This window comes from Meleagris gallopavo, chromosome 1, assembly GCF_905368555.1.
Source record: "Meleagris gallopavo chromosome 1, MGAL_WU_HG_1.1, whole genome shotgun sequence".
Classification (NCBI taxonomy): Eukaryota; Metazoa; Chordata; class Aves; order Galliformes; family Phasianidae; genus Meleagris; species Meleagris gallopavo.
The window spans coordinates 62,541,531-62,613,619 of NC_139404.1; the positions used below are offsets into that span (position 1 = coordinate 62,541,531).

At 37.4% G+C, this 72,089-nt stretch overlaps 1 protein-coding gene across 1 annotated transcript; it reads right to left on the reverse strand.

Annotated features, from left to right (window-relative positions):
* Positions 1–24,000: 24,000 nt before the first annotated feature.
* SLC15A5 (solute carrier family 15 member 5) lies at positions 24,001–53,837 on the reverse strand. Its single transcript, XM_085216821.1, has 9 exons — positions 53,471–53,837; positions 51,813–52,038; positions 47,960–48,129; positions 44,586–44,806; positions 42,089–42,275; positions 38,199–38,387; positions 34,033–34,164; positions 27,721–27,829; positions 24,001–25,331 (listed from the first exon to the last, which is right to left on the reverse strand). Exons 1-9 carry the CDS (start codon positions 53,835–53,837, stop codon positions 25,181–25,183), a joined length of 1,752 nt encoding a protein of 583 aa, XP_085072947.1. The 3' UTR covers positions 24,001–25,180.
* Between the last annotated feature and the right edge of the window lie 18,252 nt (positions 53,838–72,089).

The window sequence follows — 72,089 nt, forward strand, 5'->3', positions numbered from 1 at the left end:
TGGGTGGAAGAGCACAGTGGGTTGCAAATGATTACTTGTCAATAATACATCTGCTCTAGAGCAGCTAATCCATTACTATCTATGTTAGGCTAACTCACATGGTTGGAGACCTTTAGCTGGCAGAATGGATATCTAAGGCTTTGTTTCCCCAGCCTGGCTCTGAGACTCATCTGGAGTGTGTCCCCTCACTTCCTAGGTGGAGCATACTGCAAGTAAAGAAGAGTTTCTGTGAGAGGTGCGTGGAACCTACAGGTGATACTCAGCTTACTTGTACACAAGGCTTGTTCCTAGGCATAAAATATTCATCACAATAAACAACACAAGGCTTCACCCCGCCCTCCTCACCCTCCCTCCCCCCTTTTTTTTTTAATTGATGAAGCACCACTTCGTGGCAACAGGAAAGCTTTGTGCAAGAATGTCCCAGCTGCAATACCCGTGTCTTCATCAGTCAAATCATCTTGCATGGGTAGACAAGCTTGTAGTGTAGCCAGGTATAAATATCCTATCAAATAGTTTTACAAAGTCATTAATTACTAAAGCTCAGAACAAAATTATCTAAATATATTATATAAATCTTAAGGTGCTCTTAAATGAAATAACCCCTGTTTTGGCTGTAACAGACACAGGCAGTGAGTAGCTCTTCATGGATGGCATGCATTTCCCTACTCCACTCTTGCTATGTATGCAGGGAACTTTTGAGGCAATAGTTCATGCACATTCAAAAAGCGTTTTTAAAAAGCAACAATAACTCGTTGGCTATTTGCTATCTAAATGAGTAGTCTCAGATGACCATCTTGTTAATGCACACTATAAAATATACTGTCCCTGTTCACTGGATGTAAAACAAACGCAGAGATTTGTGGGTTCTGGCAGTTGCTGCTTGCTCAGTAATGCTCATTTGTCTTGTCACAAATATAAAATGTAGATTTTTTTGTATATAAATATTTCTAGCTTGGCAAAGTGATTAAAGACAGAGGATATCCATCTTAAAATATCTAAAGGTATAAAAATGAAAAAGTGAAAATAATAGCAATATTTCACAAGGGGATAGGTCAGAAGACCCAGATATTATTATGTTTTTCAGCCTTTGAAAAAAAATGTGGCTAGCCTGACAAGAACCCATCCATCCTTGGAGAGCCACCCCTGACTTCAGTAACACATACCAATGACCCCATCCCCTTCCAGCAGTGACCTCCTCCTGCTCTAAGTGCAGCCTCATCTGAAGGACCTGGAGATGACTGTGACCCACAGAGCAAACCAGTACTTGGGATATTGCTACTTACTGTGCAGATATTTACATTCAGAAGGCTAAGATGCTTGGAGTGCAGCAGAATTGGTAGCATCCAGACAGAGGGGAAGTGAGCAACTCCCAAGTGTGCTTGCAGAAAACAAGGCACATATACCCAGGAGCCAGCTGCTGCCTAAGGCTGAGCGAAAGTGCTGCTTTAAATCTCTGCATACTTCTTTCAGTTACTGCTAGAGAGAGAACAAAACTAGTTACATGAAGCATTAATAAGGTCTGAAGTCCTTTTGGTAATAACCAGAGAAATCAATGGAAGCACAGGTGGCAGGAGCGCCAAGTGTGCAGAGCTGCTGAACAAAACTTCATGGCATGAGATGTGGATCCTCAGCTGCAAGAAGGGGCACTAAAACCTGCCTGTCTGACCAGCTGTGTGTGCTCACTGCAAAAACCATGCTTGCAGACATGGACTCTGGTACTGCTGAGAGAGAAAACAGCACCCAAGAGCAGCTCCTTTTACAGTTGCTGAGATGCCTGCAGTCTATGTTCTGTTGTTTCCTTCTCAGTGACTGCATGCAACTGCATTGTCACTTCGGGGTTCCAGGGATAGTTATTAGGCAATGGGCAGCAAATTATCTTCATTAGAGTGACAAAATGCAATGCTTGAAGCAACGCAAAAATCTTTGCACACTGTTATCCCTCATCATCCAAGGGCTTTTAGCTTGCTGCAGCCAGACTGTTGAGGACCCCCATGTATTAACGCGCAGGCAGAAGACAGGAGATGGTAAGAGATGATCAGACGGCAATCATGGAAACAGATACTTAAAAGATCTTTTCATTTCACCAGGTGATGGACCTGATATGCTAATTGAAACAACATCTGTGTCTGCTCATGCGATTTCAAACCATGAAAGCTTTGTTTTGACACTGGTGCGATGGAAAAAAGGTCCTCTTCAAAAGAGTAGTAGTGACCTCATTCAGACACGCTCGCTTTCATGAAAGGTAAAGATGGCAGGCAAAGCAGTGATGCCAGCAGTTTGTTCCTGAGCAGAACAGGGAGGGGGAGGGCAGGGGGGGGATCATCACATAGTTTGTCTTTCCAGCAGGCTGATTTCCTTTAGCAGCCTGAATAAGCAATTGGCTAGTAGCCAGCTGCGGCGGATTTGTCCCGTGTTTGCAAGATCAGTCAGTGAGCAAAGCTGTTTTCAGTTAATAAATATTTGATTTACAAGGTACAGCGAGTAATAAAAAGGGAAGAGAGTTTAGCTGCTGGGAGATTTGTTTAGCACTTTAGTGGGGATAACTAACAACCAGCATTGGTTGTTTTTCCTCCTTCGCATGGCCAGTGGGCAACCAACTTGATCAGTCTTGCTGCATTACAGCTTGTAGTGAGCAGAACTAACACACTGAGCCAAATAGAAGTGGACTGGGATGTATACTGTGCCTTGACAGAAACACAGCTGAAGGGAACATTCGTAGATTCCCCTTTCTTCTTCTCTGCAAGTAACCTGTGATAAATATTGCATTTCTCAGTATCATTGGGAAAAATCAAAACTGTTTGATCCTTTCCATATGATATAGATAGATAGATATGAGAGGGGGAAGGACATAACGTAGCAGGTACAGAACAGCCAGCAGCATTTTATCAAAGGAGAAAAGACCCCAGAAGACACTAATCAGCTGACTACAGAATCCCAGGTATTTTGGATGGAACTGGAAAACAAAGTGGGACTTCCCCCCCACACCAGAAAAAAAAAAATAAAAAAACGTTTAAAAACAAACAAACAAACAAACAAACAAACAAACAAACAGAAAAAAAAAAACAGAATCAAAACCAGCTACAAAAGGTTGCATTTTTTAAAAATTTTTAAGTTTTAATTTCCTCCTACAGCACTGAGCCTCCAGGTGGGGATGTGGCCATGCAGGCAAGGCAGGAACAGGGCATCCATCGGGAGGCTGGCAGTGCTTCCTTGTGTGGTGCCAAGAGCAGTCTGCTTGCTGAAGGAACCAGTGCTCCTGTGCTTGGTCTCTGGTGCACGGCAGGCCTTCCGTGTGTCTCTGAGAACATCTCGTAGTCCTTCAGATCTCTGTTTCCCCCACTTGTGGAAAGGCAGACTAACCTCCCCACTTCTCAGGCGCAGCTGGTTGTTTCCTTCAGTCTCCATACTGGAGTTCTGTGTTGGGAAGCAGGCACTAAGAAGTGCAGAACACTACTGTTAGTGTTGTGGTAGTTCATTGCAGATCAAAGCCTCCTTCAAAAAGGTAGAAAAGAGTAAAAGCTTCTTTCTAGAGGCTCAGAAGGGCAGCATGGCACCAGAAGTACCGTGCATAGACAGTTATTGTTTTCTAGGGCTCTGCCAGAAGCTTCTTCCCAGCAGCTACTGATAGGACAGAACAAAGTGTTTTCTCTGTCAAGTACAAATTAATTATTCTGAGTTCTAGCTCTTCAGCCCACTCTATTTTACATTGTTAAACTGTTTTGCATTCGTCCCCAGCGTGATTCCAAGTACACGCCTGGTGTGAAGAAAGCCCCACACAGCCTCACAGGAAAGGACAGACTGCAGGCCTTTCTTGCAAAGCAGTCTGAAAACGTGGCTCACTCTTCACTCCTAGCTACACAGAGTGTACAGAAGCACTGGACCTGGGCAGGACAACAAAAGGCAGCCCTGAGCAGCACTATGCCTTCAGTTAACCCCTCAACACCTGGTGGAACTGTGACGTGGGCTGCCCCACGGCTCTGCTCTGAAGAACCAGCTGCTGGCTGGTCTAAGAGCAACAGTGCTGAAGGGACCAGAAAAGGAGAGTTATGAGGAGTGTCAGAGGAAATTGGAGCTGTTTAATCTGGAGAAGAGGAGGCTGAAGGGAGTCTTCATTGCTGTCTATAACTACTTGAAAGGAAGTTGTAGCAGGGTGGGTGTTGGTCTCTTTCCTCTGTTGACAAGTGATAGCATGCAACAAAATAGTCTCAAGTAGCACCATGGAAGGCTTAGACTGAATATCAGGAAGAATTTCTTCACAAGGAGGTGGACAGGCATTGGAATGGGCTGCCTGGGGAAGTGGTGGAGTCCTTATTCCTGGAGGTATGTAGGATATGTGGATGTGACAGTAAGGGAGATGGATTAGTGATGGGACTAAGTAGGTCAGGTTGCTGGCTGGATATGATAATCTTGTAGGTCTCTTCCAGACTAGATGATTCAGTTGATTCTGTGGTTTCCCTACTGGACAAGCAGCAGGCACAACCTTCTCCAGTAGCCAAGTGTATTGGAAAGGCTTTCTCTTTTCATCTCTGCTAATGTTGTACCAAGGCCTTAAGAGAAATAAACTATCTGGTGTGTGTGCTGGGAGGTTGGAAGCTGTAGGTTCTTTGCAAGAACATTATTTTAAAAATTTGTGAGGAAAAAGGTGTGCAACACATCAGAGGCTAAGAGCTTAGGATGTTCTCAAGGGTAACAGGAGGTCCCAATTCATGTCCCAGTGATGCCTGAACTGAAGAGGTGAGCTCATAGCTGTGCTACACAGGCTGTGCGTGCAATAGGTGCTCTATTTTGCAGCCTGACATCCTCTAGATGAGTGGCCCTGTGCAGTGATAGAAGAAGGCCCATATTTTCTTCTCAACTAGCACAGTTGTTCTCACTTTAAATTCTGTACCAGACACAGGAAAAACTTTGTGCCAGTAGTTTCATCAAAGCATATGCTTCTGCAAAAGAGCTTTAATGAATAAATGTTTACTGATTTTTTTTTTTTTTTTGCCAGAAATCCTGTCCAGCTCCACCATTCAATTATCTCTAAAGATTGCTGTCTGCCATCTGGAAAACAAGGATAAGAATTTTACCTGCCTTTTATGAAGCACATTAGGGTTTAGTGGGTGAACAACTCACAAAAAAAAAAGTGTAACTAAAAGTTAGATCTGGCAGCTGCCACACTAATACTCGACAGTAATCTAACTAGGCCATGCAAAATTTTGACATGAGCAGACCTGTGTTAAATTCTTTTAAAGTATCCATTCATTTGTATGGAACTGGAGTCCAATGGTGATGTCAAGTGTTTTGGGAAAAGGAGGGTGTATTTCTTTCATACATGCTTTACCTTCTTATAGCTATTGGGCTGTTTGTTCATAGATAAATGCAATGGTTTGGGATGGAAAGGACCTTAGAGATCATCTAGTTCCAACTACCCTGCCAAAGGCAGGGACACTTTATGCTAGGCTGGGCTGCCTATGACCCATGCACCCTGACCTTAAACATTAACAGGAATGGGGCATCCACAGCTTCTCTGGACAGCCTGTGCCAATGCCTCAATCCCCCTATAGGAAAGAATTTCTTCCAAATCTTCCAGAGCTGTTCTTGCCTATCCCCACATCATCACCCTAACTGGCTCAGGCAGCTATAGACAATGTCTCGGTCTTACTTCAGAGCTCAGGGCAGAGCCTGTAGTTGCTGCTATTAAGCCAAACTGTAATAGTTGGACCACGAACATTTATTGCAACAACAGCAACATTACAAAACTGATCATCCCCATCCACTCAGAAATAGGCTGCATCTCTGTTTGTTTTCTGTTGAGGAGGGAAGTGTCCCCAAGGGTCTCCCTTTGGGAACCCCTGTCTTGGCATGAAATGAGTATTGCAATTTATGTAGACGCTGCCAGCTTCTCTCCTTTCTCAGACATAAAATGGTTTTATCTAGTCAGGTAATGTCACAATAAAGTAGTACAGTAGAAATTTCATCACTGAATGGTCTAAAAGAGATAGATCACCCAATCTATATTTTCAAAGGTTTTTCAAGCAGTGTGCTGTGCTCGAATGGCATCAAGCAATATAATGAGAGAAAAAAAGAATGGAGGCTACACCACAGATTTTAAGCAAAATATTTTCCTGAGGGATTGATAATGACATTAACAAAGTTGGGTAAACAAGGAGCAGACAATGCAATGCAGTCAAATTTAGTGAATGCATTATACTGTCTTTTTGGTGAGCTTTTTCAAAACAGCTTGATGTATCCTCTGTTTAACCAGGCGGGAGCTGAGAGGAGGGGACAGGCTCTGACAGAGCTGACAACCCCCTGCTAGCTGTGTTCAAGACGATGCTCACACCTCTGCTTCACATCTGCACGCCTGCTACATCTCCCCTGCCTGTTGGGTTAGACTGGGGCTGAGCCCCACTGTCTTCACACATGAATAGGTGGGGATTGTCAGGGGCTAGTTTTTAAAGAAAGGGTAAAGAGCAGTGAACTGAATGCAGTGAATTGAAGGCATTTGCAACACTATTTTTTCCTGCTACATATTTCAATGTCTTGCTCTAATCACATCTGTCCCTTACAAGAGACTGGCTTTGGGTACAAGCTCTGCCCAGGTACAGCAGAGCAAGCAGCAGTCCCACATCACTGCTTACCAACAGGGTGAACACAAGTGAGAGCTGGGTTTCCTCTATACCCTTCACATTTCTGTTCTCATTTGAAAGAAAAAACAGTATACGTATGTGCTAGGAAATGTCCCAGGATTTTTTTCTTTTTAGGTCAGGCTGAGAGAGCTGGGGCTGTTCAGCCTGGAAAAGAGAAGGAAATGGGGAGACGCGAGAGCAGCCTTTCCTTATCTAAAGGGGACAAAAAGAGGGGAGATTTACATTGGATAAAAGGAAGAAGTTTTTCACAATAAAGGTAGTTATAAACCAGAGGCACTGGTTGCCCAGAGAGGTGGTGGATGCCCCATCCCTGGAGACACCCATGGTCAGGCTGGATGGGGCTCTGAGCAACCTGATCTACCTGTGGGTGTCCCTGTTTATTCCAGGGCAGCTGGACTGGATGGCTTTTAATGGTCCCTTCCAACTCAAATGATTCTAGGGTTCTATCAAAATAGGAGGATTTGGGAGGATGTTTTAATTTTCTAACTCAGAACAATCAGTGGCGTCATGGACCACTTGCATCTGCGTTGACACACCTCTTTCCTGCTGTGTTACTAAATGCAGGACCACTGTGTCACTATGATATTTTCTTGTTTTTAAATACCTGAACACAAAGTCGCAAAAAACAACCAACAACCATTTATTCAGGAAAATGAACACCAAATCCTATGCAGTTAATTTGTGCCACTTCTGCTCTGTCAAGGAGGGATCAATTAGCATCTCAGAAAAAAAGTTTGTTCAAAAAAAAAAAAAAAAACCACCAGGCTTTTCTTGCAGTTCTTATTAGTAGCTCTGTACCACACTGTCACTGCCAAAGAAGGACGAGAACACAGGAATTGGTGATGGGATTTAGTCAACTAAGAGAAAAAGGTGTGTCACCACCTGCAGAGATTTTTTTACTTACTTTCAAAAGAGTGAGTGTTTACAAGCTCACTTCCCACAAAAGTAAAAGCAGATCTAAACCAAACCTATGTAAGTCACTACTGTCTCAACTGATTTAGGCAGCTGTTGTTGCTGATGGTATCTTTGCTTCTCGACATTCATGAATAAATTCCTTCATCTTAAACCTTACAAACATACAAGATCATGAAAGAACCCACATGACTCCTTTTATATTTAGGAGATTGAATAAAATATTTATGTCCCTCTGTGTCCCAAATATCAATTACTTCCTTCACCAAAAAAGTACATTTGCAGTGGGATTAAAAATTTACCCTACTACAAAACAATATACATTTAACTCATACATTTCCAGCTGTCTTTTTCAGACATACACTGTATTCATTCACCTCCATCCCTTTTGAACCATGCATACCATCAACACCTCCTCTCAAATTTGACAAGTAAGTCAAAAATACAAGTATTGTCAGACAACACATCTGCATGATCTCATGACAGCTACAAGCACATGCAGCATTTACCACTGGGAGAAGTCAGCATTTACTAACGTGTGTCAGACAGCAGCCTGATTTTCCTAGATTATGAGATTCCTAAATCAGGTTGGCCTCAAAATTAATTTTTTAAATATGGGATATATGATGAATTTTAAATTTTACTTAGAAATAAGTAACAGCTTTCAAATGCATACTGGAATGTGTTTTCTGAAATAGTCTTTCAATAGCATAACCATGAAAATCAGAGCCATTAAAAATTTCATGATAGATTGCCTATTAAAACAGAACAACAACAACAAAAAAAATAAAAGCAGTCCCTCAAAACAGAAAATCCAACTGGGAGATCAATGCTCAAAGCAGAAAAGCCAACACAAATGTGGTTTTGTTTTTTGTTTTATTTTCAAAAGCCCAAACCTCTACATCATTCTCAGTAGTTCTTTATTCTTAGAAAATCTCCCGAATCTCTCTAAAAATTAACTCTGGTGGTGTGTTTTGACCACAGGAGCTGAGAAAGAAGTGAAAATGATATGTAAATTATGGGGTGAAATGCTGGTTGTGAATGTCAGGTCCATAACAGAATACTTCAGGTAACCAAAATTCTCCTCTGAGGGAGTAGTCAGGAGCTGGAACAGGCTACCCAAGGAGGTTCTGAAGTCATCATCCCTGGAAGTTCAAGAAACATTTATATGTTGTACCGAGGGACACAATTAGTGGGAAATATTGGTGATAGGTTTACAGTTGGAATGGATGATCTTAGAGGTCTTTTGTAACTTTGGTGATTCTATAATTTAAAATAAAATAGCTATGATACAATAAGTTGCCAATTGGTTCCAATTAAATTGGCATAAGGTTTTTCTTAGCTACTTAATGATATTACTACGCTAAAGAATTGCCTTCAGGAAAGCATTTCTTCTATTGCTTCTGTTTCTTAGAAAGCAAGTGGTCCACTCTGTAGTTTGTGACTCAATGGGAGCGTGTCCTGGATGAGTGTTTAACCCTCTATACAGTAAATGAAGTATACTTTGCATCTCAAATCTTGTTAGGTAGTTGTTTTATTTACTATGGAGCTGTATTAAATCACTGTTTTCATAGAAAAAACCTCTAAGATCATCCAATCCAACTATTCATCTACCTCCAATATTACTCCTAAACCAATGTCAATAAGTACTACATCTACTCTTTCCTTAAACATCTCCAGCGACAGTGACCCCACCACCTCCCTTGGCAGTCTGTTCCAATACCTCACCCCTCTTTCTGAGAAGAATTTTTTTTTAATATCCAATCTGAACTTCCCCTAGCAAAATTTGAGGCCATTCCCTCTTGTAACCATCACTTTTACCTGGGAGAAGAGTTTAATCCCATCTCACTGCTGCCCTCAGATTTAATTTTTGCAAACAGTAAGAGCTCACATCCACTGAGTAGAAAGCACATGGTTCTCATGCAGAAGGGATTGGAAAGAAAGAGAGGAAAGGAAGAAATGTACTTCTGAAAACAGAAATCCCGTGAATCTTTCCCCTCCATTTCTCTAACTGTGCATATCAACGATTTGTATCTTCTCAGTTGTAGATCTGAAGTGGCCTGTTTTTAAAATGAGAAGGGAATTGCCTGACCTGATGTTGACTCCATGCTACAATGGAGAAAATATGCTTGAAAAGTTACGTGGATCAGGAACATCTATACAGTACCATGACTGTATAGATATTTGAGCTAGTACTGAAACTACGCAGAAGTAAAAGTCCTCAAGTCCCCATGCAAGGTTGATCACATGTCTCTTGTATTTGCCTTTGGGAGACCTCAGGATTGTTTCCCTGTTTCTGCATTCCTACAGCCTCTGCTAACATAGAAAGACTTCCCATCTGGATGGTTCTTCTGACAAGCAATAACAACATATGACTCAGTGATTTCCAGCAGGAGTCCAGAAGAATGCACAGTGGAAAAATTCATCTTTGAATTCATAATTTTTGAACTTATTTTCATTCTCATTCTATGAAAAATTCATTTGTGCTATTAAAAACCGTGGTGGCGGAAACCCAAAAATCCAAGCCAAATTCATAATCGAAGGCAATTAAGTTGATTGCTTCATGATAAATACCACATCTTTTCTTAATGGGGATACTGCTCTTGAGTAAGCAAACTGTTTCTCTGTTCATTAATTTAAAAGAATGCATCTCTCTCAAAAGTTCAATGGAAAGCATACATTTATTACTGAGTTCTTGAAAATCTCAACCATTTAAATAGCTTATATACTAATAACAGGAGCAGAAAAAGCAACCTGATTCTTCTTATGCAAAAATGTTGATCTTCATTGTCTCCTAAGGATACAAAATCTACCTCTACAATTCCTGGCCTCTATTTTTTGTTTTCTATTCATTTCTAAGAATGAACACATTCCTTGGGAGTCTGAAGTTTGATTTAACAACTGAATGTGAGAATCACTGTGAAAGAGTGTTAAGTGACAAAGTTTGTTTCTCAAGTAGGACAAGCAAAAATATGCTACAGAAGCTGACTGATTTATTCCCCTGTTCCAGACCATTTGAGCTATATAGGTTAAGACTGATCCTTTATTCTTAAAAATAGGCAAAAATAAAATAACCCAGTCCAGAATTCATTTTAACATTCATATGGAACATAGATAAAAAATTTTAGTGCTCAACAAAATTGAAAAAAGTGAAAAAAAAAAACGAAACTAAAAAAAAAAATGAGAAAAATAAATGATAGAGATCAGCTTTGTAAGTAAAGTCAGGAAAGACTTGGGCTACAATTATAATTTGCAGACTAAGAGTATTTCTGCAGCAGTGAAATAATTAATGACAAAATGCCATTCCTTCTTATAATATAATCAACAAAATCAAAATGTAGTTCTTAGCTTATGCATAAACCGTATGCATTAAAGAGATAATGTAAGAAAAGTGAAAAAAAAATAACTATTAGAATTGAAATACAAACCCTATATGGGAACTTCAGGACTCCAAGGTTGAAAAAATCATGTCGGTCACACCATACTCATGCAAATTATACTAGGCACATCTCAGACCCTCTCTGAAGACTTTTTAAATCAGGAAAAAGGAAGCCAGGAATTAAAGCCCAAACAGGAGTCCATTGAAGTCATGATTCTCATAATCTTGAAGTAACTGATAGTAACAACTGAGATGAAACTCGAAGTACTTGATAAAATATTGTCAAAAGAAATTAAGTGAATAAAAATTTGAATTGCTTGAAGTAAGTGGTATTTCTCTCTTATTTCCCAGTGTTTCTTTCTTTATTGTTTCAAAATGCAACAACAAATTACTGGAGGTTAACAAAACTCCATCTGTTGTATTTGAATAACACGCAGAAGTGAACTCTGAATGTAATCAGAATCTTTGGACATGTAAGGAAATTAACGACACTGCAAAAATAAGAAAAAAAAAATAGATTTTCTCAGAAAGCTGCTCTTCCTTTCAATTCTGCCCAGGCTGAAGATAATATAGATGTAAAAAAAAAAAAGAATTTTATATGTGTGCGTGTGTGTGTGTGCGCGCGCACGTGTGTATATAATGGCAAAATCCATTTTTTCATCCTTTGTAGTGCCAGGAGGCAGAAGCAGCTCTTCAAACCATCTTCAGAAAGAGACTAAATATGATGTGTTTTGGAAGTCCATTCTGTTGCATATTTATGGTTATGTGGAAAGTAACGAACAGCGCTAACTGTAGTAGTCACTAATTGAAAAGCTATAATGTGCAGAAATATTGGAAGATTAGGCATATCAGAATACTGGGAACATACGTACTCCAGTTCTGGGGACCAAAGTCAATGTAGTATGATATGATCATTTTACACGCCAAGCACTATCAAGATGTTCTGCAAGAAAAGCTGGCATATAGTTTGTTAATAGGCACTGGATGCTCAGGGTGATATTTCAGCCAAACTTGATTTTCCCTCATGGCTCATGTTGGTCACATCTCCTAAAACATCCAAATTGGCATTTTAAATGGAAGGTACCACCATAATTGTAGAAGTGAGCCAAGACCTGTCCATCTCTTGCATAATCAACTGACCAGGGGGCATCTGAGGAAGATCAGCACCTTCAGCAGTTCAGCATGCAACACTCTTTGAGATCATCCATTCAAGAGATGTGCACTGGCTGTATTTATCATAACCAACTACCATCCCCTGCATGCTGCAGCTCCTTTACAAGTTTCTGTTTGAGCACGTACAAGGATAAACTCTCTGTGAATCCCTTAAAGATATGTACTCTGCAGGATAATAATAATAATAATATTAATAATAAGTATTTAATGTGGCTTCCTGATATGACTCAGCAGTCAAATATTTATTTTCATTCAGAGATATTTAGCATTACAATTCAAATAGATGGTGCAGGTGCCATTAGCTATTTATGAGGGAAAGATTCTCAATTAAGTATTCTTGATTTGTTAACAATTCAAGTTACAATGGAGCTTTTATTTCCTTTTAATTGTAAGCAAACAGTATTATTAGTTCTCAAGGCAGACAAAACAGCAGTATTATCACTATTCATTTAGCATTTTTACTAAAAAGCACTATAAAAAAGAGAAAGTAACAACCCCCCCCACCTCAGTCTCTTCCTCCACCCCTCAAGATATCCTTTCTAATCCTATAAAAGCATCTGTCTTTGATTTCAAGTGGAGTACCTGCTGTGCAGGATGCAATGCCAATCCAATTTGTGCGCAACAAAACCAAATGGGTTGAAATGAACTCTGCATTTTAAAGATGTTTTTGTTTAATCATTACCGTCACTTCTCTTTAATGAATGCATTAATCAAGCAAAACTTCAAGCAAAAACGGAAAGGCTCATCTCAAGAAATGAAAAAACAAACAAAAAAACCTTCCTATCTTCACAATATCCGCTACTGTCAAACGCTGTTACACTTTCCTTTGGCAGAACTTCAAATGCATATTACTGTAGGTTGTTTGGAGATGTTAAGTATAAGCAGCAGCTCCCTCCAGAAAGAAGCAGAGGAGGAAACAGGTGAGCTGCCTCACGGAACTGAGCTCTGCTTCTCAGCTGATGGATGACCGGCTACCCAGGATGTATAGCCCTGACACTTCCTGACTACCCCTCCACATGTCCTAGAATGCCTTTTTTTTTTTTTTTTTTTTTAATAGAGAAGAATGGTCAAATATACTACTGACAGTGATGTGTAAAAAAAACACATACACAAGATTTATTCTGTCCTCAGAAATACATTTGTTACGAAGTTTGGTATCAGTAAGAATGTTCAGTGTTGAGCAGATGTCCATCAGACAATATAAGGTACAGAGTTGCCATGAAAAGAGCCTCGTCTTTAGGAATTGGGGTAGGTATGAACATACATTTTACATATATAAATTCACATACGCCCGTAATTTGCCACATGATGTCTGTTCCAAGTTTTGAAGGTTAATTTTCCTGGGAGAATATGGGCAAAGAAGAACACAAAATGAGAGAGCAACACAGGTTTTCCAGTCTGGCATTCCCGCCGCCTCCATTAGCCAGGTAGGAGTAAGGGTTTATGAAATTTGACCATCATGATACACTGGCAGAAGCCAACTGTCATTTCATGAATAAAGGAGACGTAACTTAATGAAACATGCTCGGCTGTCAGATGCATTTATATAAATGCTTTTTTCCTTATAAGGATTTTCCTAATTTAAATTGTCATAATCTTTTGTCATTGTAATATTTTAAATCCATTGCACTTCTCTTGCTTAATTTGAGCATTATATTTTTGCAAACGTTTAAGGAATTTGTACTGGTCACTGCACTTAGGTACTGCATGCAAATCTGGGGAAAAGAGCTGTTGAAAGCTGTACCCAAGCTGTAGCATTCCTTCACAAGGGTTTATTACAGAGCCAGATCCTTTCCTGGAGGAATTATCCAATAGCACTCTATTAAAGGACCATAAAAATTTTAAAGACATTTTATGATTAGGCCGATGACCTCTACAAGAATTTCTCCCAAAGCTTCCATAAATTTTATCTCAATGTGGAAACAAAAAACTGCACAGGAGCAATCAGATTTAATTTAAATTAATTTGTAGTTTGGCAACAACAAAAACCCAGTGTTTCTAGAATCAGGTGAACTAAGAGGATTATTATAATATTACATAAAATAATCTTTCTTTTATCCTAACAATAATAACAAAAAAGAAATGAAATTAGATTTCCATATGCTCTCTTTATTCCTGGAGGGTTCATATTCTTTTTTTCACATATCTGAACTAAACTAGAGAGCATCAAAGTTGGCTACACTGATGCACAGCAGATAGACATTTTGCTGTTCCGATGCTAACTAGAAGATTAGGAGCTCCCGAAATGGCACCAGCTAAGTGACTGAATTTGATCACCAGCACATTCAGAAAAGGGAGCGAGACAGCTCCTCTCAGACTCATTACAGACTCCAGGATGAACCAAGGTACACATGAATTTTGTATGAGATAAATTGAAAAAGTTGTATAAAAAGTTCAAGTTGTGATTATTTCTCATTGAAACTTTTTTTTTGAAGAGTGTCTATCCACCTAACAGAAAACATATTTACTTCTTATTCCAATGTTGTGCATTCAGAATAATAGCCAATATTTCCCGTGTTATTTCTCCCAAATTTTTCATTTGAAATGCAATTGAAAGATACCCACATTTTCTTCTGAGAAAGACCCAATTTCCTGATTTCAGTTGCTGATAGGTATGAAACAACATCACATGGGGGGGGGGGAAAGGAAAAGACAAGAGAGAAAGAAGTCATCCCAACCTTCTGTCAGGCACTTTACAGCATAATGAGCTATGATGAAAAACAAGTCAAACGCTGAAAAAAAACAAGAAAGCTTGGAAATCTGATCTTGCTGACAGGATCTGGAGTAATTAATTTTAACCCATGTGACCACTGGATGTCCTCACTGTTCCTTGAATGCAGCGCAGACATCATCTAGCTGGCAGATAGAAAAAGCAGCAGATTTGACAAAGAGCAGAGTGAGTGCAAGGACACAGCCAGTGATGATTCCCACAGTAGCCAAATCTCTAGTGCACACAGACGCAAACACGCACACCTGCATGTACAGAAGCAAACTAGAGAGCAGGGGAGCAGCAGCCCACAGGCACTGACAGAGAAATACTCTTTGAATACAGTTTCCACCAAATTCACTTGGCGTCTGCTGCACGCTTAATAATGCATCACGGAGCGAGGCTGGGTGACAGATTTGGGAGGGAGCCAGAAAGCAGAAGTGCTTCTCTTGAGGTGTGCAGGAATACTGGATTGGAGCTTGGTGTGCAGTGCGGCAAATGGAAAAGACCCCAGTGCCATAACAGGTGAGAGTACAGGTGAGAAGGAACAGGGATGTCGGCACAGACCGCTGAACAGCTGCCAGTCAAAAGCATCCAAAGGAGCCAGAGTAACAAGAGAACACCTACAATGCCATGGGGTGCTCTCCAAATCAAAGGTTTGAGGGCACTGGTGGATGAAAACTGGACAAAGCAAGGGAAAGGAAAACAAAAAATCCACCAGGAAGCCTGCTTCTACATGTCCTATTTTGAGGTCAGGTTGCATGAGAGGTTTGAGTTCACATAAAGGTGTAACAAGCTGAGGTGTTAGCATCAACTCATACTTATTTACTGTGCCATGGGACTGATGGTCAGTTCCAATTCTGCCATCAAAAGAAAAAAAAAAAAAAAGAAAGTAAAAATTGTCTTGCTTATTTCTATGTCAAAAAGGAATGAGATCATGCCATTTTTCCATGGAAGGAATTTCCTATCAGTAGTTTGGAATCAAATTACAAATCACCTATGTCTCTTTTGTGCAGACCTCGAAAGCTCTATTTTTTTTGCAGCAAGAGACTGTGAAAAAGAACCCCCCCCCCCAAATACCCCAGGTCCTTCCTCTATTCCCACATCCTTCCATTAGTTGATGTTAGGCACTGAGCTAAAAAGCTGTGGGAAGGCAGCAATTACTCATACAAAACAATATTTGAGGAGTGAAAGTAAAACAGTTTGTGCATTCCCTCTTCTTCTCTGTGATTCCTACTGCTTCTAGAAGTCTGAGCAGCGATGAGGTTTGGCCACAGCTGACTTCAAGGGAAAGAAAAAAAAAAAAGTATAGAAACCACAAGAGCACAGGTAGCTAGCAGAGAGATACTGAGAACAAATCTGAACAGCGAACAGCACATTGCACTGGAACACAATCAATTTGAAAATTATATAAGATACAATTATCGGTATAATGTTTAGCTATATAAACAGTAGGACGACCAGAAACACAGAACTTGGGGTAATTCCTTCAGCCTGAATGCTGGGCAGGGCACAAGCAGGCCATCATGTTCTCCCCTGTGCATCCCCCTCACAGCCTGCTATAAGGATCATGGGGCTGACATAGCACCGCTATTCTTTTGTTCGCATTTCAGACATTCGCAAACTGAACCGCACTGAAAAGGCAAGGGGTTTTTTTAGGGAAGATGCCCTGGGGGAGGGAAATGCATGAATATATTTGAATAATAAATTAATTTGAGAATTTCATGGTTTGCAATTAAATTAATTAGGTACTCTGAATTACTGTCCAGTGACTCTTCAAGCTTGTTCTACTTGGTTTGAAGTGATGTAAATACATAACTATGCCAGATAAGCCTTAGACAGCTTTTGTTTTCTCCCCTGGATTTCTTCTGTACTATCAGATCAGCAATTGACCATAATGCATGTACTTTGTATGAAGAATGAAATGGCTCAAGTGACTTCTTGAGATTCAACAATCACAGAACAATAATAATAAAAAAAATGATACCTGTTAGTCTGACTTCTTGTAGTCAATACTCTCTTCTGAAGCATGTTGTCTGACAGAGAGAATTCATTGTGTATGTTTCAGCATTCCAAAAATATGAGTTACTATCATGACTCTTCATCCAAAGATCTGAGATTGCTTAAAAATGTCAGAGATGCTTTATGACAGCTGCTCGAATTCTGAGCGGTTTCTTTATAGCTTTTGGCTCTAAAGGTGCATAAGTAACACATCTAATCCCAAGACCTGATTACTTTCCCAGTTTTAAAATGGAGACTGCGCATTCTCATTTTCAGGCTGTCTGCTGGAAAGGCAACTTTCCGGCACCTCATCTGCTCTCAAGGAGTGACATTGCCACTTCAAGCCAAGCTGAAGTCAAGTAAGAGTGCTCTGCACTTTCCAGTGCTCAACTTTTTGCATCTTAATCAGGTGCTACAATTAGATAATAACCAAAATTAAGGGAAACAAAAGTTTAGGAAAAAAACTCAGAAACATTTTGAGTCCGCCAAGTCACTTCGGGGCCCCAAATTTCAAGATCCTGTCAACTCTCTCTTACCTACAGTACAGAGAAGGAAGAGTTTGGCCATTAGTTTTATGGCTATGCCTTATGGCTAAAGCAGATTCTTCTGAACACATGTGATTCCTCCAATTTTAGAATGACCATGGTTTGAGAATCGTCAGGTCCACCTCGGGATAATTTGTATGAAATCTTTATCCATTAGGGATACAAATGAGCTCAGAGAAATTATAATTAGGGAAACAAAGATAAAGCAAAAGCCAAGCCACTACTAGGTTTCTTCCCAGTATGTCTATAGAGAAAGTTTTGCCCATGCAAGTTGGAAGATGACTGAATGCAGTAGTATTAAGAGGTATCCTCAGGCTTAAAAAAAGTCCTAGAACAAATTCCTTACACTTTTCTTCTGATGCATTTTTTTCTTACCTTTTACTAACTTAGCAGGATGAGTTTGGCCCAGAGTTGCTGCAACAAGCTCTGATTAAAGCAGTTTTAGCTACTCTTACTTACATGATAGAAACCATGAGCTTAAAATCACCATGCAGTCCAGACTGAACCAGTCATAATGCCTGGACAGAGACCCATAAGTGGGATAAACCAGAACAGGACTATGCGGCAAAACCCATCTTGCAGTAGAGTCTCACAAATTCAGTTTTAATTTTTGTAAACAGATTGCTTCTTGGGTTGTTATTATTAGTGTGAGCTGGACAGCTTGAATTGGAGAATAATTTATTCCCTGTGCATTTCTAATTACAGAAAAGAGGTTCACTCACTGACACACTTGTCCGTCTTGTTCTTTCCTGTCTTTCAGGCATGGCTGGTTGCAGTTAAATAGACAGACCAGCGCAAACTGCATAAGAAACACAACTCTGTCAAAAAAGGACTGAAGTGTTACCATTAATTATTCTGGACCATGTGCTCATTTACAACAGATCTAACATGAGAAATATTCTCAGAGGTGTCAAACAGCCTCAGTTTCATAGGTGCATGGGGGTAGCACTGACTAAATATTTGAGTGACTGGTAGGATGTGACCTGCCAGAGACCCCTGAAGCTTGGGGATTTCATGTGCAATTTGTGTTTCAGCATTCAATAGATAATTTAAATTGGGCCACTCTCTCTGAGCATTTCTGAAGGATCTACATGCCTGAGCCCGCCTTGGAACTGTATGAGAATCTCAAAAAAAAAAAAATTTATGAGCATCTGTGCAAGTGATTATTTGGAACTCACTGCATCTTAAAAGACTTGAAGAAAGAAAGTGAGAATGTAGTTTTCTAAAGAATGTCGAAAGCTAGGTGTAACAGCCATCAGCTGCATAGGAAGATAGCTTGAAAATGCAAACTGTGGGAAAGAACTAAAACAGAATCGCGATGATTTAGTTAACTATCTTGGAAATAGGAGCTGATATTACATAAACCTGAGGAGAAAACAGTTCACCCAAGCCGTTAACCAGGTGAACTAACTTTGCAAAAGCAATAACCGATCAACTGATAATTCACTTTGGAACTGGGAAAAAGAAAATAACACAAAAGACTGGGTTTAACTATGCTATACCTTACAACCATTTCAACCAGTGCTATAGGAGTATCCTTCTTATGTGCAATTTTTGAACTGGAAGCAATGCATGAGATAAGTGTTCCCTCTATGCCAGTGTATTTACTTTTATTTTATTCTATTTTATTTTAAAGCCTCTGTATGTTGTAACAGAGAAGACCTCCATCCACTCTCACACACTCTGATAAACTAGAATCTCCTATTCCAACTAACAACAGAAAGCTTTCCCACAACACAATAACATTATTTTCAAATCAGTAATAATCACCTTGTCTCCCTGGTATGCTTTGCTGCTCCGTTATTGAAGCTTTTTACTTATTTTTGCAAAATCTGTATAATTTATATATTTGGATCTCTGTGATGAAGTGTTCGCCTTAAAGTGGTGAACATTCCCTTGCTCTTTTTCATAGAAAATATATGCATAACTTTTGGTGTTTAAAGTTTTATACAGCATTCCCAACATTAAAGTTTATTTTACAAAGAGTTTAAGCTTTAAAAGCATTTCCATTAAGTGACAACTCTTTATAAGCAGTGACAAACCTTGTTGAAGAGGTTATCATCTGTCAGCAAGTTATTAAATTATCTCAGGTTTCTATATTTTTCACCTAATATACTGAACATTTTAAAACTAACAGTTTCAAGACAAGAGAATTCTGAGACAATGTAAAGAAATGCAGAGTTGCGCACAGTGCTGGATTAGCTTTCAAGCAACACCTTCTGGTAACCTTTGGTTACTACTTAAAATTGCTTTTGAATTTGAGATTTTTTGTTTGTTTGTTTGTTTCAAAGGTATCCTCTTTCTTCCAGCTAACCAAGTAGACAGCATTTACATACTGCATTCATCGACCATCCCTAAGCAAAGCTGAGAAAACTTGCCATGCTCTTTTAAAGCACTCCTGTAACTACCATCCCCAACCTGAGATCTTCTGAAGTTCGCAAGACAGGACAAGGAAAACATTCCGGATCTGTTTTCAAAAGATGCTTTTTCACAGCCTGCAGTGCAGGGAGGACAAATGTTGACTGCTAAGGGCTTTTGTTCCTTTGTTTGTTTTCTGACAGATTTTTTTTAATTTTTTTTTAGGCTGTTTGTTGTTGGTTTGTGGTGGTTTTTTTTTTTTTTTTAGATTTCAAAGCATTTCTTTTTCTGAGCTGAAAATTAAAAAAAATATTTTGTATTATTTTTCATTAAATAAAAATAATGTGTCAAAAAACCCAACACACCTTCATTCATCCTCCATACCAGAGATGCTCCGCTGGGTATAGAAAACTCAGTTTCCATTCACTGCTCTAAACTAAACTATTCCAGAGGTGGTGCAGCCAGCACTTGAATAGGAGCTTCCCACACTAACAGGAAAGGAGCATAACCCCCAAACTTTAAACTTAATCAGTGAAGTATTTTCTAGATATGTGTTTTTTCTCAAAAGAGTATTACATGATTGGAATGCACATATTTTGGCTCTACACAAAACCCTGGTGTTTGGAAAGAGGTGGGCTACCCTCCATTCAACTGTATATATACTTTTTTTGTTTTAATCACACACACACACACACACAAAAAAAAAAAAAAAAAAAAAAAAAAAAAAAGGAAGATATGCCAGACACACAGAATTTTAAGAAAATTTCTGCTTATTTTTTGAGTGTGCACATTCCCAACAAAAAGCATAAATTGCCTTTGTGATTTGTTATTCTTAGTGTGTTTTCCAGTCCTCTGCAGAGATAAAGCATCTCCAAAATACAGAAAAATCTTTACCAGATAAATTCTTTTTAGTTTAAACTCTCACTGTGCATAAGTACTGATTAACTAACTTTAAAAAGCCACCACCAGAACTAGTAGACTTCATAAGGTTCAGATGTCAACTTCCCCATCAACTTTCTCTAAATTAAGGAAACCTATACTTCAGGTTACAGACAGAGACGGAAGCTAGAATAATTTGAAGAACTAAACCAACAGAATAATACTTCTTCAGTGAGCATTGTTTCAGATCAGGAAGGTAAAAAAGAAGAGGTAATTTGTATTCTATTTAGAGCAGATACACAGTGAGGAGACTTGTGAACCTATTTTTATTGTAAAGAATTAAATAAAAACAGTCTTTCCAAACACACTCTGGAAGGCAGTTACGTCTGTCCCTGCCAAGGCACGTTACTTTATGTTACAGCAAACAGACACCAAGCTGAAGTCCAAAAGGTTTAATTCTGGGACCATGAGGAAAGCTTCTCCTGACTCCTTCCTACCCAGATTTCCCACAGACATTGAACAAGAATGAAAAGCTAAGCAAGAGTGATTTTTATATCAAGAAGGTCAGGCACCTCTTTCTCCAGAAACTGGCAGAAAAGAAGCAATTTTAGGAAATGTGCACAAGCTTTTCAGATGCACTAGTAGTTCCACCTAAAAGGCGGCAAAAAGATATCTAGCACAGACCCACAGAGATTGATTTAATGCTGTAAAATTACATTTTTAATCAGACACACTCAGAATTCTTCACCAAAAAAGAGTTCAGAACGTTATTACTCCTTTCACAGACAGAGAACCTGATTCGGATTAAATAATTTGCACAAGGACACTCATGAAGTCTATGCAATGTCTGATCCAGGTCCTATCTTCTGACTACTACTGCTGAGCCTTAACAGCTCCCTCTTTCCTCTGCAAAGCTTCAGGCTTCAACAAACAAAGCATTCCTCATAGCTAATTGGTATTACATGGAAACTCAACTGCTCTTATTTACAAAACTACAGATTTATGTCAAGCAAAGCCAATTATGCTTAATGTTTAAACTATTGCAGGTGCTCAATGACATTGTTGCTAGGCAGTAGAAGTGAAATTGCTCTTTTAATGCATCTTGTTCCAACTGGGAGCATGTGTTTTATCATCAGTGCAAACTTAACAGATGGAGATCTTAATCCTCACCAACGAGCTTTCTTCACCCTTCCGCTCTTGAAATGGTGTCCCATACATTTAGACTTAACTGAGGTGCTCAGTGAACTGTCTGGGACAACTCATTTTTCACATGTGCATACATGAATACAGAATAAAGCACATATTTAACCCTTAAAGTAGCACCAGCAGTGCTCAGCACTCCATATGGCTATCCAAGGTTAGTACTGACCTTTCTGAGCACAGCACTTAAGCAGTTATAACCAGACCTGTTAGACAGCACACAAGCAGTTCCTTTCAAAATCAAGACTGAACCTACAGATTCCTTTATATTAATTTCATTGCTTGTCAGGACAAGATTTGGAAAATTTAGGCAGTAAAACTACAAGACTGAACTGGGATGTTTCTGTTCACTGACCTGTGAACCCCAGTTTGGAGGTAACTTCTTCCATGCACTATTTCAAAGCTTCAGTCCTTTATAATAATGATCAAAACATGCATATCTGCATTTACTTCACGCATTGCAACATGAACGTGTGATCTGAATGTTTTATCATCTCCCGTGAGAAATGTCATATATCAACAAAATACTGAACAAAAGGCTATTTTAACAATTTACAGCTGCTTATTATGTTATTTCATATGCATACATGCCTTGGTATTTATTCTCTTCATTTTTCATAATGGATTAACCCAGATGTAAAAGGAAGCATCTTTCAAAGTCAAGACCACAGCTACAGAGTCCTTTACATTTATTTCAGGTACGCTGGGACAAGATTTATAAAAAGTAGGAAATGGTCTGAAATTAAAAATAATTCCATTATTTTTTTATACAGCCCCAAATGCGCCAGTTGGAGGAGCATCCCAGTCTGTTGAAGTGTAACTGCTGAATTGCTCTGTCATAACAGCAAGCAAGTATTCATCCCACAACCCATTTTAATTCACGTAATTCTAATGTCTCCTTATGACAGGTGCCCAATGCTTCACTCTCCATTGCTGTAAGCCTTTTTTGCAGTGTTGCATGATAGAGATCCTTCCTTACAGGGATTTTTTTTTTTTTTTTCCAGAATGACACATTTTTATCAGACAATTAAACTGCAATATTTTATGTTCTCTGCTGTGATCTATTTTTCAGATTTTGACCTCTGAGAAAAAGCAGTCTCAGTGTGTGCGATCTCAAATTTCCTAAGCATGACTGGAAGAAATACATATGTTCAGAACTGAACTGAACTGAGGTTCACCAGAACCACAGGCTTCTAAGAAGTTCATCTTATCATCACAGAAACCAAGTAAATTTTGCTACTGACTAGCTCTGGAAAGAAGTCTTAGACAGCACATCGGAAGGCCATACTCAAACTCCTAACACTCAGATGTGCATAATTTTTAAGATTAAAGAAGCATAGAAATAGAAATTCACAGACCAGGTCTCAGAGACTTGAAAAGAAATCTGCTTCAGAAAGCTCTCTCAAAGAAACCTTAAAAAAAAATAAAAAAAAAAAAAAAAGCAAGCTCAAGATTCTTGGTAGATAGGGTCTCTTCTCTTCTGGGACCCCTGGAGTCTCCTCCTCTTCACTATGCTGGCAAGCAGAAGCCAGGGTGAGACAAGTAGGCAGCCTTCCTCCACTCCCACACCTTCCCTCTCCCACCCCCCCACCAAAAACCCTCACAGAGCAAACAGCCAGTTGCACGCTCAGCTGTGCCACTGAATCAGTCTCAGTCAAAAAGCACCTCTTGAATGAAGATACTTGTGTTGGTGAAGATGGAAGAAACATCCCAGGATCAGTTTCCCTTTTACCACAAAGGACAATATTAAACAAGTTCTACTAAAGCTTACTTGCAGATGGGTACCTCTCTTTTCCACAATATCTGTTGCCATCTGGGCTTAAACTGGTCTCCCAGCCACCTTCTGCTGACTCTCATCTACACAAGTTGTTTCCCTTGAGAAATATGCCAAAGGCTTTATTGAAATTAAGGCAGATCATCTCTACTATGTTTTGTTTAAAAGATGAGTGCTCATTACAAACAGGCATTAAGGTCGTCTGGCAAATCTATCTTTGATACATCAGCATTGCATTTTATTCAGTTTTCCTTTTATCTCATGACTTTAAAAATTCTCTTTTATTATTATTTTTTTTTTAAACAAAACCTTAAATACTAGTGAGATCAAACTAACAGCTCTGAGACAGTCCTGACTGCCTTCCCTTCTACTTCTTAGATATACTTACTGTATTTTGCTTCCCCCTCACTGCTCCCAACCCCACCTGCAGCATGGTTAAATGCATAACAGTGCTGTGATTACCTTCATCAACTCTTTTACAGTTTCAGTGCATAAACTACTGTGTCACTTCAGAGCACTGTGTGCATTCAGTGTGATTTCTCCTGTGGTATAGAATTCCTTGTGTCTGGTAGCATTCTGACGACTTGAGTTTTCAACTCTATCAACTTTTAATCAAAGTGTTCCTCTAGTTTTCGGGTTTTGTATGTTTCTTTATTACATGAGAGCCCTAATATTTTCCTCATTATCATTTTATTAATATAACTTAAAAAGGTTTGATCAGCATCACAAGTCAGTTTTGGGAGTGCTTAACACTGTTTAGATTTTTAAGATTAATTTCATTAATTCATTAATTTCAATTTTGTTAATTGTTTCTTCCTCAACTTGCAGCTGTGTCTGCACTTTCCTTAATATCTTCCTAACACCTTTCACCTTCTCCAACTGGGTAACAATTAGTGATTTTTATCTAAATAAATTGTAGCCTCTGGATCTCCCACTAGCAACATTACCGTATATCATCCTCTAGGAATGACAAATCCCATAGTGCTTCTGCTAAGTGATGGCTAGATGCCTCAGCACAAGTGCCTCACACCAGATTTTTAAAGATTTGTCACTAGCTTATAATATTCAGTATATTCCTGGTAGACATCAAGGCAATCTCTAGAGAAGTTTAGCATGGTGGTGTCCATTTTCCTGAAGAGGAAACTAAGGTGAAGTAGCAACTTGCTGAAATTGGAGAGCAGGTAAATATTAACCAGGAATAACACAAGGCTCCCACTTCACAAGTATGAATTAATTAATACTGCCTACAAAGTTATTTTCAAATGTTACTGTCACAGTAATTTGCTAAACAAATATATACACGAATTTATTAATTTTTAACCATTATTAATCATAAATACACATGAATATCTGTCCTTTTTCCTATACAGATTAAAAGCATCTCTACATCAACCATGCAAAGCAGTGAGCTCTCATTGTCCGTGGCATGCATTATGACAGTGCAGCATTCTACAAGGCTAAATCCTAAGACAATTGCTATTTTGTAAACTTATAAATAACATTAATCCTAAGGTGATTAGTAACTACATTGGTGGTTCCATTAAAGTGCACTACATTATTTTTCATTAGAAAGCTTATAGATACAATCAAAATTTAGTGCAACAAGGGTGAAACTTTTCAGGTTGTCTCCATAGGAGATAAAATGGAAGAATGATCCAGGACACTACCATAGTGCTCGATGACTTTGTCATGCTTCAGAAAGACTTCTTTTTCCTCAGAAAGTCTTCCTCTGAACTCACTGGTATACTCCTGGTTCAGATTGCTGTATCTGGGAAGGAGAATAGTGAAGGAAAACGCTAGGGTAGCCATCCTTTCTGGGACTGATTTCACACAAGTTAGAAGTGCCTTCTGAATCCTGAGTTTCTAAGCAGTCAAAGAATATGGTAGCAATATGCACTTTCATGGAAACTTTCACAAACAGAAGGACAAGAAGTACTAAACTTGATGCAAGCATTAACAAAAGCAGTACTTTATCAATAAATAAACAGCAATTAATATCTGGAATAGTACACAAAAACACTGTTTTGAAAACATGCTTTTCTCAGAGAAACTTCAATAGAATTTTTCTAATTCAGAGTTATAAGTACTAATATCCTCCTACAGTTAAATCAAGGCTTATACCTGTATAGTCTCATCCTTTTTTCTCCCTTCTGCAAAGTGACAAGTATGAGAATTTAATTTGGCAGAAAATGAAACGGTAACATTTAATCCCAAAAATATATTTCTTGTCGGTCTCAGTCATCTTGCTGAAAAAATAAAATACCTCAATATTGTAATGAAATGTCAATTTGAAATAAAATTAAATATATACACACAATATTTGCTCCAAAAGTAATGCCTCCTATCTTATTATTTTGGCTCACAATGTCAGAGGCAGATATTGGTGGTATGACTGTAGAGGTTGAACCTTCCCATTAACATTTTGTTATGTTTTGTTGCCTTGGAATGGATGGCAGCAGAAGGGCAGCCTGACAAAATGGTGTCTGACACTGAAGTGTCTATGAAGACAAGGTATCTCATTGAATGTGGAAAAAAACTGCATCCGTTAACATTTACCAATGCTTGCTGAATGCTTATGGAGACCAAACAGTGGATTTCAGCACAGTGAGGTGGGCGATTTGTTTCAGCAGTGGTGACACTGATGTGAAAGACAAGCCACATTCTGGACAGCCACACACAGCTGGTGCAGATTTTGTATAATCACAGCTTGCAGGCTCTTGTTCATTGCTGGTGGAAATGCACAGCTGTGCACTTGGTGGTTGAAAAATTCTGTTTTGTAGTTGAAAATTTGCTCTATCAAATGGTGCTATTGTACTCTTTGTAGCTGTTGTAGTTGCCAAGGAAATAATAGGAAGCATTACTTTTGGAACAGCCTACCTATTTATAAGAAGACATGAGAATTTTGTTGACTCCTAAAAACAAGTTAATTTGTGGCAAAATTATTTCTTGAGCTTAAACCAGTTTTGAAAACCAAAATCCTTCAGTTTTCAACACTAAGTGACACAAATAGGTATTCCAATTTACAGAAGAAAAAGATCTCATTTTGTAAGAGGACAAGACAAAGTACCTGGAAGAGAAATATTTTCAACCATGATTCAGGTCACAGTTAAAAGAACTGAAGTGAGAACTAGCTACCTGTACAAATGGACATTCATGTTTCAGGTTACATTGAAGTGATAAGATGCTACTGCAAAGTTAGAGTAATATGTAATAGGAAAAGGAGCATTTTTCTTCAAGAGTTCCTGGTGCCTTGGAAATCTTCTATTACTGTCGTTATCAAATCACTATTTCAACTCTTCTGAAAGATTTTCATAGAACAGCAGCCAGGTATCTTGAGAGAATGCCATTTACACACGACCTTTCCCCACCCCCCCCTCACGATAGCACTGCTTCCTTCTCCATTCTTAACCACAAGTATTCCTTATAACACTGACAAACTAATTAAATATTCCAGAATACAAGATGCAGGCCAGCTCTGATGCCATCCTGGATACAAGGTGAATTGTTTCTTATAATTCCTTGCATTTTACAGGCAATATGTGGGCATTAAACCTTGGCTCTACAAGTGACATAGACTTGCTTTCTCTTTGGAGGCTAATTGAGCAATTCCATTATATCCAGTAAAAAGTTTAATTCATCTCACTACTCAGACTATTAGAAATTATTTCTCCATTACTCTGTTGAGACCACTACATAAAGCATTAACCAGTAGTGTTCTGCTATCTTTTTGCGGCTATCACATCTACTGCCTTACACTAAGGCTCACAGGGACAATAGCAGTGTTTACCATACTTTGGTACATAAGCAAGTGCACTGTAAGTCATTTTCAGGGTTTTAATACCTGATGCTATAGTTTTAATCCCATAGTTATGTCCTTTAGGAAAGGATTCTCTTTTTAGTTCAAGACATTTTTTGTATTAAAAGACTTTTAAGGTATTCAAGGCTAATTATATGACTTCGGCTATTTATTTTTAAGTCTTACCACAAATTTTCTGTGAAATCTCCCACTTCAGGGAAAGAAAAAGCCCACAGAATTCTGAATTCTGGACATCATCATGCGATCACTACTAATTCAGTATTGCATACTACTTACAGGTTCTGCAAGAATTTCTGCCCTACCTACAAATGAAGCATCAAGTTTATTTCCTCACACATACCTGTGTGCAATGGTCCAGAACCCAAGGGCGTTCACCATCATCAAGGAAGCCAAGAAGAAGAAGAATCTCTCCAAATTACCTTCATGTAGCAAGTGTGGAAACCAGTTGCCTGTCAAAGCAGACATTTGAAGCAGAGTTAGTTTGCCTTGCAGGGTGAGACATGGTTTTTATGAAAGACACAAAGAGAAGTTTGTGTAATACACAGTCACAGCAGGTGACTTGAACCCCCCGTAGCTATTTGCACAGTCTTAATTCACTCAGTATGTATTTTTTCCAAGTCTACAGTGCACTTCGCTTCTGATAGGTAGACATGAAGTGAAGAAATTTTTTTAACAAATCTGAAGCATCCTGGAAAGTTAACTACACAGCTATTACAGTCATGACCGGGCCATTATCCCATTAAATGAATGTCAATGCAAAAGTTTTAGGAAGGGTTAGAATTAAGGTGGTTTGTAGAAATCTTTATTTACATCTCTCATGCTTTTAACAGGCTTTTGTTTCAAAAAAAAAAAAATAATAATAATAATTTTTTTTTAGTGCCTTGGGTGTTGCACCATTACCATGATGCTAGCTGACATTTAACTTTATGGTTGCCTTTAACTAGGAGTCTGTAACACATTATTGCATTGTACACATAATTTGTTCTGCAAGAGTCACAGAGCTTTGCCTCACTGAGGCTTTTAGCAACAGTGTCTAGGACATTCTGGAAGAAAGACTCCCTTCAACAGCAAACAGTACCACCTATACATGCACACCCAGAGCCTCTGTCTGTATTCTTGCATGCTTTCAATGTTGCTCATTACAGGCAGCAAATAAGCTCGGATGGTAAATTATTACTATGGAAATTGAGGTGCTTAACAGGAAAACAAGCCCCAGTCAGACTGAATCTGAAGACAAGCACCTCCTGAAGCATTATAATCAACAACAATGAGAGGTAAAACCAAGGTGAAAAAAGAAATGACTGTAGATACAGAATATCAGAGAGCTGCACAGTGCTATAATGACCTCCTACATTATTTGTGAGCACAGGCTGTTTATTGCCTTTGAGAAAGGAGAGTCTGCCCTCATTAGCAAGTAGCGAAGTTCAAGAGGAGCACTCAGCCACAGCTGAGAACCCAATGTCCACACTGCACACAGCTCAGGAAGGCTGTGTCAGACTGATTCCCATTAGCAGCTGGAACACAGCCAGCACAGGCATTTTGGGGATTTAGTTTCATCCAAAGGAATGATTTTTTTTTTTTTTTTGTGGTCCAAGATTGCTGTGATGCAAATCAATGCGCAAATGGAAATGATCAGAAAATACAAGTCAAAAGTACACACCTGACCTGAACTAAACCACCAGCATTTATGCACACAAATATGCCGTTCTTTGCTCCCGCAGATTCTGGTACCAATTCCTTCCCATTTATATGGGTAACTATTCACCACTTGAACTAGCTTAAAAGGGAGAAGAAGAAAATAGCTTTCTATGGCATAACTATCCTGTACGGATCTGATAGCCACAATTTATCTTTTGACCACTGAAGACATCTTCAGCCATCCAATGCAATTCTTAGCATGTTAACTTTTTACTAATTAGATTTGGAGAGAGAGAAAAAAAAATACGATTACACACACACACACACACACTTACATCTTTCCTCCACATTTTCGCGTGGTAAACACATTTCTTTTCAAAGCAGTTACCTCTCTCTCTCCTGGGACTGTCAGGGAACACCTGCCATCAGTGCAGCAGCTCTCCCCCAGCTCTCAGCTAACTCTGTGCCATGTCACCTTCCTGCCTGTCACAGCACAGCACCACCTCACCTCCACGCCTGGTGCCTTTTGTAGCATTATCTCAGAGTGAGCTTTAAAGCATATCACTTAACGCTGTCAGTTGACTGAGCTCCTAGGTGCTATAACTTCATTTTAGTAGCTTATAAACTTTTACTGTCATAATTCACAATCAGGTAGTTTTTCATTTTGCATCCCCATGTGGCTGACAGAGCTCACGGAGAGAGCAGGTCTATCTGATGAGAGGGGAAGCACACACGGGGCTTGGTGCTACGGCTTGTCAAAGCAGAGTTCACACTGTCTGCCAGGTTACTTACATCAGCTGGTCTAACTACATGAGCAGCAGGAGTTTCCTAATGGAATAGAGTTTACAATGTAAACTGAAGAGAAAATATGGACTTTAAATAGTACTAAGCCATATATAAGGAGTTCAGCAGCTTTTGAGAAAAAGTTAAATAGATTTTGGACATCTTTATGGTAGGAAAGGTACTATACTATACTGAAAGGTTGAAAGTGAAACTGGTTGGTTCTATCAGGGTGGAACATGCACATGGGCATTAGGAGACCAGGGTTCTGCCTTCGTTTTACCTCCTCTAGAACCTCAAAGATCAGGTTGGTCTGGCAATATCTATTTTCACCAGTGTATATAGCCAGCATCAATTAATCACCTCTTAACTTCTGTCACAAATGCTTTCTTCTTTTTTTCCTTTTAAAAGTAGGTTGACTTCCCAATGGAATAAGTATTATACCTGGGTGACATTATCTTCTGCTCACGTACAGTGCACAGAGAATCCTCTGCTGACAGGAAGACTTGGGAGAACAGCCATTGGTGTTGTAACTTCCACCATGTGTTTTGGGCAGTGAAACTACCGTTAGGCACCTCGCTCCTTGCCCCACCAAAAGCTTTCACAAGCCATAGCTAGCATGAATCTAGCAAGGACTGGGTTTGGTTCATGTTTTCAGAATTTTATTCTCAGCTATGAATGCTAGGAACTTATTGGGTCTGTTTGCTTGTTTTTGATGGAATAAGATGCCTTTGGCACTACTGTGTTTGAAGAATTCAGAACTTTTTCATCCTTCAATCAGAACGCAATATGCTAACAATTCACTTTTCCCCAAAAGACACTGCCTTTGGGTTCTGTCAATCCTTTACTGTTCTATAGAGATTGCCAACAGAAGTGCCAATTACAAGGTTGGTTTGTCACATAGATAATTGCTCACTGGGAATTAACTTTCTACAACAAGCTCCTGATTTCCATTTTTATTCCAACAATAGAAATACTCAGTAGCATGAATCACCACAGAATCAGAAGTTTCCTTCAGCCAACTATTTTAAAGAGCCTTTTGTTATTTGCTAGAGGTGAACTGGTTATGCATTTCATGGCAAATATAGAAAAGAATTAGAAGACTAAGCCCAGGAAAATCCTGAGTTCCTCAACATTGCTACCAGATGTTGTCAAATTAAAAGTACCTGGTAAACTTGCACCAACATTCACCAGCCTTATCCATTTTGCATCAAAAATGCTCAAATAGAGTAGAGGAATATCATAACATCAAGAAAAAAACCTGTTCCTTCCAACACAGGAGAAAAAGTAGGTGAATCAGTAACTTGTGCTAGTTGTGGTGAACAACCCCATTGGTGACAGACAGTAAAATAAGCTATGAAGGAGTATGTGTAAAGGATTGCAAAAAAACATTTTCCAGATGTACTGGCACACACAAGGTACTTGTCACAGTGGTGGTGCCCTTGGAGTTCTCAAGGGATTCACAGTGAAGCCCAAAGTCACATAGGAAGGCATTGTTTACTCAATAATACCATCATTTTTAGCACAGGGAAAGTAGAGAAGATAAAGTAAAGAAATCATATGAAAGAGGTTAGCTCATTCTGCACAGTTCCTGTATTTTTAACTCTATCCTTCAACATAGAATGTTACTATGGAAAAAAAAAATATCAGATTGTAGAAAAGAGTTGCACCTCCTATAATTTCATCAAGTTAGCAGACATATATTCAGTGTTTAATCATATCCAAATTCAAGTCTTGGTCTCCCTCTAATCCTTATTACCTAAGTAGGAACCAGTGGATACTACCATCTGGACTACAAGAAATATCCTTTAGCTTTATCACTATTGAATCACAAAAAGCTAGCTCCAATCTGGAAAGAGAAAAAACTATCTCAATACAACTGTGTCAGGGCAGTTTCCTTTCTCTGACCTTTTTTCCCCTCCCCTTACATATTTACATTATTTTTAGAGAACAGTACTCTGAAATGATTGACATGGGAGGACAGGTTGCGTCTTGCATATCCTTCCATTAAAATGTTAGGAGAGGTAAAAGATCCAAAAGAAAGCAGTTTCCCAGCTTGTACTGAAAATATCACTGTCACCCATCATCTGTTTGCACTCGTCAGATTTTTTTTTTTTTAAAAAAAGGTTATATTTCATCATATTCACACCATCCCCCATAAATATGATTAACAAGTGATTAATGCAGCTTTGTCTGTGACTGATATTTGATCAACTTTGCCAATAAAAATCTAAATAATTTTCTAAACTAGTGACATGAAGTAGTATATAAAAAGGTTTAAATAATATTCTCGCTGTCTATGCTTCAAAATACACATTGGAGGATCTTCTTCACTGCATCCTGAATTGCCTCATGGCAATCATGGCCACATTGCTTAAATATGGGAAAACCAGAAATAGTTTTGGCATAAGTTCAGTGAAACAAGAATCACTGCATAAAGCAAGAGCATCCATAGCCCAAGAATTACATGCTGAGACTTGTTAAATCCTACAAAAAGTGTTGCATAAACACTGTCATCTTCTTTCAGCAAGAAAAGAATGAATTCCCATCTTGGTTAAATTGGTTTAGCTTTTCAGAGAAAAAAAGATCAGAGTCATTCTTTTTTCTCCACAATTTCTGAAATTGTCCAGGTACCAAATGTTTCAGAAGCTCTTTAAACAGAGCTGAAAAAAATACCAAAAGCAAGAGTATGTCATTTGAACTTACTTCATTTAGGAGAGGTCACCATTTTGTTCTTTGAAGCTCTGTCATCTTTAGAAGTTTCAACAATTAACTGTTAATCTTTATAACTTAAAGAATTACTACTTCACTGATCTAAAGCTTCTCACTGGAAGCGCAAAAGAACACCTTGAGCAGCACATTATAAAAATTCAGAAAAAGTACAGAATATGAATATTTCATAAGAAATGCTTTCATATAAAACAAGACCAACTCCAAGTAATTGTTACATGCTATGTCCAGCCCCAGTCCATGTCCCTTGCTAAATTGCAAGCTCACTTTGATTCAAGACAGCGAGACAGAAGTCTGGTGGGGTGAGTGAAGGAATACTTCCATAGAGGTGCTCAAGAAGTGTTTGGATGTGGTACTAAGGGATAAGGTTTAGTGGGGAAACTATTGGTGGTAGGTGGACACTTAGACTAGATGATTTTGGAGGTCTTTTCCACCCTTGGTGATTCTATGATTGTACAATGAAAAAAAAATCCGTTACACTGGTGGAAATTCAAGCAGCTCCACTCACTGCCACAGATGTCTTTGTACATGATGGTTCTTTGCCTGATTCATCCACTGCTTTTACCCATCTCCAGGTGATGCTTGTCTGCGTGGTAATTAAACTCTAACAGAAGTGTGAGGTTAAAAACCACCCCTATTTCAGATATGTAAACAATGGAATCCCTGTCCTTCAGCTCAAGGTCTCAAATGCATCCCTTTTCAAATTTACTTATGAAAAAGTCATATGTATTGAACAAAGATCTATCAGCAAAGGAAAAAAAACCTTAAACCCTTTGCCTTTCTTCAAAGACAGCATCACAGAGAAAGCTCCAGTGTGGGGGCTTGAACTAAATACTGCTTAAAAGAATTAAACCAAATTACATGTAACTCACCTTGAAACATACCAAGTTTTCTGGGAAAGGCATTATTTGCCTGAAAAAGGGTAAAACACATCGCAAAAAACCATGTTGTCACAGAATCTGGTTTTTCTAGTAATTGACAAAAGGGAGAGAGGTAAAGACTGCAAGAAAGAAGTGTATCTGGGGGAATAAATCCCTTGGATAGCTTTGAAATGCTCGATCCAACTTCCTTTTCTTTATGACATAGTGAGACAGAAGAGATGTATTCCGCATTCTTTGAAGCAGTAATCTTGCTGTCATGGCCAGAAGCCTCCATGTAATGATTGTGGCTAACATGAACATATTTGTTCATTAACAACAACAACAAAAAAAATACATCCAAGATGATTTATTTTCTAGTATTCCAGAGGAGAATAGAGGTTGGAGGTAGAGGCTTCCTGCATAGTGCCATTCTCTAATTACTCCACCTATCAAAACTAAGGTTACTCATTAAGATTAGCTTTACAGCTGTATTCGTCTACTTCCTATCTTAATTCCATCTTAACTGTGAAACCACATCAATAAAATTTTGTCATTTCCTTCAACTGAGCTGTCTATTGCTCCAGATCAATAATCAACCGTATTTGAAAACTGCTCAGGAACACCAGATATGGGCATATTCTTACCTTGAGTGCCAGCGTGGGATGTCTGAACAAAGAAAGCTCCCATAAAGCAGCCAGCTCCATTGAAGAGAGTTAAAAAATGCATGGAAATTCCTCGAATTCTTTCTGGTACAAGCCAGAATGATAGCAATGAACCTTTAAAATAGAAGCAAATACAGCGACAGCTTTGTTTTATTTTTAAAATAGCAATGGTAGAAGACAGATGAGAAAAATCTCCAGTCTGTGTAATACGAACTTTGTATATTTTACCCACAGAGGCTACTGCAGAAGGGCAATTACATCTGTTGGTGTAGAAGTTAAGAAAAACCCAAGGAAAACTCCATTGCAAGTACAATGTGTGAAGAAAGTGATATTTAACTGCAAGACCTCACACACCAGACCCATTGCAGCAAGGCCACTAATGAATACTTCTGAACTTCGGTGCACTGCCTTTAACAGGACACTTGATTTGAGTTAATTTAAGGCTCGGCAGTGCTCCATTTCCTTGAAACCCCAAGGGTCATTAACTACTTTAAAACTTATTGTCCTTCACTTGCTTGCCAGAAGAGTAAACTAGAAAAAAGAAAACTTTAGATGTGGGAGGGTGCAGCATATAATTTTAGCATGGAAGACTGTCATTCCCCTAGTTGTAATTTGGCTAAAGTAAGTTATACTTACAGCAAGCTCTTATAACAATTTTTCTTTGAACAAGTTTCCCTGGTCAAAACTTTTGCTCCCCAATGTTACACCTTGAGCCCTCACCCAGAACAGTTTTCCAAGCCCCAATATCTTCTAGTCTGCTTTATTACCCGAGTTTGAATGACCCCCAGCTTGAGAAGCTTGTAAACAGAGAAGCCTATTTGGATGCTGAGCTGCCTGGAGCATTACTGAATGCAAATGAAACTCCACAGCGACTGTCTTCCATCTTTTTTTCATTTGGATGTCCAAATTAGAGATTTAGAAACATTTTAAAAAAAGAAAAAGGTACTATGGGCACTGTTCTTTTTTTCCCCCCTAATTTGCAATAGAAGCCAAAGGCCTGAGTGCAGGAGAGAGCAGGTGAGCTCAGGACATCATCTGTAGATGGAATAATATAGTCTGAAACACAAGACTGTCAGCATCTTAACTACTTTGAGTCTGAGAGCCTAGAAAGCATTTGATTATGGGCTTATTTTGTCCCCCTCAACACCAGGCTGTAGAGTATGTATCTTGGCAAAATTCTGCTTGGTAATAGTATCCTACTTAGTAAATTATTCCTGCTGTTTCAATTGCATACTCCATTCCTCACTTCTCCCACAGTGAACAATTAACCAGCTGCTGCATTTCACTCTGGAGACCACAGCATTTTGTTGGTGGGTGAAGCGATTCCCAATATATTCTTTAACTAATAGAGCAGTTTGTTACAAGGCTTTCCATTTTTAAGTGCGTGGAGAAATGGTGATGGGCAAAGAAAAGTATAGCAGTACTAAACCTGGTAACTTTGGGCAAGCAGCTACAGAGCACCCAATTCCTCGGATGCTGTCAGTGCAACACAGCTGCTGTGCTCTGTAGGATGTCTCCCCATCACCATCCCCATCTCATGCACTGCAGGGGCAAATGCTTGCTAATGATGCTCCACAGGATGAACTTCCCCCACTTCTTTTTTTAGCGCTAAGCTTTAGAAGAATAATTTCCTCCTTCAAAGCAAGCTAGGGTAGCAAATTCAAGCTCTCTGCATGTGTGTGTGATCTTAAATTCTAACAGTGAAGGAAAGCAGTTATTTTATCATTTCATTATGTATATAGAGAGAGAGAAAAAGAAAGAGAGATTTTAAGCAAGACTTTGCGTTAGGCAAAATTTATATACTGTTCTTACGTATTCTTAAAGATCTTCATGCCACCCAAGACAGGTGATTATGTAAGCCTCCTATCAATAAGATAATGAAATATATCTTATAAACAATTGTAAGTACCAGTGATCTAACAGATAAAGAGTTTAATATGCCAGACCTAGCTTCTCTAACCAGTCACTCCAGAAATGAGATATCTCCTCTCTTTCCTCTGATTACAAGTGTGAACATTTCTGTCTTCAACTAGGATCATGTACTTTCAGACCAAGTGAATTATTATGATAATTGAATTTGACCTTCTGCATAATACAGGCAGTAAAATGTCTTGAAAGGTAAAACAACTATTTCAGTGTCTAGGCTGTCATTACCGCTGATGTGGATCCAGTGAATGGTTCCTGTACTGTAATTCAGTTCAGACTGAAATAGAAACCAGTAGGCCAAAGAGATGCCAAACGCTGCCCAAAATGCTCCAGCATGCCTTGGTCATCTGCATGGGGCTGCCTCAAGGGATGCAGATCCTATAGTAGAACCATACTCTACCCCAGCAGCAGCTAAAGGCCAGGCAGGTACTATAAAAGGAGCCTGCTTGCCTTGCATGTAACATCTTTAATTCTCTGTCACAAGGGGTTCTAGGACACCTACCTGTGGGCAAAGGAATGCAAGCCTGCATCTCAACTGAAAATAGTAGTAATCTATCTATTTTAGAACCTACCTTTAGCTTTTTTCCCATGCAAATCTCAGCTCTGACTTACCCCAACGGTTCTTGAATCACATCTATGACTGTAGCTTTTAGAGAGTTGTTTAGTCTTTATTGTCTTTCATTCAAATAGTTTTCTTCCTAATGCATTCTAACAATAATTCTTCAAAATAAATATAAATAAATAAATAAAACTTGGTCTTGTATGGCATCTTTTTGCTTGTTTTGTTTTTAAAGGCTAATGTTATCTTCCAGTCACTGGACTTGTGTTGTGTTCTACTATGCTAGTTAAGAGCTTTATTCCACCAGAAATATTCTTTTTCATGCAGCAGCATAAGACTGTAAGCAAGCCACCTTTTAACCATTTTTTTTTTTTTTTGTTAAGCTTAACAGAGAAGGTCACAGTTTTCTGTTACACTTAACCTGTAACCTAGAAACCACACAACCTGCCTAGAAAACTATCTCAATTAAGTACTTGAGAGCAAATCGGATGAAGAGGCATTATGAGGGTGTTAAGTATTTAAAACTAGGGAAAATTACCTTTTTAGTGACAAACCATGACCCACTATTCTGAGTAGTCTTACAACACAAGAATGAAGCCAAAATTTTTTCCTGCTCTTAAACAAAAATTCAGGCTTTTCTGGGGTTGCACTGAGAACAACAGACACTCAACCTGTCAAACTAAATGCTTATGGAGATCAGTTAGTTAATAACATTACCTATATATGTATATGAATATATATATTTTAAATGAACATTGATTAGTTTATTTTTGTTAATAACTTTTTAAATATGTTTTGCAAGGTAAAACGCCTTGTGATTCTCAGAAGAAGATAAGCCTCAAGAGTGTCAGTGTAAATGTGTAAAAGTAAATTATATGGAAGGGAGAGAAGTTTTAGATTCACAATCATGAGTGCATCTACATAATTTATGGATGACAGATGTGACTTAAGCTCTGCCTGTGCTCTGCAGGAATGCTTATGTCTGGCTCCATTACACCAACTAAGGCATGATGCTCTATGGAGGCATCTTCACATGACTTCTGAATGGAGTACAAACAGTAGTCCTGCCTTTGCCTACAATATTTTTTCAGTTATTAGGTCAGTTAAATTGTGGTATCTCCTTGCATACGCTCTATGTCTGTGGAAAAACCACGTGATTTTATTACATGGTTCCTTAAATGAAAAGGGTAAGCTAAATTGCTTCTCCTTGCTGTGGTCTGAATGTGCTCAAAAACTGCAACCATGGCTCAGTTATCATGTGTATTTGTTCAATCTCAAGAAAATCATCAGAAAGAGAATAGTTCAGAACTGAAGGAACCTCAAAAACCCATCTGGACAGGCACCTACATGAAGCAGTTTTCCATTTCAAGGAAAAACAATCCCAAGCCTAGAATCCTACTGTCATAATCTCCCACAGGATGGCAAGTAACACAACCCTTGGGCCTGGCAAGACTGCAGCACCTCCCCTTTAGTCTAGAACAATGCCACTACGTTACAGCCAGCAAAACAAATTTTGTTACCCAAAGCAGGTAAAGAGTAAATCTACTCAATAAGCCTGTGAAACAGAGCCAGGGATAAAATATTACATGATAATTTATTTTTAGGTAGTGGCATTCTCAGCAAATCAGGACGCTGTTGCATTAGCCTTTTAGATTTTACTTACAAGAGGGAGTTACCAAGGCTTCAGCCACTCCAAGCAAGATGTACTGAGGAGCTAAGTGGAAGCAAGGCATGGATGAGACCAGGAGAACCTCCTCAGAAAGGGTCTGTTCCACCTGAGGAAAATGCTTTCGGTGTATTTCAGAGAAGCCAGCAACCATCACAGAAAGTGCAGCAGATAACTGACCTGCAACTGGGTTAAGAGCAGAGTGTTTGCCAAGGTTGCAGTTATAGGAATACCACATGCTTACAGTGAAGCAGAGTCCAAGACATACAATGGAAAAGTTTTTAAAATTTTAAAAACAAGAGATCCTTCTCCATGAATTTGATTCTAAATCTATGGTAAAGAGACACCAGCTCAGCACACACAGAATGCAGGGATGCAGAGTAAAGGAGAGATTTTCAAAAAATATTTTAAATTATTATTTTTTTAATATTAGAGGAGATGAGAAAAAAAAGGCAGATTGTCCAGATACCAGAAAAGATTGAGTACTAAGAGCAGGGGAAATCCTACAATTCAAGCAGCAATAAATTTCTGAAGTATACAGACAGAATATCTGTTTTACCTTTTTTTTTTTTTCCTATACAAAAATAGTGCAGGCAAACTACCATATTTCTAAAGTAACCACACCATTTCCACAGCTTAAGACTGCTACCTGAGGCAACATAAACTAACTTCAGCACATACCATTAACCAACACTTTACTGGAATATACAGCAGCTACCCTTGTGTTATCAGAAAGCCTGCAGAACTGGAAACTGGTAGGTTTCTTTTTTTTTTTTTTTTCCCCTGTCATTTCTAGACAAAGGAACACAAAGCTCTCATGTCAGAAGTTATGTACTTCTCACTTGGTACTAATATATCTCTCCACATTATCACCTCTTCACTACTCTTACCATTATTAATGGAAAACCTGTGCCCCCACATACTCGAGTTTGAAATTATCCTTCCTTTTATTCAGAATTTAAAGAAGAATTATCTACTCCCTTAACTATCTGTGCCATCAAAGAGTGCCAGTGTTAGTTGAGGAGGGGTGATGAAAGGCTTGGCTGTGGGAAGAGGAAAGCTGCAGCAGCCCAGACTCTCTGAGTGGTCTGAGAGTGTTCTTCATCAATGTATTTTATGAGAAAACTTGAATTAAGGGACATATACAACAAATACATATTCCATTCTCTGTTGAATTTCCTGTACTAGCTGGTTAAATCAAGCCGGAAAAACTCAATACACCTAAATCTATGTTTTTCATGAAGAAGTCCACCATCTAAATTCACTTTAAGATTTTCATGTTTGCTACATCATACTAGATTTACAAATAAACCAACAAGTAACAAATTACAGTTTTCACACAGGTCTTATTAGATAAATCAGATAGTTCAACACTGTCTCATGGTTTGTCTTTGAAACTTACACTCTTAACATACTGAAAGTTCCCAGGAAACTATTTAAATTTCTTCCTCTTTAAAACTTCACCTTAAAGTATAGTTATAAGCTAGCTTAACACAAACATCCTATTTGTACTTTCAATTTTGTTCCTGAAAATAATTGTGAATTTAATTAACTGTTGGCAAAGATATTGGCACTTAGAGGTCTGCCATATTTGCAGGTGCAGTCATATGCTTGGATATCTCAAGCCATTGCCTGTACTCAGAGGCATTTTTTATGCCTCAGGTAATTTATCACCCCTAACAGAAGGCTATTTTAATAAATGAACCTATTAAGAAGAAAACACTGCATATATTCTACTGCTGTTCAGTGTAACAGGATATAACATTAATACTTAGTTTTCCTTAAAACCATGGAAACTTCATCTGAATGTGCTTTCTGTGCTTTAATGCAGATGTTATTTTAAAAACTAGGGTAATTGCAACCTGCTGTGTTATATGCATCTGGTTTGTATAAAACTTAATAACACTCTTAATTAGGCTAATTTAGTTAGATTAATACCTCTATGTGTGTCAGTACTCACTGTGCTGCATGCCATGGGGCACTGAATTAATAGTAACACACTGAGAAAATAGTCGTTTATAAATATTTTTGTCTGAGGTTTGTAATACAGGCTGCATGATAAAACATGCGGAAAGTTTAATGAGAGCATCTCTGGAAGGGAGTAGCTTTAAGTGAACACAGAATGGAAGCTGTTTTTCTTGTGGAATTGCATGTAGTTGATATCAGAAGACAGTTGCAGATATCCCTCCAGATCTCAGAAGAGAGGAAGTCTGAGGTTAGGGACCCCATAGCAAAGGAGACCAGGAAACTGAAGAAGAGTAGTGTCAAAGGAAAGCAGTCCAACCTCATCAGGCATCACCTGTAGTAAAATGTACTAAAATTATCATTGCTTCTAGGCCATGAATTTCCATAAATGAGTCCCAAATCCACATGTCTGAGATTAAATGCTTACTGTTGAAAGCATCAGAACTAATAAAAGCAGAGACTTCTTCACACTACTTCTACGAGGAAAAAAAGAGCTCTGAAAATCCTTCCTTTCTTTCCTTAATGTAAATGAACCACATAAGAAGGAATGTGTAAGTTACATTTTAGATTAATATTTATTAAAATGCTAAACACTTAGACAATAATATATTACATATTTAAATTAAAATTCTAGTGCTAGAGAGGGAACCTGTACCTCTCCAAGTAATCTTCCACTTGAGAAATGTTGAAAATTGAGAACAGCACTTAAATGATGCACATTTGTTTGTTTATGCAACCAGTAGTCTGTGACTTCAGAACTTGGGTGATTTTAAAAATAGCTATTGTAGATAGAACTAGACTAACTTTTTTTTTTTTTTTTTTTTTTTACTTTCTATTTTGGATTCAATTAAAGAGTCAGGAATGAACTATAACAGTGACAAGTTCCATAGAATCATCATAGAATCATAGAAAGGCCTGGTTTGAAAAGGACCACAAAGATCACCTACTTTCAACCCCCTGCTATGTGCAGGGTTGCCAACCAGCAGACCAGGCTGCCCAGAGCCACATCCAGCCTGGCCTTGAATGCCTTCAGGGATGGGGCATCCACAACCTCCTTGGGCAACCTGTTCCATTGTGTCACCACCCTCTGCGTGAAAAACTTCCACCTAATATCTAACCTAAACCTCCCCTGTCTCAGTTTAAGACCATTCCCCCTTGTCCTATCACTATCCATCCTCGTAAACAGCCATTCCCCTTCCTGCTTATATGCTCCCTTCAAGTACTGGCAGGCCACAATGAGATCTCCCTGGAGCCTTCTCCTTTCCAAGCTAAACAAGCCCAGTTCCCTCAACTTTTCTTCATACGAGAAAGAATTCTGGTAAGCTACAGTCCTAATGTCAATACAGGCATAGCTTAAATATATATATATGAAAAAAAAGCTTATATCTATAACTTAATTATTTTATTTTATTTTTTTTTTATTTTATTTATTATTTTAATTATTACTCATCATTTTGAGCAATAGGATCTTTTTCAAGAATCATAGAGCTACCAACAAAGATTCACCCCCCCAAAACCCCTTTCAAATTAAGTAAAATTAAAAAAAGAATTAAGAAAAAACGTATGGAAGGCAACCAGTGTGAAGTAAAATATGCAAGCCTAAATGGTTAGTGCTATTTCTTTCACCAGTTCCTTAGGATGACTCAGTTTTTTCTCAGTGTTTGTCTCAGTACATTTTATTGATCAGAAGAGCTTCAGTCTTCTTCATCAATAAAAACTATGCCTTTTTCTCTAAATATCTAACATTTTTCAGGACTGTCTTTTCTAAAGTTTCTTTGAAATATATCTACCTCTGTCATCCCAAAACAAATCTATCTTAATGTTTATAGTTTGAAATAGTGGTAAAACATACCATCAGCTGCTGAGGTTTCTTTTAAAACAAAGATATGTATCAAAACTGCATAAACAGATTTTAGACTTACCAATGTAAATTGTTGGAGAATGTCCACTTCCCTTGGAGCTGAAGAGATATGAGTTAATGCATTCCAAAATTGGAACAAGAATCAGTAGTGGCACAATGCTTATCACATTCATCGCAGCAATTGGCAATACAAATCCACTGAAGTTCAAGTTGGAATTCATGGTTTGGAGATAATATCCTGAAGGAATCTGTATTGTGGAATACAAACCAACTTCAGTGTAAGTTACCTTTTATGGATAAGGTTTTTTCCTGTAATGGAAGCTTCTTCAACATTCCCTTCTGAAGAAGTCACAGAAAACCAATTACACACTAACCCCAAGGAGTAACCATTCAAGATAAAAGCCTTTCAGATAGTGACTCTCATTCTCTGCTAGGCTTTAACATTATCTACTTATTTCACTTACTCCTCAGTTTAACAAATCTAAGGAGCAGCCCGTCAGTTTGTATTAGCTCTAATGAAGATCAAATAAACCATCAGTCAACATAATAAATTCTCCTGAGTACTTCAGTGACTTCTTACATGTCTTCACAGTGTACAGCAGGACTCTTTTCATTTTAGAATAGCATGATGCAGAGTTGTCTTGAATTTCTAATTGTTTGCTCTAAGTGGAAGAATATTTTAAAGAAATTCTTGCCATCACATAGCTTTAAGAGCTGCGTAGATTTAGCCATAGTCTTCGAAGCAGCTTAATGTGACTGGCACAGCAGCTATGTAAAGGGCTTCTTTTTTACTTCCGTAAATAAAAATCAGAAAACAATAATCAACTGAGCAACACACCAATGGTAGTCATCAGGATATGAAGTTAAGTAGACTTATAAGACAGTCTTTCACTTCAGAGAGCAAATAGTTCCTATTTGTTTGATGATACATAAAAATCAGTTGAATTTATTGACATACACAAGAAAGCCCCAAACTGCTTATATCAACCAACTTTTCTGCTTGTGTTTTTTGAGAAACCTTGGTATACTAAGCGCTGAAACTTCATTAGCAACAAGGAGTTACAATCCACTTCATTTTACAGACTGATGGGAAAATAAAGATGTAACTTGAGTAATTCACAGAGAGCAGCCATGGCAGAGCTGGATGTAGAATGGATTTCTTTACTTTCATTTGTTTTCATAACATTTTGAATTTCTGAAGTTTTCTACATGGCTTTTCCATGTGACTGGCAATGCCAAATCCAGATGGATTACTTGTAGCTGTCTGAAAATTAAAGTGTAGCTAGTGACCCAGCTCTTCAAGGGTTACTCATCAATGATTATAGCCAACCTTAACCAACAGAATTTCACCCGATGCTAAAGAGTTGTTCAAATGCTAGATGTTAATAAAAATACTGTAACTCATATTTCACTTCCCCTCAAAAAATAGAAGACGTAAAAGGATGAATAAATAGAAACAGAATCATGACAGATCAGACATAAGCTAAGTTATGTTGGTTCCTCATTTCCATTGCCTACTGGGAATCAGAATTGACTTATTATCAGGAATTAAATTATCATCAACATGAAATCTGTTAATAGTATGGAGAAAATACAATTAATCTTTAAGAAAAAATATTGATCTATTTCCTAGTCTAAGAAAAAGCGTTAGACATATCGAAAATTCTGCTGAATGTCATTGCTTTCAGGAGGTGCAAGCAGTCTTTTCCAGATAAATACCTAGACATTACAACAGAGATTGATTCCTGACTCATTTCCATCTGGTCATTAACACATGCCTCAGTCACTTGTGTGTTTGTTTTTATTTTGTCTTCCACTCTCCCTGGCATGGAGCAGAGTGAGAGAAGAAAAGGTGGCAGATGAGCGGGAATATTTAACAGTTGCAAGATAATGTCAATGAAATAGTCTATGTTACACATTTGTAAGAATTTCCTTAAGCAGCCTATGCACGCATTTTAAAACCAATAACTAAAAATGAATTTCTAAATTTGTTACGCCAGTTGCCAAAGGGTAAGCTGCTTCAAACTCCTGCTTAGCCAGGATCATCCAGTCAGAAATTAATCTGAAGGAATCATGTCAGTTGAAGCAACTCTGTGAAATATTTACATATCATTCATACATTTGGGCTTTGAAATAACTGTTTCCATAAATGGAAAACCACCCATTTCCATTGAGATGCAGCAGATATATAAAACTACCAGAACAGTAGAAATATGCAACTGAAACAGCAAAGAAAGTTTTTATGTCTTTCCTAAAAATTGAGTGAATATTTAAGAAATTGGAAAATTATATGTTTCACAGGAGTGCTAAGCCTGAATCTCCAAGATATGTAACAGCATGAGGAGCACAGGAGTCTCAGCACTAGATATATCAAAGGGATGGATAGAAATGAGCAGAAGGAAGGCTACACCACAGCAAGGCTGATTTTACTTATTTGATGAGATTAAGACTATTCTGCAAGGTGGTTCTGTTGGTAAAGCAACAGTTAAGCAGCATGCCTTGTAACATGGTAATAAACAGTCTTTTTTGAAATTTGGTTTGAAAAGTTGTTTACTCACCTGCATAATGCATGTTCTGTAAAGAATTTGGAAAGCAAACAACGGGAAGAGCCTGGCAAGTGACTTTGTACTTTCCACTTGGGTCTCACTGTACCGACCACCATGATATTCCTTCGCATGATCTAACCAGCTGGATACATCTCCACTAAAGTAGCGATACCGCACACAGCACATTTTCAGTGCACTACCAATTACCCCAAAAGTTGTCAGAAGGGAACTGTCTGGAAACAATCAGACATAAGGCATTAGTACATTTCTATTTGCTGCCAAAAATAACAGAACAAAGCATTTTGTGAGGAAAAATACAACTTGATATACTGGGAGGTAGTATATTACCTTCCCTAGTTTTTTTGCTTTTAAATTCAAGACAGGAATGAAATGTCGCATCTCTGCTAAAGTCCAACAAGAGCCATGTAGAAGTGAAGAGAGGAGGAAAGGCAGCTCAAAGGAGGGCTGATGGGATAGAAAGTTTTGAGGAACATGTTTTAATGTTAGAAATATCTTAGGACTTCCAAGTAGTGTGCTGTGGAAAAAGCTTCCAGTCTAGTTGTTGGCATATTAAAATTTGTCCACAAGTAATTGCTAGCTTGGTTCTCAGACTTCAAAGAAATATAACAAGGACAGAATTGTTACCTGCATGCTTGAAGATACAGATTTACCTTTGGTAAGTTGCCCATCCATGAGAATGAAAGATATAGCATCTCTCTGCCTTTCTGATGTGTTGAAGCACTACAGTAACGATCTATATAGTGTCCAAATATAACATGAACTCAGAAGATGGTAGAAAAAAATATTTTCCTATCACTCTGCTGTTGAAAGTATTTTCTAGAATGTTCATCTGACACCTATAGGATGTTCTTCCAATACTAAGAAATGGAAATTAAATAATAACTGTCTAGCATTAACCTGTGGACTGTTGGCACAGTTAAATAAAACCTGAAGTAGAGAACACGACTGAAGCTTCCAAACATAGACACTGCATACAGATTTTATTTTCTGTGACTTTGCTAGGCTAATATTCTTACAAATCACTGTAAGCATTGCTAAAATTCAGGATCCAGAGTATTTCAAGACCAGACCTGAGGACTAAGAAGTATTCAGACTTTCAGATTGAATTGACTAAGAAGATAATCAGAAAAATGTGAGAGTTAGAGCTCTTGTCATAGCTGAGGACATCCTTATTGTCATTTCAATCAATTACCTACAAAAAGTTACTTGTATGAAATATGTATGTTTCTTACAACAGAATTCAAAGCAGATTAGTAAATGGTAAACTAGTAAATAGTTAAGTAAAAGTTGTAATTCAGTCAGGAACTTGAGTCAAACATAGACCTATATCAAGAGGATATTGCCAGTTACGTATTTAGAATAAGTGTCTTACCCATTCTTCAGAAGCAAAGTAGTAAATCCCACAATACTCCACATAAGCGAATTTTTCAGATTACAGAAGTACACAACTGAGTAGTTAAACATCATATACTCTATACTATTATTTCTAATGTTTTCTTAAAAAGCATCTATCTGTATATATATTAAATTACATATTCCAGAAGGAAATTCCCCCTCTCCGTTATACTTAAGATCTTGGTTCTAACACTCTGCTACTATGACCTTGATGTAATCATGAATATCTATATTACTTAATCATAATGAAAAAATAATTCTATATTGCACTCTAGATAGTAGATACACATTTTTCCCTCCATCTCTGGTCAGCTGCCAATCCTAAAATTTTTAGCAATGGAAGAAATGCAAATTAAGTCCATGTTTGACAGCTAAACATAATTGAATGCATGATCCATATTTGAAGAGTTACATCAGAAAAACAAAAAAGCACCACACAAAAATCCTGTAAGGTCGTCTATGGATTTGAATAATAGCTTTGATATATTTAATGTTTCAATATCTTACCAGAAGATACAAAGTATATTATGTTTTATTTTGACTAAAGAGATAAAGAACATTTTTCTAGATATTAGAATTCTGCATAGATGAGGAAAACACTTAGGTTGAATAACATTCATAGAAAAAAAGACAATACAAGAAATACTCTGCTAGTTTTGTAGATGAGTAGTATAACAGAAGATTAACTAGTATAACACAAGATTGCGGTATTCTTTTTAGTGATGTCAAACTACTTAGATAAGCAACCAGATTTGCTTCATATGAATCATTCCAGTGCAGGCTAGATGCTCAAGACTGTTCTTAGCTTCTCAGGTTTTAAGACCTGCAGCAAGACCTGGAGAGCTTGACAATTACTATTCTCTCTATAAAAAAAACAACTTAAGTTGACACTAGCCTTTACATACCTCAGTCAGATATGATTTTTTTGAAGGGCGTTGGGGAAGGGATGCATTTCTTTCTAGTATTTCCATCACATAACATTCCAAGATACTTGGTTCACACATTCTTTCATTCCTAATATTTTTTTTTATTAGACTGAACTAATAACAAAAACACAAATATCTTAATTTCAGTTTCTGTGTTCTACTGGAAAAAGTACAGCACAATTTGGGCACTCCTACAGCCTTATTCTGGTCACTTAGGCTCCAGTTACATTTCTGTGCTTGGTTAAAGGAGAGAGATAGTTGTCATCAAAACATTTTGAAAAGCTGAAGTAATAGTACTAATTGCTAACTGATGAGGCCACAGAAGTATAAGAACTTCTGCTTTAAAATATCAAAAGTCTGCTTAGGAGCTATTTAAAGCTATTCAGTATTTTCAATTATTTTCGAATATGTACAAATACCCAAGGTTGTATTGGAAAGCACACTGAAATAACAAGCATGAGATATTCTGGAATACTGAGATATTACAAAGTTTTCTGGTTAATTTGTTAAACTCACTGCTTAGTTGCTCAGTTTAACTTCACAACAGACTCTGGAGCATGCTTATATGTGAAAACAAGTATGTTTGGTGCACCAACACCTCAGCCTCAACACATCTGAGCACCTTGGGCATAGATTGGACAAAACACTGACATTAGTAATATGCAGCATGCATGTAGTACCTATTCCTGTACATGAAACTGCTCTGGACCTATATCTGGACAAGGCAGAAGATGTACATAAGTCCACCAGAGACTGCTTTCAATTTTTCAGCCTATCCAGAATCTACATACTTATCTTTACAGAGGATGTTTTCTCTTACACTGACTCCATAGAGCTAAAACTCCTCCCCAGGTATCTACAATCAAACAGGTAATTGTTATGGAAGAACTTATTTAGATGTTCAAAATATACTTCTAAGTATACTAAATATATATATATAATAAAATAAATATACTTCTAAATATACTTCTTAAGATATACTTCTTAATATACTTCTTAAGAATATACTAAATATACTCTAAATATACTTCTTAAGAGTCTTACCTGTTTTAGGTTTGTAAATCATTTCTCCACGCACCATGTGAATTGTGATCATGGCCATAAGCACAGACACAAATGGGAGAAGAAAACCAAGATTTCTCGCCACAGATTGCTGGATATAAGAGATGCTGACAAAGACAACTGCTGAATTTAAGTTAATCAGCCAATAAAACCTAGTACACAGAGACAGAGGAGCCAAGATTAGAAGAGCTGAAAAATTTACAGCTTTTATATAATGGTATAGTTAAGTACTATAGTTATGGACAGCATCAGTACCACACACACACACGCAGAGAAACACTGAATTTCACTTGGATGTTTCAGCTCGGTGAGGTAAATAATAAAACTAAGACACTAAGGCAGTAGAGCTGAACAAATTATTAATCTAGAGTCAGAAATAAACTTCTGGATAGGAATAATTAAAATGTCAGCATTTAGCATTTATACATTTAATATCCGATAATGTAAGTTTAATATATGTAAAATTATGAAATTGCATTTTTAACCTTAACAAAGAAATAACATCGCATATAACAGCCATTCAATTATTTCCTCTGGTGTGAAATAAAACTTCTTACCCTAACTTAGGTTTGAAAGAATACTGCACAAATAATATCTGTTGGAGCAGCCGACCAAGATATCCCACTTCCCAAGGAAATGCTTTGGACAGTAGGTTTATAAACATTAAAAAGCTGCTTTTCTGTGGATTAAACATTATTTTGAGACATTTTAAAAACAAATTCATTTTGAATAGTCAATGATCTAGCATTCACGGTACTTGCTTGGCACATAAATTCTTCTCAGCTCTAGTCCATTTGCTTGGATTATGCATACTAAATGTTGAGTAGGTGGCCACAGTGAGCAAGAGGCTTGTTAGTAGACTTTCCCCTTCATTCTTATAAGTCCATGGAGGACCTTGATGAAATAAATTCTTTTGAGAATCTTATGCTTTCAGACTTCTTTCCAAATAGGCAACATATTTTTTGGCAAATCCTTTAAGTAAAATCTACTTCTGAAAGGGAAAAAGTACAAGAGGAATGGATCTGTAGAGCCAAATATCTTGTGTTAAGGACCCAATGCGTCTAGCCAAGGATTTTACTTTGTATTTGTTTTAGTCTGATCCTGTGAAGTCAAAGTTTGCTACTGGCTTGAGAGTACCAAATGTACCATGAATTGCGGTGACATATTCTGAAAGAACTCAGCTTCTGCACTCTGATTTCAACTCAAGAGTACATTTCTGATATAAGCAAAAACGTTATCATGAAATGTCTAGAAAAGAGATCTTGCTAGAATATATTATATATATATATATATTCATTATGACAACTTAAGAAGTAATACCCAGGTGACTTTTAACTTAAAAGCATTGTTACTGTACTTGAAAAGCTTTCACTTACTATAACAATTGAGATGAACTTGCTGAACAAAGACAGATCTAGAGGAAAAACACTAGAAAATATTCAAAAATTGAGTTTTGTCACTTTCTTTTAATAATTCTGAAAACGGAGTATGTTTTCTGTCTCTTATAATACTATTCTTTTTTTTTTTTTTTAATTAATTGAGCCAGATGACCTTAAATTTCAATCCAAACTCAGACCCAGATATTCCACATATTTGAGAAAGGTCCAGTATCCAAACCACTTATTTACCTGTACAACTTTTTAGGAGGAGATGAATTTTATTTAGAATCACTTCAGAGTTCTCTATAAAGAGAAAGTGAAAAAGATAAAAGAGGCAGAATAATTATTTAATTTAATCTTAAAGTGTCCTGGGTTGACAGCAGAAATGAATTCACTGTATATGGAAAGAAAAGTTATTTAGAAGAGACATAGGAAAGAAGGGAAATACTATCGTTCCAACATTTCCTGCCTTCTTTTGTAGCAGATTAGTAAGATGAGACAACACTGCTAGCTGCTATCCTTTGTCTAAATTGTGTACCCTTCGCTCTTATTCTCTGCCACCATAGACAATTTTTTTTTTTTTTTTTTAAGAGGGAACAGACACAGAGCATTTTGGAAGTTAGAACCAGGTCCTAGATGGGCAAAGCAATCTTCTTCAGGAATTGAATTAAACAGCGGGTAGTTGCAGGTTTATACTTTGCCATTTCATTTAAAATCTACCTTTAACTTATTAAGTATGATTTTCTTTTAAATAGAATGTAGCTAAGGACATAAGCTCTTATTCATCAGAAGTATGCAATCACTTTTTTTATCTATTATTTCAAAATTCAATCCTGTAACAAATATCTACCAAGAAAAAACACTCTACCGAGAGAAAATGATTATATTCTGAGAGGTTGTAATGAGATTAAGACCACTAAGAATATAACCTCATTTTTTAAAATCTTGAGATAGCAATTAAATAGCCCCTTTTCAGATGCCATTGCAAAAAACACACATGTGCCTTTCTTAATATTTCCAAAGCCCCAAGAAATAACCCATTTGGATTTCACCCAAGGAACTTCTTATTCAGATTATGTCTTCTTTGTAATCAACACTGAGAAATGTCACTTTGATTAAACACAATTCTGAATGGCTAAGACCACAATACAATAAATTCTCCAATGCTATCTTTCAGAACAACTGATTGCACTCCAGTCTTAATCCCCTAGAGTCTTATTTAATCAAAATGATGTTGCTAATTAAGGATTAAAACTCAGAACAGAGTAAAAAGATTTTTTTTTCTTCTCTCCTATGGGCAGGTCAGGGAGGCAGAATCTGCTCTACAGAACTAAAGTCTCATCCACCTTTGGTAAAGCTGCTTTATTCACTGAAGTTTGGATTTAATTCAGAATTCTCTGATACTAACATAATTGGAGGAAAAAAAGAATAGCCAGGAGAGCTACTCCCAAAGGAATAAAGATCTGATTCACTAAGATCTTCATCGACTCCTCAGTGTTTTGTTGTCAATATGACAGCGTGCTAAGCTTTGATTTTAATAAGTGTGTGTATATAAGGAAAGGACAGGAAAGGGGACAGTTTTAGACTTTATTTCATTCTGACTCAAAGCAGAAGTCTAGAAGTTCCCACTGATAACTTCTTTGATTCTTCCCTACAGTTTAATCAGAAGGTCCAGGTGAATGTTCAGTGCTACAAAATGATAAATGAAGGCAAACACATGACCAAAAATGATCCCCCTGACATAGAAACAGTTAATTCAAACAACAACAACAAAAACCCAAAAACAAACAAACAAAAAAAAAAACAACCTGATTTTTAGGAACTATTTTACCTCTTCAATTTTTCCTCCAAATTTTCCTGAAAAAATGAGATATTGTAAATGAAATATGAACGTAAAGTGCTTTATCTGATACCAAGTGTTCTGAGTGCAAGATCCAACACAATATATCATTTTCTTACCACTGATATCAGCAGTTAGAGTCTACTAGCAATCTTCAGTTCCAACAAACCAACAGACTCTATTGCTACCTGTAATTTCTAAATATTTACTCCAATGCAAATTCTAATGTATCACTGAATTTTGTCACAGTCAGGGATTAATAGCAAAATTAAATCAAATTATCAGTACATTAGCTGTACAACAATGTATTCCATTTGTTTTTCTAATAGCAGCAGGACACTAAGTCTGAGTGAGTACTTGAGCAAGTTATGTAATCCTGGTTCTTGACTGAAGATTACTACTGATGACCAAAATAGGTGATCGCCAGTTGGTCCTGGAAAGCAAGAACTACACCAGAGGTTTTTACGTAAATTCTTGGAAACTATTCCAAAACTTAAATATTCTTCAGTTTAAAACCCAGTAAATAACACCAACAATGCCTTGCAAGTCTACAGGGAATATCAAAGCAATGCAATATCATTCTCTACAGATATTTAGCTGTTGTTAAGTTACTAACCAGTTGAAAAAAGAAAGAAGTTCTTTCGGTCCACAGTTCTCAAGGTTGTATGCACTTAGTGGACAAACTATAGCTCTTATGCCTCCTATTCCCAGGCTAGCTGTGAGTAGTGCAAAATAGAACACTATTTTCTGCTCCTTTTTGGTTAGCGTATGAAGAAGAATATGTCGTTTGTCAATGTAGATATCTTCAAAAGGGAAAGCCACAATGGGTAGCAGGGCTGTGCCTGGAATCAGAAGGAAATCATTATTTGAAATAAATTAACGTCAGACTGATAAATATGAATCTGTAAGCAATTGTGTTGAAAAGATGAGAAATCAGAAGACAACAGATGAGGGTGAAGAGGAAGGGCCTTACTTCTGCAGAAAGCTAGAAACATCACTATGAGTACCTATGAAAGCAGTTTTCTCTAATATGCTTGCAAGGATTTACGTCCTTCAATATATTGAAGAGCTTACCCTGGAAATGAAACTCCTCCCATTGTGCTTTCCCCATTTCTTGTGTGTAGAGGGCAGTAGCTCTCCACTAGCCAGCAAGTGTCAGGTAAGGTGTGTAACTGCCCAGCAAAGAAATTAAAACAGCCAAAAAGCCTCCCCATTGTGGAATAATTAAGATTAAAAAAAAAAAAGATTTCTGAGTCTTTAATGAGGTCTATGATTTAAGAAAGTCTCAAAGGTTTTACTACTTTTTTTTTTTTTTTTTAGCTGTTCTGGTTTTCTGTTGCAGCTTCATGGGAAAAATATGTTTTTGGGAACTTAACTTACAGAAGCACTGCCATGAATTGTATTTACCAGCTCTAGTCTGCAAAGCAAGTCTCAGATTTAGTCAGCTACAGATTATCTAGGCTTTAAGTGGAGACAAACTCAAAATATAGCAAATTGAAACATCAGCTTGACATTAACCAAAGTTTAAGACTACAGCTGTGCATCGAACCCTTACAGTTTAGAAGCATTCAATTAACCCACATAAACAATCACCAGCTCTGAAATGCACTGATTGCTGCAGAATCTTCCTATTTAGTTTAAACAGTTTTGGAGATCTTTTTTGCATAGAAGATCTTCGGAAGAACAGTTGGGGAAGATTTGGATTTCTGTTAGAAAGCAAGCTCTCAATATAAGTATTAGGATATATCCTCCCTACTCACTGCAATGTTTGTTTATACTGATGTGTGCTTAAATGCATCTTTCCCAGTTATCCAACTACAACAGTCATGTCTTCACATAAAATAGAAGTGTTACTACCAACAGCTGGGAAGTGCTTTCCGTTCTCTTTTTCAAACTCTGTCTAAAACATCACATTTGCCCTAGTGTAGTGCCCACACAGCACTAGCAACAACAGATGCTTATTAAAGGGACTAGTTCTAAGAAAGAGCTGAGCAACTGCATTCTTAAGAGCTAAGCCACTTTAGAGAAGTAAAGATCACATACCCGCTAATCCATAAGACATACATGAAAATGCTTCTTGGTCTTGCTCTATGTATTACCTCACAAAAATACATAGGCAGAAAACTACAAAATGTTTTGTAGAGGAAAAAATGACGTAATTCATTATGAGCAAAACTGGCCATGAGCTTGGAGAAAATTACTGAATTTCAGTGTTCAACAGTGCATTTCAAACAGAAGTATTGTAGCATTAAAGGACACCTGGGTGTCACCTACCTAAGAAGTGTAGAAACATGCAGATGCACACCAGCTTGATCCGCCCCACAAGGCACTCGGCGAGCCAGCCAGCCAGCACTGGCGTCAGCATGGAGGTGCCCACAAAGCACATATTTACAATGGCAGCCTGGTAGTTGCGATAGCCAAGTCTGACGGTGCAGAAGAGGATCATATTGCAGACGATGCCAAAGAACGTGAACCTCTCACACAGCTCCACCAGCAGCACACAAATAGCCTCCTGGACTTTCTTCTCAGGCAGAGTCAGGTTTCCAGCATGGTTTCTTCTATCAGGTAGCAGGTTTTTCTCCTTTTCAGTGTCAGCCGCAAGCTGCTTCTCTTGAACATCACCACTGCTTGCACCAGGCATGCTTGACTTCTTTGACTAGGACTCAGGAGGACAGCTTAAGTTACAGGTATACTTCTGTTCTCCTCCACTGTAATTAGCAAACTGGTAAGACTCTCACTTTGAATTCCACACTTTACCACTACAATTTCGTAGGGCACCAGTCACTTTTGTGCTATTACATATAGGATCAAAGAGTTTCCAATAAATAAATTAATCAGAGACATACCAACATTTCAACTTCTGAATTTAGCAACATTAAGGAACACAGTCTATTTAATTAATCCATTCATATATGAAGAAGATTTCTCCCCCAGTGTATGTTATCTGTTAAATTACTTGAGTCCAATACAGTACATATAACTCTATTTGTATGCTAAAAGTAAAGGTTTAAATACAGAAGAAAGCCAACATTATCAGCAGAATTTAAATAATAAATCAAGAAAATAATTTGGATATAGTAAATTCGAGCTTTAAATAGGCAACAGATGAAAAAAATCATTTTTTATTTTTAAAGTTAATAGTATCTAATTTATTAGATTTGTTATATTTAGTTGAAATTGAGATAAGTTAATTGAAAAATAAATAATACAACTACATTTATGTTAGAGAATCAAATTTTAAAAGGAAATAAGTTGAATGTATTAGCAAAGAATAAAAGTTATCTGAAAGCAACATAAACCAAAACTGCTTTTCTAACCAAATATTGTGTGGCAATACATCATATCAGACAAGAGCACATACAATTCCTCCCCAGTAAAAACAATCACTAGCTTAAATAATAGTTCTGATGAGACAAAGTTACAGTGCTTTATAATGCTCCTTGTGCCTCTCATCCACAGAAAAGTTTGCAGATTTCCCAAATCAGTTTATTTGTTTTATGGAGCTCATTAAGATGACTATCACCTTTTTTAAACACTCCCAAAGAAGTATGAGAAGTACTTTAGACAAACTTGGGTCTACATAACAAAACTAAAATATAAAATAAATAAAATGCCCTAAAATAATTCTAAAATACATACTTTTACAATTGAGTAAAAGTCTAAAGCCAGAATTCAAAGACTAAAGAAATTTTTGTCAGAGATGTCCAAACAAGGATGAAAATAACCATGACATGTAACATAACCAAGAACTGCTTCTGTCTTTTCACCTACATTAGCTATAAAGATTTTCATTTGGACAAACCCAGCAGAGAAATCCAACCTAGAAATCACCTGTAACTCAGCCAACCTCACTAAAGACTAGTGAAGCCAACTCCAAATCCAAATCCAAGTAAAAACTGCTTATAGACTAAAAGGCATGTATGTCTTCCATTGCACAGAGATACTCTCATTTAACTGTTCAGAAAGAAAATGTTACTCCCTTTATTTTTTTTTTTTAAGAAAATATAGCCTTTAAGGAAATACTAGGATCAGATAGAAAACAACAGGATAAGCACACTCTTACTACCATAGACGCTTCAGTATAAAATAGCTTAGTTTTCTACAAGCTATTTTTCTCTTAAAAAGTGCAAAGTTTACCTGTTCTCATGGGTGCTAATAACTCAAAGTGAATCATATCATGGAAACTACTAGAGACAGCAAGGTTGCTAACTAAAATATCAGTATCTTAGTCTTCATGTAGTTTCATTTACTCTAACTTTGGATAACAAACAAGGGAAAGGAAATAATTGGCTGAACTTTATATATGCCACTGAAAGGAGGCAGTGGTGATTGTTTTCATTGTTGTTTATTCTGAATTGCCTTTGCATGTGACTGTTAAAGGTGTGGTGATCCTGATAGTCACAGGTAACAATTAGTAAATGAATTAATGATGTCCTCAGTGAAAACACTGTGGTCTTTCTTGCTCTAGTTATTTAATCACATCTGTAGCAGATATAGGTGATCTGTTAGGGTATTGCATGATGTGGTTTTAACTGAGTTCTCCTTGAATCACCTGGTATTCTCTTTGCCTACTCTTAATGAAAAAGCTGGTAAAGCTACATAGAACAAGAATTAAAAATGTAGATTTAATTTCAATATGAACTGCCTTTGTTTTTTTCTGACTTTTATTTTTTTTCAAAGTGATAAAAACACTTATTTATGTTTTTATCACTTTGAGCTATATCTTATTTCATGGGGAGGATTATGAAACTATTTCTGTTTAAAATCTTACCTTAGACAACTATTTCAGAGATTTCTGTGTAGACAGCCTTCAGTCAGAGCTGAGATGAACTGGAATCAATTATGGGTTATGATGGTCTTGTTTTGTCTTGTAGTTCACAGCATTTGAAGCCTGTATCTGATGCTTCTGAAGAACTTTGTGAGCATTACTAAAAATTCAGGATAATGTTTGCCTGCATTTTTGTTTGATTACATACCAGAAGAACAAATGCAAACAAAACCTAGGCACTCTGCAAATAACGTAAAAGATCAATTAAGAAAGTGAAATGCAGTCATCAGGAATGAGACTGAGAAGGCTTATTTGTGAAATCTGTTAGGTTAACAAGTCTAATGAAACTCTTCTGTGTTTTATAAAGATCTGTTACACGCTGTGCAAGTACACTTTGATGGCTGAAAAAAAGCACATATGAAGTAATCAGTTATTAAAATTTTTGAATATATAAAAAATTATCTCAGAACTTCTGGACCTATGATATCCACCACATTACACCTGGATAGTTTTTCCCTTTACTAAGTATTCCTGTAATGTTTTTCCACACTTTAACTGGAGGCAACTGGGAACCCTAGCTCAGTTCTGCCTTGCTGTGGGACAGATGTCATAGCTACTATCTTGTTCGGCAGCAGCTTTTGTCTGTGAAGGGGAGGGGCAAGACCAAGGTGAAAGATTTAATGTAGAGAATAGTTATATTTTAAAAAACTTGCTTATTTTTTTTTCTTTTGTAGACATAATTTAATGGTTCTAGAGAAGCCATATTCTTCTTAATTCAGAGTGTAGCACAGAGCTTTGATGCGAAGGTCTTTCTATTCTCAACTCGTCCTATGAAAGAGTGCTTTCGCCATTTCTCCCTGAGTTCTATTTCTGCCCCGTGGTCAGACTGCCTCTATGGTTGTGTGCAAGCCATGTTAGTTCGCTGGGATCTTTCTCTCTCCATCTTGAAAATAGAAATACATTGAATTACTTCACTGAGGTGCTAAGAGTTCAATTCACTAAAATTTACAGTTGTGTTCTAATTCAGATGTACAGCATTACAGAAAGACAAAATATAATATATAATATTTATTTATATTATATATATAATATTTTAATATCTTTACACTTATATTTTTATATATATTTTTAGACACTACTAAGCCTAAGGTGCAGGAGTAGCAAAACAGGTGACAAGGTGCATCATTAAGTACTTAAGGAAGCGCAAATACAAGAAAGTACAAAAGTGGACACACTGGAGAGAATCCAATGGAGGGTCATGAAAATGATGAAGGGTCTGGAGCATTTTCCTTCAAGAGAGACAGAGAGCTGGGAATGCTCAGGGGATTCTGATAAGCATACATAACTATGTCATGCGGGGGGACTAAATAAGATGGGTCCAGGCTTTTTTTCAGTGGGGCCTGGTGACAGGAGAACAGGCAGAAGACAAAAAGGCAAAAGTCGAAACATAATTTTGAACATAAGTAAAAAACTGTGGTTCTCAAACATTGGTAGAGGTTATACAGAGTCCCCATCCTTGGAGATCTTCAAAACCCAATGTGTCATGCTGCTGAGCAACCTGCTGCTTGTGACCCTGATTTCAGTGAGTCTGTTGTACAAGACGATTTTAAGCAGTGACATTGAGCAGAATCTAAGGAAGAAGGTGATAGAGGCAAGAAAATAGTTTTTTATCTTGTTGCTGAGTATGCCCTCTACCAATAGTTAGAGAGAAAGATTTGCTAATTTACTTCTATATTTTTTTTTCAGGGAAGTGGTTTTAAAATTGCTGATCCTCAAACCCTTGCTATGAATGAAAATTATTTTGGCGTGATTACCCTGTTCCATCAAACTGCACATCTTTTACTTTGGGGATTTTGTTCAAACATATATAATTATCTATGCTAAGCAGTTTTTCATATGTTGTAAGGCTCTTGTCTTATTGCACCTATTTGACGGTTTTATAATTCAGGAGTAATTGAATTGCAATTATTTTTCATGATGCATGGTACAGTTTTATATCACGTTGTTGGCAGATATTCTTTATGATGTCGTTTGGTCTAATGGGAAAATTAGAAGTAGCTCTATCATATAGAAATATGGCTTTTTTTGTGCCATGTTATAGTTTGTAGATGGCACTCAGGATATTTTCTTTTGACATATAGATTTTTAGGTACAGACTGAAATGAGATTCTAAAGCAGGGTTCACAGTTGAGACAATATTACCTGTACATCCAAGATTATTTCAACTATTCTCCCACAGTGACAGTTCACTTATATTCAAGTCCATTTAGCAGTTAGTATTCTAAAATACATACGTAAATATAACACAATGGGAGAGTTTCTGCTCTAAATTCATCCCTGATTGAACCCAGCTAGTTCCAGAGAAGCCATGAAAAGGTGCTAGCACCTTTTTAGAAGTAAATACTCATAACAACAGAGGGATTGATAGTAGATCTCCCACCTTTCCACTCACTGCACTGTTCAGATAGTCTCTTAATCTCTCCTGCTGGAGCTGTAACTCAAGGTGTAAAGCTTTATGAACTGTACGGAAGCTGTCATTGTAGCTTTGAGATTGTTCTATCGGTGGTTCTGTAATTTAGGGAGAGGCAAATCCAAGGCTCTGTGTCAATGAATAGTTAATTATGTCCACAAAAATGATAGTTCTTAGCAGACAAGAGTTAGTAGACATCGTTTGAAAAGAGCATGTTTTGGTACAATGGATGTAGAAGAATAGTAGGAAATGAGAGCTGAGTGCTAAAGCCAGTAGAGCATCGTTTTACAGTGGGAAAATAAAAGGAAGTCTTCAGTTTTACTTATGAAACAATATTCAGAATTTCACAGATTTTCATGGGATGAGTCAATGGGTCATATGAAACCGATAGCATTTGTTCATATGAAATTCTCATGAATGTCACATATAAGTTGATAACAGAAAGTTTCAGATATACAGCCATCTTGAAATCTTTTCTCTTTCCATCATCTATTTATACACATTTGAGCCTTGTGAACTGGTACAGGGAAGAACGTCACATAACTTATTTATTCAGCTGTAATGTTGGATGTCCAAAAGCTGAAAACTGTAAATAATACCTTGTGTGGTTTGGGAGAAAACGTCAGAGATGAAAATGCATGTTCTTGTAAGGGCCAATACATTCTTATTAAAATTATTATTTTTTAATGGAGAAACAGTTGTCTATCTTTATGAAAGATGTCAGCTTTGCCAGCAGGTCCAAGGGAGGTGACAATTCCATTTTGCTCTGCACTGGTAAGGATACACCTGGAGTTTTGGTGACAATATCCTTCATTATTGGAAGTTTGCCTAGAAGGAATAATATTGAAGTTATACTGCTAATCTCAGGATTAATGTGCAGTAAATGTTCAGTAGCACATTTTCAAAATTCTCTCTTATTCTTGCTTCTGCATTATTAATAGTTTAAGCAAAGGAAAGTAAATTGGAATTCTGTACCAAGCACAATCCAAACACAGATTTTTCTGTTAATAGTTTTGATATAAAAGCTGAACTGAAGACTTGAGTTTGAACAGGTCTGGATTTTACTCCTGATGTGATCTTCTAAGTGCCGACACTTCTTTAAACTTTCTCTAATGTTTGGCATTTAATGTAGAAGAGTTTTGGGGAATTCCACACACAGCTTCTGAAAGCATAGCATGTGTAGCAGCAGGTCAAACTGCCTTATTTAGTTTCCAAGAAAGTCAGAAAGTGCTTGGGATAGCATACGATATTTGTCCAGTGGTATGGAGTCTAAACTCCATTTTCTCTCTTTTTTTTTTTTTTTTTTCCCCCTCTTCCCATTACCTTTGTACCAGAGTTTGAGACAGGGTCTGCACAGAATGATAGAATCATATAATTCCTTGGACTTGAAGAGATCTTAAGATCCATCCAGTTCTAATCCACTGCCATGGGCAGGGCTGCCACCCATCAGCTCAGGCTGCCTAGGGCCCCATCCAACCTGGCCTTGAACAGCTCCAGGGATGGGGCACACACAGCTTTTCTGGGCAGCTGTGCCAGTACCTCGTAACTTTCTGAATAAATAATTTCCTCCTAACATCTAACCTGAATCTCCTCTCTTTTAGTATAAAACCATTTCTCCTTGCACTATTACTATCAGACCACATAAAAAGTTTGTCTCCCTCTTCTTTAAAAGCCTTATAAGCATTATAAGGCTGCAATGATTTCTCCGTGGAACCTTCCCACTTCTCCAGGCTGAACAAGCCCAGCTCCCTCAGCCTTTCTTCATAGGATAGGGCTCACTGCATGTGGCTTATATGTGGCACGTGACTCACTGCTTGTGTCTCATGGTATATGGCTTATATCTTGCACGCTGCCTGCTCATGGCATGCTGCTGTCACATGGGTGATATTTTTTTACTGCAAAAGAAAGGGATGTCATCCAAAGAGACACAGGCAGGTTTGATAAGTGGGCCTGCATGAACTGAATTAAGTTCAAGAAGGCCAAGTGCAAGGTGCAGCTTGGTCAGGGCAATCCCAGATATGTGTATGGACTGGAAGAAGATCTCACTGAGAGCCTACATCTCTCTACACTGACCTATGAATGTTAGTCCTGTGGCATATGGGAACCTTAGCAAAAGCAAAATCCTTAGTCCACGTATGAGCCTTGAAGTGAAAATGGCTTGCCTGGTCAGAGGTGCTCAATCATTTCCAGTTTCACACATACCCATGAAAGCTATGGCTGCTCAGTGTCCAAAGAAAGGCATAGTATGTATTTAGACATCCATCTTTTCACACCTAATCCTCCAGATTTCAACACAACTGACATCATCTGTTGATTATTTATGAGATTCACTTATGCTATATCAGTTGATTATTTATGAGATTCACTTACGCTATATCCCAAAGCATTAGAATCCATCTAATACTTTCTTTCAGCGGTCCTCCAAAGAGATGAGATGGAGAGGCTGAGTATGCTGCACCTAGACAAAAGAAGAAAAGCTTGGATTTACTCAATTGCTCTTTGGTTTTTGTTAGCTGCAGTAAGACACCGTATTAAACCACTATAAAGATTACAATACTTAAACCTTGAATTGCTTTTTAATATAGTCAGGTAGCATGCATGCTACCGATTTAATACTGCAGACAAGACTTATCAGTGTCTGTTACATGCTACAAATGATTTGCCTATCATTTCAAAACATGCTTTTCATTAAAGATTGGTTGTTTTAAAACCACCAGTACATAGGAAAAAGGAGAGGTTTGCCAGATACCAAGCTAATAGAGCGAAAATATTGCATTGCTTGAAAAAAAAGGAAAAAAAAGAATTTTTAAGTGCATGTCTAAGGAGTCATTATTGCAGATTTCAAAGGCTCCCTGGCACTCTCAGTAGATGGTGCTCAGCTCCAACAAGAAGGTGCTCTTGAAAATCAATGGGCATTATGACACTCATAGTATGTTCAATGGCTTGCACTGGTGATGTGCAGGACCAAGAAAATATATTTTGTCAACTTGTAAGTATGGGCAGTATCTATATTTAATTCCTCGGGATGTCTTGCCATTGAACATGGCAGGTGAAAAAAACCCTGACAGTTAATTTCAACCTAAACATAGTGGATTAACTTTTCCAACTTCAGTTACTGCTTAACCTGACTGATTTTGACTGAAGCAGATTAAAGAAGGCTCACATAATCCTTCCCACTGATGAAATTGGTGGGTGCTGGGATGTCTGTCCCAGGGTAGCGATTTCTTCAGCTGTAAAGGTTTATGAAGAGAACATCTGTCCATGCCTAAAATGCCGAAATCAATACATCGTGTAACTTCATAGCAGGCTGTACTTCTGGCCTCTGCTGTTTGATGACTTAAATGCACATTTTCCTGACTACTGATGACAGTTCAAAGAGATCACTGAATTTCTAGAAGTATAATTAATTAAGCTTCAGTTGCACACTCTGAGATCTGAATTTGTATTTGGATTTTTCTGTAAATAATTACTTAAAAAATAATCCACGACAATCAATAGCTGTTATATCTGCTACTCAGTGCTCTTGTGGAATGTCTGTTGTGTTTGATACAAGAATCATCTGCAACATTTATCTGTCTAGTCTTCAGAACACTAAAGGAATATTGGCAAATTAAACCTAGAAATAATTATTAACCTTCTTTATGTTTGATACATTCTTCAGATTTGGCATTGCTGCTTCTGTGTGAATTTTAGGGTAGAAATACAATTGCTAACATGGATTACACAGTATTTAAATCCCCCCTCCCCCATCCCAGCTCCCCAAGTTCTGAGCCATGCAATATAGTTCACTTTGATTTTTTTTTTTTTTTCAGAGAGGTGAGTTTGAATATGAGATTCCAAAACAGTGTAATCAGACTAAATTGCTTTATCAAAGATAGCAATTCAAAGCTTTTAGTGCAAATGCTTACACTTAGAAATTCTCTTTGTAAGATTGTGTTTACTGACTCTGCCACAATAGGTAAAAGAACAAAAATGTCTTTGATGATTTAGCAGTGAAAAGGGTAGTACTGAAAAAGAGATGAGAAAGAGTAGGATGCAAAACAGTACTGAAAAATAATTGATCCTGTTAAAGGAAAAAAGCCTAAACTGAAAAAGAAGGACAAAGAGAGAATAATATTGAAATAATTTTTGTATTGGGTGCTCACATTTTACAATTAGATATGCAAGGGTTTGTGCATCAGTAAAATTTTGTCACATTCATACTACAGATTGACCTAAAACCACATACACGTTTCTCAGATTTCCTCCCTATTGCTTTCTCCTTGACAGACTTTTTGAAGATCTTAGATATGAAATCTCTGACTGAGACATAGATCAAGTAATTATATTTGTGGCTGAACAGATGAAGGTGGAGGAATGCAAGCCATGTTTAGGTTATCACATCAGGATGTGACAAGAAAAGAACAGCAAAGGGACACCCCAATTTCCTCATCCAGTTTTTCTGGAAAGGTCAAAGAGAAACTCGGTGTGATGTGATGCACAAAGGAACCACAAAGGCTACAGAGTTTAATAATGATACAGCCATATAATCACAATGATTGGCATTCTCTGTGTATAACAGTGAGTATGAATGCTGGACTTTACGTTTTTAAGAGAAAAATGTCAAGAAGTGGCCTAAGAAATCAGTCTGCAACTGAGTTTTAGTGGAAATTATATTTAGTTTTTACTGCCACAGAGTCTCTCTGTCTGCTATATGCAATTCCCTTTGGTCCCGTTAATCCAAACAAAATACCATAAACATACTTGAGAGAGCAGTAGGACTTTAAGGCAATTACTTTAAAAATAGTAAGTGCTAAACTTTGGGTGACCTGCATGGAATCCATTCAGTCTTTTTTTTCCTCTTTTCCTTTTCTTTTCCTTTTCCTTTTCTTTTCTTTTCTTTTCTTTTCTTTTCTTTTCTTTTCTTTTCTTTTCTTTTCTTTTCTTTTCTTTTCTTTTCTTTTCTTTTCTTTTCTTTTCTTTTCTTTTCTTTTCTTTTCTTTTCTTTTCCTTTCTTTTCCTTTCTTCTCTTTTCTCAATTCAAATGAAACCTTCTGAAGATGCAGCTGCTAGCAATCCAACAATCCTTTCTGGACATCTAAAACTGATTTCAGAGGAAAATACAATTACTAAATACAGCCACTTTTTTAGCGTAATTGGCAAGTGTTTCAAGGGATGAGGATCTTTGGGTCCAGTGACTTTCCATAATTCAAACTTCATGTTCCATGGAAGACATGAATTTATGTCTCCCAGATTACAATACCTCACTACAGCAAAATAATCAGTGAATTAAGATTGCTTTTTTTCATGTCTTCATTGTGGATAGAACAGAGAACATGGTCTTGCCCCTTCCAGAAAAAAGAATCATGCCTCTTGCTGAAAAAAATGGCAAGGAGATCAGAATGTGACTGTAACTAACTGATAAAATTCAGGCAGATGATGAAAGAAAAAATAGCAATGTTAGATGCAGAGACGTTACGTTTTGTAAGATAATCTCCAACACAGTGCTTGCAGCTAATGTTTGTTCACATACTTCAGAGGAATGTTTTCTAATCATCCAAAGAAGTTTACAGTGTTATGTTGAGTTGACATCAGTTGAAATCAGGTCACCAAACAAGAGATTCATAATGAGAAGAGCTGTATAGCATGTGTGTGCTATGCAAGAGGCTACTGCATCCAGTTTGTTTAGTAATGAAATCATGATTTTTTAATTTTTTAGTTTTGCAGTGAAAAATTTTGGTAGTTACGTAAGCATGCCTTCATGGAGTTGTGAAGTCCTGAACAGACCTAAGACTGAACTCTACATTTTACAGCTTTTGTCTTCTCATAGTCACAGTGTATTTTACCTTTGGATTTATTGGTTCCCCTCAGCAGGTATGGCAGAGTTCCCTATAAAAGATGGAGAAAATGGAATATATCAAAAAAGAGCAGGTAGGGTTTTAAGTCCTTAGCACTGGATAAGGGAAAGAGTAAGAGTTAGGTTTTGGAATGTTTATGTTTATGTGTTTATGAAAGTAGCTATTAATATATTTGCTGCAGTTTATAATTGTGTTTAAAATGCATCATCTCTGAGCACTGTTTTTCAGCAATTAATTTGTGATTCTTTAAGTGTGACTATATATCCAGAGGCACCTTATTGTCTTCAAAAGCATCATCTTTCACAGGATATCTCTATCGAGTCACTTTTCAAAACATTGTTGCCAATTAAGTCTGACATATTTCTGTCAGATAGTCAGGGAATGTTATTTCCTATAATACAGATTGGCCAACTGTGATACAGAGAATTTGTGGCCCATCTTCCAAATCATCAGTAGGGCTAAATATATAAATGAAGAATCCTAAATAAGATCTGAGGAGAAATTAAGATCCTACATAATGATTCTTCAGAGTTTTTCCAAATTTTCAACAAGCTGTGATATTGAGCTTTTGTATTCCCCAACCCAGGTCTGTGCTGACCATGTCTCAGGAGATATTACTATAGAAAGATATATTTCCAAGATATACAGTCCCCAACTGGTGTGCATTTTATGTCTCTGTGGGACAGGAAAACTGTCACCTGGCTGCTTCTCCCTGAATGTCAGGTAGATCCCATATGTCAGCTTCCCAGAGTGAATAAAAACCTTTTAATTCTTAGGCAGTGTCTACCATTTGGGAATAGCTGAAGTATTAGTAATTACATCAGTTCATGTTCCCTGTTCTCAGAAATTCAAAGAAGATGTTAGGGTTTTCTGGAGATCCAGGGTTTTTTTTTCTTTTGTATCTACAATCTCTCCCACCAGCTATATACTTAAGCAGATTAAGAGAGACCATTGAGGAAGAAACCATCACAGAATTCTCGAACTCCACAAGACACCACTACATCATTTTCAAGCAGGCAGTGCACCCAGCTGCTAGGACAGAATACAAGCTTCCCACTAAGACAATGCTTCAAAGAGCATATACATTCAGAAAGCGAGGCTAATAAAATTACAAAGTTGTTGTGACAGCTCTGCTTAAGTTGTAGCACATCTACTTTTCTACTCAGCTGATTCTTTCTACTTCATCTTGTAGTAAGGATCTAGTGCAACTCTAACCTTGAGACAGAAAGATACTGACCAGACAGTGAAAAGCTATCAGCCTCAGCAAACCTGCAGATAGTATGGTTCACCAAATACCGAAATTGCATTCATACAGCTCTTGGCATAATAAATATGCTGGGTAAGTTCAGGGGCAGGTTAGCTTGCCATAGATTTATAAACTTTATATATATGTATAGATATATATTTGCCCTAAACAATTTCTCTAAAAGTCTGCTTTTATGTTCTAAAGTAGTTCTGAAGTAAACTAGATATCAATGAAAGCTGTCAGACAGATAATAGAATTCTTTCTTTTCCTATTTCTTTTTTTAACATAATGGGAAGCAATAAATTCCCCCATTTGATGTTTCTAAATGCTGGTGAGGACAACTCCTCTCCCAGAGTTTAAATTCCATGAGTCCATTCAGTTTCTCGCCTGCTGACTACAGCTACCAACAAAGATTTCTTTAATGAGTGCCAATAGTGATGGTTCTGCAGTGCTGAAGGACCAAAGGGGGCAAAACTTGCTCTGAGAAAAATGTTCAGTTCTCAATCAGGGAGAGTGTCAAGCAAAAAAAGACAGGAAAAAAACAGCAACAACCCTCAACAAGTATTCCAGTACTGAGGGACTTTTATGCTTAGTAAATTCTGAAAGTATTTTAAACCTCATTAGAAAAATAAAGTTTGCCTATTTCTCCTGTTTCACATACTGTGCAGGCAATGAACATATATGCTGTCACATTCATATATTACGAGCTCTTTTTTCTCCCCAAACCTTCGTACCTCGGACTTGAACTTTAAACTTGTGACAGTGTTATGTTCATTAGAATAAGAATCACTTGCTATTTCCATTGCAAAGCTCCCCCCAAGAGGTTATCTTAGCTGTTTTATAAATCATATCAGGAGGAAAGCTGGCATAAAGGTTGACAGCTCACTCTAGATAATCATTTCTTCTTCTCTTAAGTGACTTTAAGGAGAAAGGAACGTGTAACTTGCCAGCTCAGTTTTAGTGGTCAAGCAGCCACATCTAACCACTACCAACATCCTGACTAAATTAGCTTTTAAGCATTTTACTGCAGTACAGGAAAATCACAGTCCTGCTCATAAGGAGAAAGACTCAAAATTCATCAGCCATCAAGCTGTATTTTCTCTGTCCTCCCAGTGCAGAGCTCATTACAGAGCTGCATGAACTTCAGAGTCCTTTGACACAGGCAGCACTTGAATGGAGGCTGAGGTTCAGATTACTGTTGATTTATCAGCTTCCTTAAGAGTGAGGCTGATTAGGCTAATGGCTTCTATGGGATATGATTTCAGTGTACAAGTCCTGTATTATGAGGGAAGGAAAATGAAGCTAGTTCTTGTAGGAAAGAGAACCTACAATTCAGGGCAACAGCCTATTAATAGAAACTTAAAGAGAGGAAACAGGCTGCAAAAGAATCCTGGTTTTAGGAGAAAACATCACCTTCTTCTATATGCGTTAAATAAAAATCAAATCCAATAAAAATCTGTCCCTTTAAAGCTGCACTTCACCACCAAGACATGAATCCAGGCTTTTTTAGAAATCAATAGGGATCTTTCCCCATTTCTACTGGACTTTGGAGCCAGCATTGCTGGAAGAGAAAGGCTCACTATGGCATCACTATAGTAGGCAAAGTGGGAGGTCACTGACATGGGGGGGATGTAAAGATGTCCTTGGAAGTTGATAGTGAAAGCAGCAAATACTGAGGAAGAAAAAGAATCTGTTAATGCTATTTAAAGTGTAAGCATGACTCATCTCGTAATCACTGCATCTATCCCTGAAACTGTTGTCTCTTATTTGAGTAAGGATAATAAGGCAGTCCTTTATAAAACGGATAATCCTGAAAGTGTGTATCAGTAACTAAGATATAGGGAGCTTATTTTCTCACTGTCTTGTATTACAGAATCAGAAGACAAATTCAATTCAATGCCACTGGGAAGAATAAAATCCAATTCTGATAAAAACAATACCTTTTTATACAACATATAATTAGACTTTGAAATTAATTTATCTTGGAAGCCAAGAACTTGACAAGATAAAAAAAGGAACTAGATATTTGTCAGACAATGAAAATACATGGAATTATCACTTATGAGGATGAATTGTTTGGAAAAACTATAAAATCTTCTATTTCAGCTATTCAACAACTGTAAAATGACCAGCCCGAACTGACCAAGACAACAAGTAGTTCAATTTCATTAGCTACCAATAAATAGTTAATTGTACTTGTGTGGAAATAAAGGAACTTCTGAAAGTAGACCAGAATTTGAATCTTATGCAAGAGCTTGAATGGAATACAGCCAGTTAAAGAGATATTGCATAAAGCAATTCTGCTTGGAGAGATCACTAATTCTCAGTGTTCTCGTAACTTTATTAAGCTGATCTTACGACACCCCCAAGAAGCAGAAGAAGTAGTTTAAGAGCTTGGCAACCTACTTACATTGATAGGGGAGATTATTATTATCACTGAGTTGTTTACACATATAGTTCTTGAAAAAACAATGGACTACACAAGAAACTACTCAGTAAAGTAGGTCATGGTTGAAGGCATGTTTGCACACATGTGGAAGGACGTTGAACAGCTTCCACTGACAGCTCCCTGCTATATTGCACTGAGGCTTTAGTTTCGAGAGCTTTCAGGCTTCCATCCTTAAGTCCACATGAAGATGTTTCAAAATGCACAAATCTTTGCCTGCTGCAAAACCACTGAATAATGTTTACTTGGTTTTGTTATTTATTTTATTTACCATTATCAACAGCCAAAAAAGTTTCTATTACTAGCAGTAGAGCTAGGTGTGACTTGCTGTTAAATAGGTTTTATTCCTACCTTTCACCTGCCATTGGCTGAAATGCTGAGAAAAAAGACTAGGACGCAAATAAAAGATTGGTATTGTGTTTGTTCTAAAAGGAACAAGGAAGTAAAGAAAATTTGAACCAAAGCTGCTGTATCTTGTCTCCAACTTGTTTTCAGGGTTGTAACATGTATTCTATTAAGTGGTAAATGATATGTGAAGGTCATTTCATGCTCCTTGAAGGCAAATTCCTGAAAATGAAAACTGGTAGCTATTAGAAATGAGCCCATAATTTAAGACAAAAAGGATCATATCTAATTTCTAGGAAAACCATCTTTAAAAAGTAAGATGTTACAGCTGGCTTTGACCTCTCATACAGATAGTCATTGAGTTCTTCTGTGAGAATTGGTGGAGCTATCCTGGAGCTATGCAGCTATCCTGAAACTTGGCCCAATGTTACTGCAGTTAAGATTGAAGTGTGTGTTTAACACACAGATCTTGAAAGTCACTGTATCATCGGGAATTGCTGTCAATACTATCTTAGACTCCTGGAGATGAGTTTGCCTTGTGACTGGTGTATAGTCCCAGAAAACAATGCATTATGGCTGGGTGCTGAAGTCATTGCTGAGACTAGGACGCAAAACAATAGTCATTTGACCCCTTTGTTCCCAGGCACACAAGTGATGTACAGCATCTTTCAAGAAGACAGCATCATTCTCCTTATGCTGGAAAATCAGCCTCTCTCTATACTGCCACCTATTTTCAGCTTTGGTCAGAGATGTGAAAAGGCCAATCTGGTATGCACTTCGCTGGTCATTCCTGATGACATGGCTTCATTGCACCTTGTATACTCTCTGAGAAAGAGCATTCAAGTGTATCAGTAATTGACTGGGACATGAAGTGCCTGGGAAACATCTGTACATGTGGAAGTCTGCTTCAGTGAGAATTCAGTATCAATGCATCTAGAGGACTATTCCCATTTTGTGTATATTTGAACGCTGGAAATGATCTTATTCTTTTAAAGATGCAGTTTATGCAAAATTCATTACAATGTCTGATACTCCAGCTAACCTCAGTTTTCTGAAAGCAGTGCAGTGTGGTGTGGGATGAAAATGTTGCCTCCAAACTCACCCTAAGTCCCTAACAAATTTATAGTCTTTCTGCATTTTTCTGTTATAGATGCCAAGCCATTAGTATACCTTCTCGCTTGTACTAACCTAAAATTAATACATGAATTGTTTATTATTATGACTGTATTTCGTTGTTTCTTGAATATGGACAGTTCAAGACAATTTCTAACCTGCTCATACTTGCTGCCTGGGGGCTATGAGTCATGTTTGTTTTAAAAGAGGCAGCACTCGCAGACTGTCAGTCACCTGGGTTATTAGAAACAGAGCACTTTAAGAATTACTCTGCCACCTCCTCACCTCTAAATATAGCTAGTGTGTGTGGGTCTAGGTGATTAAGCTACTCTGAGAAAAGGTCTCATTCCAAATAATCAATTAAAAATCCATCGTTTTAGGAACTATGTGAGCCTCAGGCCAAATGCGTCTTGAATGTAATATCTTTGATTGCTTAATGCTGAAATTAATTATTTGTATTACAACTCCAGGTCCTATCTCAGAATGAGATTTCTTTTCACTAGCAAGTAACGAGACCTGTTCCAAAGTGCTAACTATTTAAGTAGGCATGATGGACAAAGAGCAGCAGAAGAAAATCATTGTTATGCCCTGCTTCACAGATGGGAAATGGACAGACAGATTCAATGACCTGCTGAGGGTCACACAGGAAAAAAGTAATTCATAAATCCCAGCTATAAGATTTCTTCTCATTCTTTAATCAATAATAAAACATCACAGATGTCTAAGTATCTAATATCTACAAAATTGCTCAAAGGTCTGTAGGCTTGATACAGTTAATTTCATTAAAAGCAATGGGATGTGAGAGCACTACGTACTGACCAGAAAAGTAGGCCTTGGAGAATTCACAGCCTTTTAATGCTCTTTTAATAGAGAATGAAAAAAATCAAGGACAGTCTAATTAAAATAAAAAGTAGAGGAAACAATTGCCAAAACTTTGACCCAAGCTAAAACCAAAGTAACTGATTCAGGAAGTAAATAAAATTTTAAAATAATAAATAATAATAATTCAGGTTTAGAAAAGGCAGATGCTATTAGTGAAAATATTACTAATTAATTTTTCTTATTTAAAATAGAGAGTTGTTGGTCAGTGTTATGTTTTCTGTTGGCTTGATTTTTAGGGCTGCACTTGATCATACTTTTTTAATTCCCCCCTTCTATACTATCACAAAGTTAGTACCAAGAGAAATTCTTGTAGAGTCACCTGTCTGAAGGATTTGGATTTCAGGAATAATCTCGGGTGTCAAAGAACTTGCAACATAATCACAACAGTCAACAACACCTAATTGTTTAAGTCCATACCTTCCGGTCATAAGAAAGAAGTTAAGCACTGTGAGAAAAGTTCATCCCTACCACATCCCATAAGCCTAGCAGAGCGAACTTTTATTGACACCTGAGCTCCTTACATCCAAATCTCTCAATAGTCTCTTTCAGACATTCACAAATGTAGCATGAATCATCACTATGTTGTGCAGTACCTGATGCATTCTCAACATGCATGGGGTATGACCTTGGAATTTCCCAGCCCTCCTCTCCTACTGCTCATTGAACTGAAATTTTGCTATCACTCCAACTTTAGCCTGAATCTTGCAAAGAGCTATTGTCATACCTAAATTTGTGCACGGTACACGCATTATTGTCATTACTGCAGTTGTATAGCTAACTCATAAATCCAATGTGGTTGCTCTGACAGGTCTGAATTTTATTTTGTTTTTAAAGCAACTAGCTTAACTGGAATGTGTAGTTACTGCTCCAGTTAAAATGCTAAATAATAGTACTTATGTTATTTTTAATAAAATATGCTACATTTATAGCACTGATGTTGTAGCAAAAATGGATAAATCAAACCAGGTTTCAATACAACCTATCTTAACCTTCCATCCTTGCCTGTAAATAAACCAAACTGATTTAACCACGATTCTGTTGTAAGATGCTGTTAGACACTACAGTTTAATACTATTTTCCTTCCTGCATTGTATAATGAACTTTGATTCTCTAAGGAAAACAGAGAACTGATCAGTATTCTTTCTTAAAACTATTGCACAAAAATGCAGGAGTGAAAAATTAAATTTTCTGCTTTGTAAGATAAATTTAGGTTCATAGTTGTCATGAACTTAATAGTTGAAAACTTTGTTCAATTACTGTTTATTCTGATAAGATATCTCTAACTGTTGTGGGTTAAAGTTCTTAGGAAATGTATGCCATCACTATCACCACCTGCAGTTGTGAGAGGTAGACTCAGATAGGCCCAACTAATTCATATACACTCTATGAATTTTCTTCGTCACAGGAAAAATTTGAGTTTAAAAGAATTGCCACTGTTTGTGACTGGGCTTATTCTTCAAAAAGTAACAAATAATTAAGTACTTGCAGTTCACTTACGTATCACTCATACAGTGACATAGCATTTAGTTTACAGTTGCTGTCACACAAGCTTCTCCCTTACTTCTGTGAATGTGGTAAGGCCTCTTATTTCTGCAAGAATGGTAGTGAAAGGACTTGACTTTAAGTGAGTATCAGCCCATTAAAAAATAATTATACTTTACGTGTTTCTGAACTTATAGTAAGAGGTCACAAAACTTTCTAGATGACTTGTTTATTCAATAAAATTTCGTAAGTAAAGGAAACTTGTGCTGATGCTCATGATTGAATGGAACATCCACAGAGTTTA

What these genes read in the sequence shown, in the direction of transcription:
- SLC15A5 (XM_085216821.1), bottom strand. Translation starts at nt 53,837, where the DNA reads ATGCCTGGTGCAAGCAGTGGTGATGTTCAAGAGAAGCAGCTTGCGGCT. An exon ending in CATGTTTCTACACTTCTTAG is followed by an intron (nt 52,039 to 53,470) that starts GTAGGTGACACC and finishes TTCTGATTCCAG; the next exon opens with GCACAGCCCTGCTACCCATT. An exon ending in TTCTGGACCATTGCACACAG is followed by an intron (nt 25,332 to 27,720) that starts GTATGTGTGAGG and finishes TCTCCTTCCCAG; the next exon opens with ATACAGCAATCTGAACCAGG.